This window comes from Diplotaxodon limnothrissa, linkage group LG14 (assembly GCF_057381915.1).
Source record: "Diplotaxodon limnothrissa isolate DT_005_m linkage group LG14, D_limnothrissa_male_GT1.1, whole genome shotgun sequence".
Classification (NCBI taxonomy): domain Eukaryota; kingdom Metazoa; phylum Chordata; class Actinopteri; order Cichliformes; family Cichlidae; genus Diplotaxodon; species Diplotaxodon limnothrissa.
This window is the reverse complement of record NC_140609.1, coordinates 37,302,475-37,374,563: the sequence shown is the minus strand read 5'-3', so window position 1 is coordinate 37,374,563 and position 72,089 is coordinate 37,302,475. Positions and strand designations below refer to the sequence as shown.

Below are 72,089 nucleotides of genomic sequence, written 5' to 3'. Positions count from 1 at the left end.
TGAGCAGGCAGGGATGCGCTGCCCCCAGCTGCCGTACACCGCCTCCTCATAGGAGGGAAGGGAAACTGGAAGCCCGTCCACCATCAGGTCCAGCTGGTCTGAGGAGCGACGGCTGCAGGGAGGAAGGAAAAGTAAGAGGTTAATGCTCAGATGACAAATGAAGTGCTCCTGACCTCTGACCTGAAACTACAGCACTGAATATAAAGTAACTAAAGTTCAGCCTGTGTTTCCAGCTCCCCACACTCAGACAAGGCAGCACGTGATGCTAACACACATTTCAGTATCAGTATTTATCAGTAACCAGAATGGATACTACTAACCCTCTTGCCTTACTACAAGGTGGAGTTGACCTAATTAAGAAGTTATTTATTATAATAATAAGAACATGTGGCAACAGCTTTGATAGGCTGATAACACTCAGAGTGTTTGAAGTGGTGTCTGTCCTGTACAGCTATTAGTTTATTTATATCATGTGCATATAAATACACATAAGATGTCACACCTGTAAAAATAGGTGCTCAGAAACAAATACATGGATAAAAAGTCAATAGACGTTTCTTCTTACCTTTGTGATTGACAGGGGTAGAGCCGGGACTTGAGGACCAGGCAGGCGGTGGTGGTGAGCAGGAAGATGGACACACCCACTGCAGTCGTGGCCATGCTGGGCATTGAGTCGTCGGGTTTTGGGATAGGATTGCCTGAGGAAGAAAAAGACAGACATTACAGATGCTGAAAATACCAAAACCTTCACATTTTGTTGCCTTTTCCTGACTTTGTGTGTGTGTGCACACTGAACATCTTGGGCCATTTTGGGTGTGGTCGCATTTATGCATGAGACCATGCATATGCAGCAGAGCCACCAGAACATTCTGCAGCAGGTTTGAACTTAACAGGATTGTTTTCAGCAGAACAGGCTTCCAAAACTAAAATCCAGGTTCTTTGAGGAGATCTGATTATTTCCAAAATTGTGCCTGAATGCCAGATGTGCATTTGGTGTTTTTGTCACCACAATAAGACAGGTAAACTGAACCTAAATGCATAACCCTGGGAAAGGTTGTGTGTTCTGAGTAGAAGCTCTGAGCAGAAATTAATTATCTATCTCAAGATCTTTGCGAGAGGAGAGATTTTCAAGCCGTGTGGTTTGTTTGTGCCCGTGACAACACGGCAGCAGCTTTCCATGAGACTGACAGCATCAGAGAGGAAATGTTTAATGGTTATTATGGTGGCTTTGCCCGCTTCCTCTTTCTGCACTTTGACTTCCTGTTGCAGCACATTCGACTGAATGGCGACAGAGGAAGTTGGAACTGGTCTGAGGAAAGTAAAGCTGCTACTTCCTCTGTAGAGTGTGTCTGTGTTCACCTCTTAAGTAGGTCATAAGATAAAGACGATAAAGCTGCTGCGTCTGCTGTTTCTGCATAATTGATGCATTTAACTTACATCGGTACTGAATTATCTACATTTTGTGTCAGTGTAGAAAACATTGGGGATGATTTTCAGGTTCATGCGCAGCCCTGTGCACAAAAACAAAACTAAAAGTCCTTTTGTTTTGCATAGTTATTCAGCAAAGCAGTGAAATGTGTATTCAGACTCTTTACTGCGGTAAAGTTAAGATTCTGAGCATCAAAATATAGTTAAAAAGTACTTAAAATAAAAGTCATTGTGCAGAATCACACATCATTGAAATGTGAAATAATATAAATTTAAAAAAAAGGAAAAGGAAGTAGAGATTTGAAGTTTCAATACAAGCCCAATAAAAGTGTACTTCAGCAGAATCTAAGAGTAAATATATCGGGTCACACTGCAGCACTGGCGGCATTGTGAGACTAAGAGTACAACAGTTCAGTGGCACTGCTGGTGGGTGTTGATTCTTGTGAATGAATAATGTGGTTTCCAGCAATAATGTAGCCACAAACATGAAAGTTTACACATTAACAGAAAACTACGACAGAGCCTCGTTCCCCCCCCCCTTGTTGTTGTTTCAGAAGTTAATGAAATGGGTGTTTTGGTAAGTGTGTGGTGTATGGGGCACCAACATGTGGCCAAAACTAAGATGTCTCTTAACACATAATGTAAATACTGTACATTTTCTAAAAGAAATCTATGCTCGTTGGTTCCATTTTATGAGCTTTCCATTATAATATTATCTTTAAAAAGATGTTGAATTTAATACATTTATATTAGTCTAGTTATAACTACCTATTCGTGAATATTGAGAAGCACAGTCATCCACAAGTGTGTTATTTAATTATTTTTAAGGGATACATCTGCAGTGGCACATGCACAGTCTCACTAGATTGTTAATGCTTAACTTAGTGTGTTATGATCATAGTTTTCTTTTATTCTGCTGAGACTTTGAGTCTTGCGGCCGTGTGATGCTGCTGTCAGTGTTTCATTGACCAAGAGCGCTGGTTTAGCTTTAACTCCTGGAGTGGTTACTGAGTCCTAGTCCGTGCTTGTGTCCAGGGTTGTTATCAGGCTGTCATCCAGTTCCTCATGAAACCAGTGTTTCTGAAACTGTGCGGTGTATGGGGCACGTGATCTCGGCTATCTGTTTTAAATATTGTAAAATCTGGGAAATTTGAGTTCATAATTTGCTGAACGCGTGGTATGCTGTATTGATTTCATGTGACTCAAGCTCTTTGAGTACTGCACACTTTAAAAAGCCACGCAAGTACAATTTGTTTTCTTAATCATTTTCAATAGTGCCATAAAGTCAGCGGCTGTAAATTAAAAGAAAAAATGTAACAGTGGCTGATACTCATTGGTATTAATGATGAGATGGAAATTAGATGAAGATGATGAGATGAAGCTTCATATTACTTTCTTCATATCGGAAATTAGCATTAACACATATTTGTATGCTGTCGACAAGTACTTGGTACACACGCTATCTACTTCCTGAATGCTTAAAACAAGAAATGAGCGGTGACTAAAATGACTAACCAGCCTTTAGACTGGCTGGGCTGACGGGGAGATGAGTCACAGGTAGATTATAAACTTAAGTAATAATCTCTAAGCAACGCTGTGATGCTCGCTACTGCTGGGAAATGTTAAGAGTTGTCTAAGAAAATCTTATTATTAAAGAAGGAAAGTTTCATATCATACGACTTCTAAACGGAGTAACTCCAGAAGCCTCAGAGGCGATTGGATGGCTCGAATCGAAACTAACAACCTGCTGACAATATGCATGAGCAAAACTCGTAAGCATGGAAACTGAAACTGGCTTATCAGCTCCATTAAACACATCTAAGAGTGTGAGTTTAATGTACCACTGCTCTTTGCACTTAACAAAACACACAAACATCAACACCACGCCCTGATCACTTTGCTGGAGCGCAAACAAAAACACAACACGCTATAACTCTGACTGGAGGCCGTCAAACACTCACCTTTCATGGGGATGCAGGCAGATATGGGAGGACCCCACTTCCCGTTGCGGCACCTGGACAGTGTGGTCCTCATCTGGTATCCTGATTCACAGAAGAGGCGGATGGTGGTCTTGTGAGGGAAGCCTTGGCACGGGGAGGGATCGCAGCGAAAACCTCCATATTCTGGCACCAGAGGGTGAGTGCAGTTCATTTTGCCTGCAGAAAAACAAAACAGTGATGAGAAGGGGCCATGTTTCTCCAAGCACCAGACCTCCTCGACACCTCCTAAGTTAGACATTCGGCCATATCCAGCTGAGAGTAGATGGCCACTTGGGAGCATCTCAGTGCAGCTCCAGAAGAGCTGAAGGAGGTGGGTCCTGAGAGGAAGCTCTGGACATCCATTGTTAGACTACGGTCCTGTGGCCCTAGACCTGGACATTTGTTCAGGATCCATCACTGTTGCTGGATATTGTTTATGTTCTCCCTCGGCCCTCCTCCATTTTTGCAGCACTCCTCCATGTGCGTTTGTTTGCTTTTGGCTTTAAAGAACAGGATAAACATTGTGGAGGTGTTTTTCTCACTCCTTCCTTCCACCAGCTGCCATCAGCTGAAACTAAGAGAGATTTAGCTCTGTTTGGATTGAGGAGGGTTTTTTTCCCCCCCATTACATAAATATTCAGGGGGGGTTTTATATCTCCTGTAGGCTTGCATTGCTTTAGAGTTATTTCCACAGTGTCCTTTGGTTTCACAGTGCTAGCCAATGATTTTGCAGCTTTCTGCCCCCTTTGTATTTGCACTGTTCTTAAATGTGTCATTGTGCAAACACTTGTGTGGTTCACTGAATTTATGGATAATGAAAGAGGACCTGCATGCATCCTTTGTCTGGATTTTAAATAACTAAACAAAAAAAGAAACCAAAGGGCAATAAGTCGGCCTGGAGTGCAAGTTGCTATTCCAACACACTCGAAGAAGATAAGCATGCAGGCGAGGTTTCATGGTGAGGGGTGATGGATGAAGAGTGCAACACAAGCTGTGTCCACATGAAAGCACAGCGAGGGGATATTATTACAGCAAACAAGAGCTGATATGTGGCTAAAAGGCTCCACAGAGATGTGGTTCCGTTTTTTTTTAATGATCTTTATTTACTCGCCCACAGCAGGCAGCTTTACCAGAAACCCAGCTGTGTTCCCAACTTCCTCTATTTCTTCATCTTTCACCTTAAAAACGTATGTCTGCAGAATTATGGTTTCCTCCACCTCTTCAGCGTTAACGTGCTGAGAGTAGGGCAAGTGTGAAGCTGAGAGCGCAAAATGACACCTGAATGAATAAAGTAAGACACTTTCAAGGGATTTCACTCGCCTTCTAAAATCAAAGAAACAGATATTTAGACGCATCTGAGCCACAAAGTTGCACTGCAGCGTTACGAAACGCAGCTGGTTCCTATACGAGCTAAAGAGCGTGACAAGACGGTTCTTATTAGGACAGGAGGAGCCAGACAGCTAGTTTCAAACCTCCAAAACAGACTGAACACAGTGACCTGAAGAGAAACTGCAGACATCCTGCCTAAAGTTCATGTAGTGTTTCAAAATCAGTCATGGTAAAGGTGTCATATAAGTGTGTTTCAGTCCAAACTGCTGCAGAGGCTTTATGTGGCCTTTTCAGTGAATTTTTTTTTTTTTTTTTTTTAAATAAGGGTGACTTTTTAATCTTGTAGTGTTTGTGTGGCTTTAATAAATATCATGTTAAATTTCTCTTCAGGTAAGATCAGGTGGAAATCTGAATTTCCAAATAAAGTTATCTTTTAAAAACTTTCACTAAAAAGTGGTTTCCAGTTTCACTCCTGCTGGTACACATAAGGTGAGCTGAATAAAATAGGATTATATCAGTTTATTTAACCGCTTATGCAACTCAAGCCGGGGTCGCCATGCGTCTGTGTTTGGAGCTCTTTGGTTGCAGAAGGATTGTGGGAATTGAAGCAATACAAAGACACAGGGTTTTACGACATTCGTGAGAATAATCGGCAACTCCCAACTCGTCATTTCTCAAATACCAGGGTTCCTGTTGTGAAGAGACAAGCTTTAAACCAAGCCCAGTCTTTGGGCAAAACAAAAAAAGTCCTGCAAAAACAGGACTGTGACCTGTCAGGTACCGATAGAGCTGCGGCTGGAACAACTGACGCTCAATGATGCCTTTTGCATGAAGGGGAAACACAGGAGGCGCCTGACAAAGCTGCATTATGATGTGTCAGGCTGAGGGCTCCCTGGTTCATAGAGCGCTTTGAAACAGTCCAGAATAAATGGGGCTCGGTGGAGCTCTGGCCCATCTTCTTCCATATTTTTAATCAAATTTATTGAGGCAACAGATTTACATGTCTGTGAATTTCAGGGACATCACAGCACCGTCATCAAACTGACCAATCAGCACGCTTTAGATCAAGGATGTCAAACTCACTTTACATCAAAGGCCACACACACATACCCACTTTGATCTTAAGTGGGCAGTAAAAATTCCCTTTCGGTCACGGTAAAGTGGTTTAACTGCACATTTATCTCAGCATAAGAAATGTGCAAAAGTTCTGGTTTCTCATTGCTTTTAATTATAAAGTTGAAAGTTTTGTTAATTCAAATAAAAATAATGGGAATTTGTTTGTTGTTTTTTGCTTTTGTTTGTTTTTTCTGTTTTTTTGTTTGTTTTTTTGTTTAGTTGGGCAGCAGGCTGCCAATTATTTGTTGTTTTAAGGGTTGGGGTGGGAACAAGATTGAAATTTTGGAATATTCTGAAGCATTTTGTGTTATTGTATACATTGTATTGGAACCTTTGTCTAATAAAAAGACTTTTGAAAGAAAAATAATGGGAATTTTCTGTCATTTAAATGTTGATCCATCACTTCATTACTTTGGTGTAGTATGAATGTTGGGGGGGAGGTGTTTATCAGTAGGACAAGCCAAAAAAAAAAAAAAAAAAAAATCTGAAAAAAAGTTAAGTCATTACATGTTTCAATGTCCAATTCTGGTCCCTGGGCCTTATGTTTGACACCACTGCTTTAGATGAACATTTATGTGCAAAGTGAACTGGCCTGCATGCACACTACTCATAACAGTTGTGAAAACTAAACTCTGATGTGTGAAGCAGGCAGAAATAATCACTTTCTGTTTAGGTTCTTCACCCCTCGTATCTTTTGGATCATCTGAGAGCAATTTCTGTCATAAAGGGGTTAAGAGGAAGTGGCAGAGCTGACACTGGCAATCTTTTTCCCTATTTCTTCTTTCAGTCCAAAATGTAAAACCACCACGATGAGATGAATGAGCACTTTGTTAGTTCTCTAATATTCAAACACTGAATCAAAGTGTGCGTCATTTCTCTGCCATCAGCTCAGAGTTTTTGCTTGAGTTCTTTCAAAAAGGTTGAGTGGAGATTGCTGTGTGTTTTAAAAGCGACCCTGTTGGGGTCAGAGGTCGTACCTGCAATGAGGAGTGGTGAGGAGGCCAGCAGGAAGAGTCCACAGACCAGACTGACGGGTCCACACGGCCATGGAGAGAGGACTGAGGCCGACATCAAACCGGACTTCCTGGTGACACAACAGAGAGTCAGAGGAGGAGAAAGCACACACAAACATGCCAGCGGCCATCTTCACACACACACACACACACACACACACACACACACACACACACGGGGGTAACGGACGGTCACCAGGAAGAAGTCCCCCCACCTGCCAAAACCTTTCTGATTAAAACGACACCCCAGCTGTGAACGCAAACACCTTCACCCTGCTTTTGTCAGCTGTGAACCAGCCTGTCCGCCTTATTTTTCAGAGAACACCTACAGAGCGAGCCAGCTGTTGTCTTCATCCACACCTGTCAGCTGCTGATCACCACCACACCCTCTGCTCACCAAGTAGCTGCAGCTGCAGCGACAAAGAACCTCGCTCTGATTTTTAAGCACAAAACATAAGATTTAAAGCCCCACGTCCTCCCCTCTGTCTGCAGCATAAAACCTGCCATTTTCAGCCACATTTAACTCAGAAAGCTGCTTTTAAAATGCAGAGAAGCAACAATGATGAAGATGTTTAAGATTATAACCCACCAGGATCTTTGTCTAATGTTTGGAAGTACTGGGGAGTTTCTCCAGCCTCTGAAGGAGGTTTGAGAGCCAACGGAGTAACTGAATAATCGTGTAGCATCTGTTTGTCACTTTGTCACAAAGCAGCGTCAGCCACACGTTATATCACAGCTCTGTGTTAAAATGCCAAACAGTCACACACTTTTATTTGCTTCTACTGGAAATGCAGCAAAGTAACAGTAAAACGTGGATTTTGCTGATGATGGCTGAGCAGAAGTTTTCTGCAAAAATAATCAGATAAAAATTCGCCCACCAGCTTTTCAGACCTTCTGTTTGTGAGGTACAGCCAATCAGAAGAAAGTTTGACTGCTTGTTTCAGTCAGAGGAGGAACTGAGGATCTGCACTGATGCTCAGTACAGTTCAAATAAAGATTATTTTGGACTCAGAATCATGCAGAGCTACTCTAAAAGAGACACACACCCTACTTTATTTCACCATCTTCCCATCAAACCTTTAACCAAGACAGCACGGCCTGACTTCAACCTTTCAGGTGATCCATTCTGAAACTACCACCTCCCACTGTTTACGGTTTCAACAGTGGCCATATCGACCACCGCCGCCGTCTGACGGCGCCGATACAAAACTTTCTTCACGCCGAAACCGAAAGCAATCGCCACAGCAACCAAACCTTTATCTCCAAATCACTAACATTGCACGCACACACTTCCTGAGATAAACTGGTTCCAGACCTCTGCCGGAGCCCAAATGGCAGCATGTGTGAAAAGGTGCGTGTAGGTGTACTTTGCCCTCTTTCATTTGTGTTCGGTGCTTTCATGTCGACAGAGATGCCAGTCATCTCTGGAGCAGCCGGGGGAGGACCCACTGCCTCAGCGAGCCAGCCAGGCTTAGATGCGCGCACACACACACACACACACACACTACAGATTAACACACTGAAACACACACACACACATTCACACCATCTCCATCTTCTGTGACCACAACCTGTGTGGGAGGTCTGCATCTTAGTCATCATGGATCTGTGTGATATTAGAACTTGTGCTGTAATGTTTGTGAAGTTAGAAAAAGCCTGGAGGCAACAAGGCTGCCGTGACAACAGAGTGATAAAATAAAACCAGCCTCATCAGGCCTTCCTGTCTCGCTACAAAGCCCTGAAACGACAGCCAGGCTTCGCTCGGTTTGGCAAACTTTGCGTTTGAAGATGTGAAGCATCAACGCAGACTCGATCAGAATCGTTCTGGAGAGGCTTAAATGTCAGATTTCCTGCCGACTTCAGGCTGCGCCGGTGCAGTCTGGGTGCTGAGGACTGGTGATATGACTGGCAGATGCTACAGGTGACTCCACACTGCAGGTGCAACAAAAATGCAGCTGCACAGTGAGAATAAGACAAAAGCAGAATAATTTCACAGAGAAAATAGTTCCTGGAGCTGGACTGTCCTCCCCCATCACCTACACCTCCCCTTCATGACTGAGGTGAAATGATTTCACCGTAACTCAGGGTGGCCACGCCTGTGTGTACACATTTCACCTTCTTTATCTCATATTAGAGTAGCATTTGCTCTTGTTTAGCTCGCTCTTTCTTGGAAATATTTTCTGGCGCACAGGACCTGATGTTTTTTCCCCCCCCATGTTTGCAGCCACAACATCGAGCTGTTTGGCACAAACAGAGGAAGCAGCTGGCGTGAGCACAGGTGAGAAGGGGACTGCAACCTTGAGGGAGCCTCGCGGTCTCGTACAACATGACGCAGACAGTAAAGATAAGGGGGAAAACAAAAGCGTGAGTTATGGAAGTTATCAACAGTAGTTTGTAGAAGGTGGTGCTAAGCCACATCTGAGAGCCTGGTGGATGAGTAGCCGTGAAGAAGAGTCCTCCTGTGAAAGCCTGAACTTTGCTCTTTTTGCTCCAGTGTGAACGTGAGAAACGAGCAGGCAGATGGAGGATATAACACTTAATGTCAGGGTATGATTATTACCGCTTTTAATTAAGAACTGACTCCAGTTTTTAACCACAAGTTAGAGTCAACATGTGAGCTCCATCTCAGATATCATAAGATAGCATGTGATTAAACCTGTGTTTGGGGTCAGGCTCCAAAATCCGTCTTTTCAGCTGACCATGCGGTAGGAAATTATTCCTCACTTATGTTTTGAGACAACAACAAAAAAAAAAAGAAAGAAAAAAAACCCATCAGTGATGAAACAACAAACAAAGAAACAGAAACCTGGCCTCTGTGTACACAATGCACAGCAGCACTCTGTGGAAGTGCTGATGCTGCATTACTGAGCCGATGGCAGGGATGCAGCAAGCATGCCACCCTGCAGCTGCTGCTCCCGTGTGCACCAATATTTATTTGAGACACACGAACGCATCTCAGTGCAGGAGGGAAACAGGAATATCATGTGTGCTTCACTTAACTGAGACATAAATTAATAGAGAAAAACATGGAAAGCAGGATCATTTCGCGCTTAAACGCACCGTCAGAATTGCTGCCTGGTTTCTATATTATGTTTATAAATAGATGTATACATATGCAGGTTTTACAGTGTGTCGTGTTTTGCATGTATGTTGTATCGCTCTATATTTTTTACTGGTCTAATCGTGTGTGCCGCGGCTAAGGGAGCTGCAGATCGAGACTAAAATGTGGTGAAAGTTCAAAGCTAAATTAGCACTGGAGATCCTTCCTGATGATCTCAGATCTCTTTGTGGAAATGATTTTATCCATAAAGTGTTTCCTGTTCAGTGAGTCAGATGTAAGATACTAAAGGTCATAAAATCTGCCAGAAATTAGCCACGCACTAATATTATGGCAGTAAAACCGCTTTGGTCTGATATTACAGGTTCATTTAACCGCTCAATCAGCCAGATCTGACAGGAACTTTCATATTAGCTCATCCACCACAGTCCAGATCCTTCCTTCAGGTTTTTACAATTAACATGTTTTGACTCATACTTTCTCTCATTTTGCTATGATTTTTAGTTGATTAATGTTGAATAATGTGGAAATCGGCCCAGCTACGCCTTCAGATTGCTTCTTTTATCATTCAACAAGCAGCATAAAAACAAAGGAAAGCAGAAAATAACTCAGAACAACTCATACACTGATTTTCCTTTATCCTGCCTCCTCAGTCCCTCAAGAGTCAAGACTCCTCGTTCACGCAAGCATAAAGAAATTAACGCATTACTTGAGGGTGATAACCTCATTACTCAAAGGCGTTTTTTGCTACATCTGAAGCTCGCATCATTTCCAATGTTCACGAAATGTGGCAGAGAAAAGCAGGAAAGTGCTTAAAGTCATATTTCATCTGTAGACCTACACTCTTACAGTGCAGAGCCCTGACAGCTTAAACCCATTCAAATTAACCCTTGAAGAGGCTTCAAGGACTCCTGGAAAGCCTTGAAACTAAAAGCCTGTCCTTAAAAGCTGCACAGCTCCTGTCGGATTACAGATTTCTGCGCACAAACACTGTTTGTTATGTAAAAATCTCCCCCGTTCCACCGCATCATCATCAGCATGACGGACCTGTTATTTTTAGGCCCTTCGGTCGTTTGTGAAGGAGCCGCTCTTCTGTCACCGCAACAATAATTCAATTACAGAAACCGAGCGCCCCTGCGCGATCTGCTGTGACCGCCGATGTTTGCTGTGTGTGGATCCAGCGACATCAGAAAAACACCCACACACCAGATCACAGTGGGAAGTCCTCGCTGTTCGTCTTTACACCTGCGTTATCCCGCCGTCACCGGGCAGGTAAGCGCAAAGCCCGACACCTCCTCGGTGTGAATGGAGCAATGGAAGGGAGTGAAAATGTCAAAAATAATATGAAAAAAGCTCACCTGAGGGCTGAGAGCGAGGCACGGCGGGGTGATCGTGCACCGGAGCGGCTGCAGGGCTGTCGAGGACTCCTGGTGTGCTTCCTCACCGGTTTCAGGGCGCGAACCGAGGGTCGATCAGACCTCCGCGACCAGCTGACGATCGCTGCTCCTGCACAGCAACAAGTGGGACCTTTTGGGCTGTTCTCCCCTCACTCATCGATCAGCTGTGTTTGACAGCGACACATAGGCCTCCCATTGGTTGCTGCTGCCTCCAAACACCGCCCACCTGCGCGCCTGCCGTCATATTCTGGAAACGCTCTCTTTAAGCCACAAACACACACACACACACACCCTTTAACGCTTTAGTTCCTCTTAGCACAATTAGGAAAAGGAAACTGTGGCCGGTTCCAAAATAAAAATAAACATATACAAAGAAACATTAAAATGAGCTGAAAAGCCGATGAAGTGACTTCCTGGAAGCACATTTAATTAAGCAGTGGGCTGAGCTGCTCGCAGTTATAATGAGCTGAGCCTGTTTAACATGTTTGTTAAACACAAAGCAGACTACAGCTCATAGTCAGGTAAGTCAAAAGCCGTGTTACTACACCCTGGGAATCATGTCAGTGATGGCAACAGATCATGGGTGTTATGGTAGTGATGTTACACAAGATACCCATGAATTTAGGCAAAAACTGTAAATCATGCTGTGTTTCACAAGAATTGAATAATCTACATGTAACAAGCAGGAAAATTCCCACTATTCTTCTATAGATGTGTTTTTTCTGTTAGCTACTAGAGGAGTCGCCCCCTGCTGGAGGCTAGACAGCTGCACGCACAGACTGTATTTAAAAGATGGACGTAGCATTCGGGTTTTGTAAGTAAAGACTTAAACCTTTTTTCTTTCAAATGTCCAGCAGAGGGCAACTTTTCTGGTTGAAAATTGACAACTCTACCTGTTCTTTGGTCTATGACTTTGGTGAGTACTTTCATGAATTTGGTGTCTCCTTCATTAGTTTCAGGTGTTATTTTATAAAACATGATATCCACATTTACAAATGTCCCTGTTTGCTTCAGCACGGAGGGATTCTTCAGGGCGGGTGATTCACGAGTGTCTGCCTCATGAACATGGGCCTAGGTGTCGCAGTTAGATCGACCTATTTCTAGTGTTTTAAAACATCAAGATGGAAACGATGACTTTCAAATTGAGTCTTTATGACGGAGCTTCACTAACCACTATGTGACATCAACACTCATACAGTCATCTATTAGTGAAACTGTGAGTAACATTAGTAAGACAAGGGCGCAGGGTCAAAACAAGCAAACCGCAGGTGAAGTGCTGGAACTTATTTGAAACCAGATGTTTTCATGATGATCAGAAACAGACAGTTTAGCCATGATTTCTCCTGCACGGGTAAAGCGGGGCTCTTTAATGACCAAATTAGACCACACTTTACAAATCCACCATCAGGTTGCTCTAAGGAGGGCTTCAAGCTAATGACTGAGGTTGTAAACCCACCAGGAAACTGTTTACTGGGGTCACAGATTACAAAAGCAGAAACTTGTCTCTAATCAGAGGAGTCGCCCCCTGCAGGTTAAAGTAACTTAATTTTTCAGGCCTCATTTTTTATAAAATGGACTTTCTTGCACACAAATGTGTGTGTGTGAACAACCACATTTCAACTGAAGAGAGGAGCAGAATGAATACAGGAAGAAAAACAAGTATAAAAAGTATCCAAATTCAGTTTTTCTTTTTACATATTTCAAAAACAACCTGGTTCCAAGTTTTAGGTAACCCATCCCAACAGGCACAGATGCACACTCATCTTGAATATAGCACAAGATCTAAACATACAAACAAGCAAACCCCTCACTTCTTCTTTCCCATCTGTCTGAGGTTCACACGCCCACAGGGACCACAAACACAGCTGTCATTGTTTGGAGGAACCCACCCTTCAGTCTCACTGTTGACAGTAAAAGCGACGAGCCGCAGCCTGCAGAACACGGTGCCGGCGGGGCGAGTTGACGGAAATACTAAAAATAAAACGGCACTGACTCCCTGCATGCTGCACAAGTGATTTTTTAATTTTATTTATCAAGGTTTCCTCTGGTGGCTGTATCAGCTCATCAGCAAACTCACAAGAAGTTTATCAGGTGTCAGATTTTGGCCTCACTGTGGCAACATCTCTGCACTAATTGCATATCATCCATGTACAACTTCCTGCTTATAAACCGATGACTGTGACTGTGGCACACTCAGCAGCTCTGAAGGCAGAAATCAGGAAAATAAAACTGCTTTTCAAATACTAGGAGAAAATCCCACACTTGACAGCAGGGAGGAAGAACTCCCTTTTCACAGGAAGTTGTTTGGATTGAAGTCTTAGTTGGACTGATTGTGAACCCTGCACCTTATGTTTGACACCACTGCTATGGACAGTGTTGGGGAGTAACGGAATACATGTACCGGTGTTACATATTTAAAATACAAAATATGAGTAACTGTATTCCATTACAGTTACTGCTTAAATTGTGGGCGGAGCAGATGTGTTTGTATCTGAGCTGACCTGGTTTTTCTCGCTTCCTGCCTGATGGACTTCAGACTTTCTGCTCATATACGTCACCACTGATTCACTGATCCTTTCCACCGCGTGTCAATAAAACAGTTAATGCATATCTTCCTTGTGTGGACTTCCCCTTTAGTTGCAAGCTAAAGTCACTTGCAGGCACGTGCAGGGGGCTTTGGCACCAGCCCCTTTCCCTTTTTTACTTTGTTTTTTAAATTTGTGTGTGCATGTGGACTCCTGCCTGTGCCCTTCAACAATAACATTTAACTAGTAATCACATTTTTGCTAAATAAAAGGATCTGGCTTGCATCAGTCACATGATTACGATTAACCAATGCCCCAAATATCTCAAAATGCTGATTTTACAGCAGCAGAATTATTACATCTCTACAGTTTAAACATTTAATAAGCATTCTGCCTGCACAGAGTGGATAGTCAAACAAATCAACATCATAAATACATTATTTTGTCAATAAATACATTTTTATATTTATGATTTTATTTTATTTTTTAATTCTTATTACTTTATTATTATCGCACTACGAATAAATAATAAGGGAAGAATTCTGGATCACGGTTCCAAGCGCTGTCACCAATCTTTGCATTTCATTATTATCCCCTAACACCTGTTTAATCAGCTACCATCTCTCCTGTGGACTTTTTAATGTCTACATCATGTCTAGATCAACACAGGCCTGCCCTCCAGCACGATCAGCAGCAACATTGTACCCATCAGGTAAAACATAGGCTACGTTTGCTTTACATTGTCCCCCACCTGAAGACAGTGATGTAGTATGATGTGATTCTGGGTTGTTGTTCTTCAGCTTGGTTCTATGTGTCCCTGTAACTTTGAGCACCCGCCCCTTCAAACATCTCTGCACAGCCATGGCCACTTGTAACATATGTTTACAAACTATGAACCTATAATTAAGCCTGGAGTCTGAGAGTGAAGAGCTGCGTTAGGATAATGAGATCCTATCAGGCCTTTGAACTACTCCTCTTCGCATCTTAAACTCAAGTGGAGTGAAGGACGACTCAGGAACAGACGCGTACGTTTGTTATTGTTTAACTGCCACCACAGAGGTTAGGCACGAGAATGAGGAGCCAGCTTGACACACTAATTTAAATGTTTCAAATTCAGTTTTCAGGTAACATATGTTTAGAAATGAGAATGTAACAAAAACTTTTTTACTGTCATGTTTGCTTATTTAGGTCATCGAGACCTCAGACGTGGCCAGAAGAGCCGCAAGCTGCTGTCATAGAGGAAGGGTTAAGCTGCACTGAGCCACATACCAAAGCATGAAGACGCCATCTTTAAAATGAATTCTGGTCCGTGTCTCTGTAATAACCTCTGATCTGTAACTGGGCCAAGCTCTTTGAGTCGTGTTTGTTTTCCACCATGTAAACACATTTATGCACGACCAACATTTCAAACACACCAGGCACACGAAGAAAGGAAATAAGAAACACACAGACTCTGTGGATCTTTTACAAAAACTGTATTTGCAAAAAAGTAAAATTTGCAGAGTAAAATCTATGTTTTTACAACACCAGTGACATTTACAAAAACGGTGCAGGTAGTCGCTCGCATGTCTGACAAAACAACACATCAACAAAATCAGATATTCAACAAGTCAGTGGAAATCTGAACAGGCCGTTTGTTGTATTCCAGTCAGTTACTCGTTCGCTGTGGAAACCAGAGGAAGGTCCTGCAGGAGTTTTCCCAAGAAGCAGGAAAACTTTTAAAAACGATGCCTCAAAGAAAGGCACTGAACCCTGAACTCTGTTAACAAAATGATCCACAGGACGCCTCTGACAGATCTGTAGGAAAATTGAAAGTTAGCAGCCCTGCTTCCTGAAAAAAAATCCTTTTGGACCGGACCTCTTCCCTGGCCCCATCAATCAATCAGATGTCTGTGAGGAATGTCAGTGAGAGCTGTCATTTTAAGCATGTTTAAATGATGAAGACCCCTCAGATATGTGAGATGAGAAGAGGATAAAGCATCATGGAAGTGTCTTTCTCCCCCCATCACCAGCGGTCCAAGCGTCAGAGTCAGTTAGTTGTCTGTCAAGTAGTGGCTGTAAATGTTAAGGCATGAAATTGCGACGTGTCTGCACACACAGCAGTACAATCTGGTCCACGGACACGTAGTTACGGCTACTTAAGCAACATCTGGCACACCAGATGAACAAGATTCACATTGATAAAGGACAGCTGATCAAACGGGGGTGATACAAAAAACAGAGCGTCTTTACAACATGACAAAAAACTGTCACCAGACTAAAAGGGACTCGATCTGACCCGGGATCAGGGCCGCTGTTTGGGACAATTAAAAAAACAAAACAAAAACTCCACACACAACAGAAAGAAAAACTTAAAAACAGCTATGAACAGACTCCTGCGCACTAACATCCAAAAACATATTTAATTTACTTGCAATGTTTCATATTAGACCTTCATCGTGGACATGTTTCTGTTCGACTCACGAACCAGACGTTTCTACTGCAAGAAAAACACGTGAAACGTTTGCAGAACAAAGTTAAAAATTACGAGACTGAAGCCGTTGGTCTCGTGCGTGCCAGTTTCTCTGTGCATCGCAGTTTTGAGGGCAGTGAAGTGACCGATTAAACCGGAAAGCACGAACTAAAGCAAATCTAGGTTAAGGTGTCAGTGAGCCACAAAATTCAAACCTCTCACAGGTGACCTGAACACGTTCTGCTCCTGGCAGCGCTCCCCGACAGCTGCCGTCTCTCACAGCTGGACACAGACTTCTTGTTGAGCTGAAGAATTTCTTTTGGTTGTGTTAAACAAACACGTTTCTCAGTGTTGGGAGAATCTTGTTCTTGCATCAATTCATTTAATCAATATTTTTAAATTAATATTTACATTTAATCTTCTTCAATACAGTTTGATGCTGATGTCGCCTCCTGCACTCGCTGGAATGAGTGCACGTGTGGAGCAGCGACTCATCCATGAAACGAGAGCGATTCTGACTGCTGCTATTGTTTTTCAGTTTTTTATCATTGATGAAAGTGTGTGAAAGGCACGATGAAGCGTGGAGGACAGGCAGGTGAGACATTTTACACAGAAAAACAGACTGGAGGAGTTAAGGAGAAGGAGAAATGAGGGCAGAAGCTACGACCGTGTGCAGCTTTTGTGGTTCAGCGGATCCACGCTTGGTCATGGGTTTTGGCTGAACAGGTGAACGAGGCTCTCCTGCTGGGGAAGCCTCCTGGATGTCCTCCCCTGTCTCTATGTGGAAGATGATAGCCTACACTGTTCTTCCAGAGAAACCCTAGGAGGCATTGGAAGAGCAAGCAAACAGCCAGGGTTTAAACCCATGACCTTCTGATGTGTTAAAAGCTGAGCCGGCCCGGTGCCTGATCCACAGAGACCCCAAAGAACTGCTGCCAGACATGCAGTCCTACTCTAAATCGTATAAAAGGTTCTATTTCCACTGGCTATCTGAAAAAAAAGCCTCCTGCCCAGACAGACCAGAGCTGCCCAGGATGAGGGACGAGGTTTAAGTGGTTTTAATGTTGGGGCTGATGTGGCTTCAAAACAAACAATTAAGAGTTGGACTCTTATTCTGCTTTTCCAGTGCCCCCAGTATGATCCAGTCATTTTAACCAGCAACTTATAACAGATTAACAAAGTTCAGCAGGAAACACAGCCAATAAAAACCCAACAAGAATCAGCGGCATTAGCAGGAGGCCAGTCTTCGTGTTAATCAGTGTGAAAACGTGCAGTTTAAAGCTGAATTTAGAGGCTGATCTGGGATCGATACACAAAACAGAGAACAGCAAAGTTCAGAGTGTTTCAATCACTAAATAAAGATTGTCATCCAGTCCGGCATTTCATTCCTCTTTTGCGCTCGGTGACTCATTACCAGCCTGCTCCACTTTTCACCACAGAACATCCAGATGATAATTTACAGCCTGGGAAGCTGCCAAGAAGACAAAGTACAAAACGCCTGCGAGACGTTTCAACTGAGCGGATGCTTCTGAAGAGGAAGGAGAAAAAAAAAAAAAAAAAAAAAAAAAGCGGCAGGGACGAGGTTTACAATTAACCTACGTTCATCCTGTGGTGGCACAAAAACATGCAGATTGAAACCCGGGCATGGAAAATATCGTAACGCACGTTTTCATGGGGTGGAAATTATTCTTTTTCCGCCTCCACTTTTATGAAAAACTGCAGGAAGGCATGGGCACATCAGTGCTGAGCGCCTGAAGCTAAAAATTCAACACATTATTATATGATCAGAGGTTAAAGCGGCTGAAAGAAAGCTTTTCCCCGAGGTTAAGGTGCTGCCTAACGGAGTCTGCATCTTCAATGTAACCACAGAAGAAAAACCGTGAAACTGTGCGGGGTGATGCTGCTCTCACTGAGAAATCCTTCAGCCTGCATCATGAAAGCAGGGTCGGTTCTGCTTTCCTTATATACTACCACATCTGTGCTGTCAGGGCAGTGGATGTTAAACCTGCAGAAATTCCAGGTTTTAGCCTGTGCCAAAGAAAACCAGGGTATCATTAACACAGGCGTACGGTTTTTGTTTATGAAATGGTCTTAAGTAAGCTGAAATCACACATTTCTACCAGTGAAGGTAACGCAGACCCTGCTGACATGTTCTCACGTGCGTAAACGCTCGTTTTAAGACTGGAAAAATCCCTGAAAACAAGGCCAAAGTTTCAAATATCGAGCAGCTGCTTCCAAACACGTTTTGGCCTCCAACCAAAGGAAAATCACCAGGGTTGTATAAGCTGTTGTTTTTGTTTGTTTTTTTTAAAGCTGGGGTTTGTTAAAGATTAGAGGACCTCATTAAGGAGTTGGACACGTCAGCATCAGTGCGGAGGCTCTACTGGTCTGCCGCCTGGACACCAGGAGCAGGTTGTCTTCTTTTATTGTTGTTATTGGCAAACAGAATAAAGGCTCACTGATGTCACATCTGATAAAAACCACAGAAGCAATCCAGTGTCAAAAACAAAGCTTTACACCTGCGTTCTTCTAAATGTCCAAAAGGGGGCAGCTACTCTGTATAGAGGTCTTTTTTGTAAAGATTTCATTTTTAGAGTCAGATGCCGATTATCCAGTTTATGCACAGTCAGACATCTTTTATATACAGTCTATTGCTAAAAAAAAGGGAAGGCGTGAATAATTTAAAACTATTTTTTCACTGAGCAGTCAAATAGTCATCCAAACTGTCACATCTGTTCCCCGTTTCTCACCCTATTAAAGTGGGACAGCCTCGAACACTGAGCTGGATAGTGAATGAAATGATTGGTTAAAAAATTATTCTTAATCAGAAGTTAGTTGGGTTACAGGGGGTGGAGCTAAAACAGCTCTTCTCAGATGGAGGATGAACTGCACCCTGTGTTATTTTGGACTTGCAAAATACTCCAGCAGTCCTGCGCAGCTGGAAAAGAGGGTGTCATTTTAACCATCTTCAAACCGCAGCTAGCTGTGCTTTGCAGAAATGATAAACAATGTTAGGAAACAATGAGCTTGAACTAAAACCTACTTCCTGCTTCGACGTGCTTCTACTCTGTGCTGCTGCTCTTTGTACAAAGCTTCAAATATGTCAGTTAGACAGCTGCTGCGTCAGCATGGTTAACAATACATTTATGTCAAGTACAGTAAATGTGCTAAAGGCCACCCAATCATACACCTCCAGGAGTGTTTCCAAAAAGCAGAAGGCACCTGTAAGTGTGCTACATGTTTCCCTGTGTCCATCGATTGGAAGTATTCTGGGTTGGCAGTTTATAAAAAGCCACCTGACCGAGTTCTGGTCGGATGTGGAGGCTGAACTGGAAGACAAAGAAGGAATGGAAACAGGCCGAGATAGGAATGCGTCTGCAGGTTGTTTATCTCCGTCTCCCTGCAGGGCGCTGGAACACAGCAGAAGCAGCTTTCCTTCCATCGTTCTAAGAACGACTGCTCACAGTCACACACTGCACAGATCTCAGATGGGTAGTTAAGTCTGAAAATGTCAGCCTGACCCCCTCAGAATCAGCTGACTGCTTTTTTTTACACCAACTTCAGTTTATGGAATGAAGCTGTGCAACATTTTACCTTCATACTTTCAGAGTTACAGCCCCTAACAGAGGCTTGCTCTTCATTAAAAGTGCAAAGTTTTGTACTCTTGATGGTCTGCGACGAAAAAGCTTTCACAGCATGAAGGCAAAATTATGCACTGCTTCATGAAATATACTAAAGTTATTGTACATGAAGAAAAATCAGCTGATTCTGAGCAGGTCAGGCGGGAAGAACGGAAGTTTTCATGGAATGACTTCTGTTTACTGATCTTAGGATTGCCAGGGCAGAAGCATACCCCCCCAAAAAATAAATCAAACTGAACTATTATAAGTAGTTTTCATTTATTAGTTTATATCTTTATTTATTTAAAAATTCTTCATTTAAAATCAGTTTCCTGAGTGGTCTTCATGTTTCAGTTTGCTGTAATGTGGTTGTGTAGACAGCCCAATCCTCGGGTTACTTTGATATTTCACTGAAACTAAAGAGATCTCGATTTTTTTTTCATATTTAGGTTTTAGTTTATTTTTACCAAACTGTGATACTGTCAGTCGATTTCAGCCGCCTAAGGAGGAATTTGGGACTTGAGTCGTCATCATTTGGTAACGGTTATGATTTCTATGAGCTGCAAGAAAATTAAAAGAGGAAGGGCAGGCCGAAAAAAAAAAAAAAAAAATCACATTTCCATATTCTTCTTCTACCCATCAGAGCTCTTTACCCATTTAAATTGTTTTGGTGCGAGTTGTGCAGGTTTGGAGAACATGGATTTAGAAAATTGTGGAACTAAATAGTCCTGAAAGCACGATAAGCTCAACAAAAGTGCCCTTATACAAAAACCAAGAATTTTCATGCAGGAACTATTTTCTCTCAACCAAACCACATCTGAAAGCGTATCATTCTCCAGGAGGAAGCGTAAGCGGCCCGTGTCGAGAGGCTAATGGTCGTGCACCAGCAGAGCTTGCAGGTCCACATTTACATATTGAAACTTGTACTGTTACCAGGGAGTGGTGCCAAAAAATATGGTAAACTCTGTGCTGTTGTTGCTCCAGCAGCTGACTGTTTTTAGGTGACAGAAGTCAAAATACACACCCTCTCTCTTTCTTCTCTGTCGCTAAACCGAGTGTTAAAAAGAATGAAAACTTTCCACTTTCGTCAGTTTCTTTTGGTTGCATTTCTTCCTCTTTGCGAGGAACTTTATTGCTGTTCTCTTCTCTTGCTGTGTCAGATTATCAACCAATCAGCATCTGACCCAACCCCGTTGGCTTTTTAGAGGGCCGCAAACACTCCAAAGCATGTGTGCTGGTTGAATTTGCACAGTTCCTCTCTCTGTGCAGCCAAAGAGCTGAATAAACAGACGCTGCACCACAACATTAATGTCCTCCCTCTCGGCTGAGCTGTAACGATAGCAGGCCACATGCTTCTATTCACTGGAAAAAAAACAGTTCCCCCATGAAACAAACTGTTCGTTTGAGTAACCGGGTAAAATGATGGCAAGCTCTGCAGCACTTTAATAACCATTTAGTTGAATTATATTAAAGCAAAGGCTGATATCTCCAAAACAGCACGACTCGCACCAAAATGATCCAGATGCATAAGTAGCAAAACAGTCCAGAGGAAAAATGAACAAGCCTGATTTTGGTAACCTGTCCCTTAAAGGGTAGATCTGTGCCTCAGGTCTCGTGCTTCCTTTAGTTTTTAAACATCTCTACATTATTAGCAGCTGGAAGCAGATTTTCACACGAGTGTTACATCTCCAACAGACACACTCTCCGCTGGAGCGTGAGCAGCACAGCTCATCGACAACGAAGCTGCTTTTCTTAATCATGGCTGACACTTCTGTTTGTGAGGTGGAGTAGTGTTAACATCGTCCTATAAATAAAAGCCTCTGCGTGACAGAGACCTGGTATTATCTTATTTCAGAGTGGACTCAAAGTGGCAATCAAACACGAAACGAGCAGAGGAACAATGTCAGCAGCTGGAAACTTTGGACAAAGACATGAAAGGACCACAGAATAAAAACAGCTCAGTGACGGGCCAACGAGCAGCAAGTCAGGCTCGTTTTCTAGTTTGTCGAGTGAGCGTTGAGTGTTTAAACCCTACTGTTCTAAAAACACGAGTGAAAATCAACCAAACCCAGGGGGTGACTCAGACACTCAGACCCAGGTTTAAGGGGCTGTATGTGGTCTTTCTCTACAAAACAAAATCAAACTGGGAGTGCAGCTTCTATCTCTCATCAACAGTGCTTAAGAAAAAAAATCACCACATCTCACTCTAAAATAAACCAGGAAACACTTTACAACAACAATAAAACAATCACAAAACAGATAGTATAACATCACAAGTGATATAGCTCTCTATGTTCATTGTACTTCAGGAGAAAAAGAAGAAGAAAATTCATCTGAAACCACGACTCCAGTGTTTACTTTTTCACTTAGTGTACGTTTGCTTGTTTACGACAGGAAATTAGTGTTTTTAAGGCTACAGAATAAAGTCGGAGCCACAAGATTTCCTCTCTCAGTAGTAAGTTCTGGCTGTGATGAGGACAGTCTCCGAATGCAGGAAAAAAAAAAAACGAAAGAAAGAAAATCGGCTTACAGATTGTCCAATAGTGATGTTAAAAATCAGCCAATGGGCTCTCGGCTCCTTCAAAGCATCAGACTGGTGTGCAAAACCTCACCTTCACACCTCGAATCCAGGTAAGGGCCACAGATAGGAGGAAAAAAAGATCCACAGTTCTTAATCTTTCCAATTGAGGCTCTTCAGGTAAAAGTGTTTACAGGAGGCTCCTCTGCTGCTCACACACACATGTATGAAACACACAAACACACACACTCCACCTTATTGCCTCTGTTTGTTTTATGGAATTCACTCTCGCAGTTCAGTGACTCACAGAGGATACTCCTGCACACCCTGTTTTCACGTCTCCTGTCTGTGACCTCTGAGGGTCACTCCTGTGTGTGCAGGAGTATCCTGTAACACCATCTCCAGAGTCCAGGCGTCTTAGTGGCGCGTATTATCTCACTTCATCCTGTTCTGCCGCATCAAAGGCACGATGCAGGACGGCGGCCCCCCCTTCGACAGGAACGGGTGCTTGAGAAGCTCGCTGGCGGTGGCCCTCTGAGCCGGGTCTCGCACTAACATCCGGTCCAGGAAGCTTTTGAGCAGAGGGGAGACCTGGGAGAAAAGAGACATCCAGGTGTTACTGATGCTAGAGTTAAGATTTTAATTGCTTGATGCCAAAACATCCAGCTGTTAATCTAACAACCAATCAGATGCTTCATTTAACCACATTGGTTAGTTACTCACAGTTTACTTGTTTTGTTAAAACATGAATAAAAGTTGAAGCTTGTACTTTAATGTTTACCGATTGTGTTTAGATGCTGATGAAGTTACAAGCCCCAAAGGCAGGAAAAACACTGTTACAAGCCAAAGACTCAAATATTTTAGTTCAAAAACAGTCTCAAACTGTTTTTATGTCCCTGAGAGCAGACATGCCTGATACGGTCATCTCAGGCACATGGAAGCTGCACAGAAGCAGCTTTTTTCAGACCGTGTGCACCGAGGGATCCAGAATAAATAAAAGTAGTATTATTTTGAATTGTGAATCATGTAGAGTTACTCTGGGAGTGCCCAGAATTAAAAATATCGAGAAGGAAATGAGAGTCTTAGCTCCCTTTGAACACTGCTTTTAATCTGAAAGCGTACTGCCCTGATGGATGTGATACTCTTTAGCTCGTTTTGATGCATTCTCAATCATCCAGGTAGGTAAATCTCCAGAAGTTGCTTCTGTTCATCTGGTGAGTTGTGTTTTCAGTGGGAGAAACGTTTCATCACTCATCCAAGTAACTTGGACTGACTGAAGAAGTCACTTGGATGAGTGATGAAACGTTTCTCCCACTGAAAACGCTACATCCAGACGAACAGAAGCAACTTTTGGGGACTCTTTAGTTCAGGTGGCATCAGCACCAGGACCTGAGCCAGGCCACAGATAACTTCTGTCATTGTTGCTTGATGACACAAAGTAGAAATCAAAGTTGCAGATTACTGAACACTCCTTTCACCTTGCATGTCATTTCGCTCATGCAACATTAAAATAAGGACAAATTATAATCACACCTGTGTTAGCAGTGGCCATAAACACCACCACTCCATTCTTCCTCTTGTGGAAGCAGAAGTTCTGCTTTCATATAAAACTAAAATTTCTGTGCTTTTGATTGTGTTTCTGTCACTAAGGTGAAACTGCAACACTAAATTCTGCCAACTCAACTGTGTTTCATACAAAGGCTGGTTTTATTAAAAGCTGATCTGTCTGGTTTATTTCTGGTGTTTTCAGCTTATTGCCCTTTCTTCTGTTGCTCTACCTTGTGCAGATTCTTCAGTTTGGGTGGCAGGTTGTCTCGAATCATTTTCATGGCTTTGAGTGGCGGCTCATTGAAGTACGGTGGCTCCCCATCCACCATCTCTATGACCATGATACCCAGAGACCAGATATCCACCTGGACACAGAGAGGAGAGACCACCAGTGAGGGGTGGAGACAAAAATACAGGTTTATCCTGACAGACAACACAGCCAGAGTGTTACCTCTGGTCCGTAAGGTAATCTGGATATGAGCTCTGGTGCCATCCAGTATGGAGTTCCAACCAGAGACTTCCTTCTCTGAACTTCCTTAGACACCTGTGCACAGAAACCAAAGTCGGACAGCTTCACCTGCAGATGGAAAGGAAGGAGGAGAAGAAGACAAGAAGAAACAGGAACATTATTGTTAACATCAAACAGCTTTTCTCAAACAGACTTTACTTGAGCGAGCAGCTCGTGCTCATTTTGAGTCTCATTTGTGGGCAGTCCCCATAGCTCTTATCTTGAACGCTCTGTTGTTGCTAAACAGCTGGTTCCAGCACTTCCTGTGTCATGTTTCCCCACCTAGTGACTTGATATCATTCACTCACCCTACAGTCAGAGTGTAAGCTGTATATAAAAGATGAATGAAGTCTGATGTTCTCCACACAATCTGACCAAAGAAGGGATGATACTGAGCCAATGATGATGCCCTGGTTCATCCCTCATGTTCACTCAGTTCAATAAAAACTAACAAATAAGAGTTTACAGAGACAGAGAGCTGAGGCATGTTTTCCCCAAAACCTCTATAGAGTCAAGGTGATCCCAGCTGGGCACCTTTCATACCTGGAAGTTACAAACATCTTTTACGGTTCAGTTATGGGTCAGATAGACGCCAAAGGCTAAGACTGCAGCTACCTTCAGATTAAGATGGTGGAGTTAGTGGACTGAATTTGAAAGTGACTTTAAGCTCAGCTGATCTGAAGTTCTCCAAGTGTGTGTGTGCAATTATTCATTCATTTGTTTAGATAAGTGTGGGTGTACTTTCCTGCCTGCATGATGCACACATATACAATCTGATTCTGTGTAAAACACCACTTGGATACTAGATAATAGACTCCTGGTAACAGAGCCAGAATGGTTATCGGTTTACTGTTTCAGCCGCATAAAAATAAATATTCACACAGTTTATCTGATGAACCACACATGACCTCATGTCAGTCAGGCATCGCTGCCATCCACACCTCTTTCTGAGAACGTTTTTGCATGGCTGCACACTCAGACACTGAGCCTTGTGCTGAGTGTCTGCCACAGTGCTGGCTGCTGGGTTCAGATTACTCACAAAGAGAAATGAAACGGCCTGTTAGGAGAAGTGGTTCACACTGCACATGTGTGAACACCACCATACACAAACATGAACACGATGGTCACTGAGCTCCAGCAGACGATACAGCACAACCCAGAACAAAAACCCACTGCCTGACCTTACCGTAGGAGGATGAAACCATCACACAAATGCAGCGCTCAGAACGCAGGTGCATTCAGACGCAACGAACACTCTCGCCCCTCTGCCGAGAAACGCTTCTTGCTTGGCTGATTCTGCTTCCCCTGCCAGGCCAAACCACAAGCAGCAAGTAAAACCCAGCCCAGCACCAAAACACCACAGCTGCCAACAGGAAGCGCTCCGTGAGAGAACGAGACCACCCAGAGAACTTCAAACTACGGTTTTCAAATAAGCAGACCGCTACTTCCCCCAGAGCCTGCATGCACGTCAGTGCTTCATGTTTTATTGTAACCCGTTTAGGTTCATTCAGGGTGCTAACAGATGACACTCTGACTTGATTTTTTTAATTTACTGAAACTTTAACTACTAATACAGATACTGGAAATAAAATGACTGCATAGCTAATCGCTAGGATGGAGCAAGACATCCTCTGCTTACAACGGGGAAACAATTTATTCTGGGAAGTGTACTCCTTAGACATGCCACTTTAGACTCATGTTAACCTGAGCCATGTTTTTAACTATGAGGCTGGTTTACAGGCAATAAAACGGTGAGAATTTATTTATTTTTGGTTATACGCTTAAACTTGTTTCTTCTAAGAAGGTTGTGGGGGGTTTATACTGTTTATTATTACACTGGTAAAGAAAAATATTCGTAGAAAATCATTTAGAGGACCTGCCACCCTTCATACATTTGCAGTCTTTAGACATGTACGGAAGTTGTGCTTTCAGTTTTAGTGCTGTATGGGTGAGTATTTTATATAGTTGAGTTTCAACAGCATTCCGTATTTAGACTAATAAGATTTGTCAGATGGTGATGATGATTTGTGTGGGTGTTAAAAGTTTTGCATTCAAGTGAGGTAAATTTCCTCATCAGACATTGAGCACAAGGCTGCAAGCAAACATCTGCGTGCCCACCAGTATTTTGGGACCATGAGGACTTCTCCAACAGAACTACAGCGAACCAACACAAACCCTACAGATGGACTCCAAGTCTACTTGGAAAAAAGGAGAACAGGAATGACTCATCTGTGGTGTCCATCTGTGTCAGTAAGCAAATATAATCCCTCCCTTAGAGCCCTTTTCCCTCCAAAGATGAAATTTAAATAATAATAATAATAATAATAATAATAATAATAAGCTAACACTTTGTGTTTGTAGAATCTGCAGTGTTTGAAAAAGTAGCCAACACAACATACAATAAATAAATGAAACAATCTGAAGGTCATTAGAGCTACCAAAACACTACTGGAGACATTACAATAGAAACATTTCTGCCATGTTAACGCTCGTTTACTCATTATATTCTACTGCAGCAAACTGTGGACACAGAGTCTCACAGGAAGATTAAACAGAGCTGGCAGGTGCTTTATCTGTCTCACGACAGAGTAGACAAAGCGCTTTGGTGTCACTGCAGACAAACGCTTGGTCATGCATAGATCTGGAGGCCGAGGGGATGGCGAAACCACAGCTCATAAAGACATCAACCCACAAGCATTCATCAGATGTGATCAAGCGCAAAGTGGTTTATGCAGAAGCATCAAATGTGTGACTTGCACAGCAAGTGCGCTCTCAGAAGAGGCTCAGCAAAGACCTCCGTCTGTGTATAATGTATACGCACTACACTGTATAAGCAGGCTTCCTCTCATTGGAATTTATTCTAATTATTAAACGTGAATTAAGAAGTGGTGGGCCAACTCGGCCCTGCAGGGCTGAAGAGTTACAGTGAAACGTGTGGTCTTGATTGCAGCTTTAACAGCTGTTACAGACAGCCTAGCATCCGTGATCTGAATCTGCACTTTCTGACTAAAGGGGTGTGAATCCAGATCAAAGATGATTATGAGGTTATGAAAAAAAGGAAAGGTGGCAAACTGCTGAGCTCCAGTTTAATAATTTACTGTATAATAAGGCAAATGGTTGTTCTGTGCTGATGAGCTATTAACTGAGATGTGAACAGAATTACAAACAAAACCACCAAACGACGATGATCACAATGCCAGGAGAAACTGCAGGTGTAACGACGCCAGAAATACACGGCAGCCGCTTCTCTACAGGAACAGCACAAAAAACTTTTCTAATGAGGAACTGATTTTTGGGCATTTCATCGTACACAATATAGAGCCTCGTCTTCTATGAAGAAATGTGTGTGGATTTCTGCAGAATTTTGATTTCATGATGTGATGAGAGAGCTACAACACACACAGTGAACGCATTCAGCGTCACGGTTACATCAACTTATCCTATGTGAGAAAATTCTGGCAGCAGTGATATTAAAACATTAAGTCAGCAAGACCTGCAGAGTTCTTCAGTTTTAGAGGCACAGTTCGCTTGTGTGTGTGTGTGTGTGTGTGTGTGTGTGTGTGTGTGTGTGTGTGTGTGTGTGTGTGTGTGTGCGTGTGTGTGTGTACTATGACACACCAGAGGATGAGTTCCTTTTTTTATTGGTTTAACTGTGGTTTCATTTTCTGTAGAAAGTAGAAACTTGCTTGTCACCAGGCAGGAAGCGATTGGGCATCTGTCTCAGATGCAGTAGTGGTTAAGAGGCATCTGGTTCCTTTTTCTAGCTGCCATTTTATTTTAACTCATGCAAGAAGTGGGCTTGGTTTTGTCAGTGGCTGCAGTGCATCCTGCAGAGTTTGTGCACCTCAAGAGACTAAATTTAACTAGAAGGGATAAAGCTGCACCACTACGGGCGCATGCCATAGTCCTTTCTCACAGCAGACAGCGTGATGCGCTACAGCAGAAAACAACTCTGATAATGCTATTAATATTAGTGGTTAGTGCATTCTGCTTAAGTAATGGTTTACTGGGAAACCCCCACCCTCACATTTAAATAGAAAAGAGTCATACTTCAACTGTGCTCACTGTATAACTAGCTAATAATTAATAATTTCTAAATTAAAACTAAGAATAAAAAGAAAGGAGAGACAGCCTTTTTGTTAAAGGGAATGAAATTATTACATAAAAGTGTTTTACATGGATATGAACACAGGCCTGGGTTGAAATTTCTTCTCTTCCCTTGTTTGAAGTGTTTGAAAACTCCTCGTATTTGACATTTCAGGCTCATCTCTACTCTGAATGTCTCTACATCTGACTGTTCTGCCCTTTCTCTATATCTAGTACACTTTCAACGTGGCAGGTATACTGGTGCAGGCTGGATTAAAGGCAGTGACAAGTTTGACAGTATTTGGATGAATGTTTTCTTATATTTTACCAAAACACTTTTTCTCCGTTTGAGTGACTGCTGCCTGCTCCACTCCGTGTGCAGTACATACGCGGGCATGTTTATTTGGCTAGCTTTGACATCAAGGCTTTTTCACATCTCTTAATCATGAAGTTTAACCATCATGAGTAAGTACCAAACGCCTTCACCTCAACGTCAAGCATAAGCCCAAAGTCCTAAAAGTCTTAATCCTTAAAGAGACCTATGGAGAGGTGAGCCAGCCACAAAGCTCTACCTCATCAATTGACAGTCTCACGCTTAACGTGTTTTATTTAGTTTAAAATGGTTTCCTGTGACAGATTAATCCGACACTCAACATGCAAATGAGTAAACAAAAAAACTCCCCCCAAAAAACTGCAGCCCACAAGTTGCCCATTATGTACAGCCCCATACTGACCAGACACATTTACACAAGCACATTCAGCAGCTGTGAGCTCTTTTCTGAATAGTAAAAAAAAAACCTGGGTTACACTTGCTAAACTGAAAGTGCACCACATTATAAAAAATAAAAAATAAAAACACTGTGCAAACTCCAGTAAGGGAACTGAGGGTGGGGGTGGAGAGCTCAGTGATCATAGGACCAGAGAAACAACACCCCTGTCATAGAAGGATCTGTCACTGTGACCCACATAATCGAGTGGAGGACAAGTTTTAATTCAAGCCGTCCCAGCCCCAGTAACGCTCAGGAGATCAGCGAGTTCTGTCTATCGATGGGCTCTCCTGCCCTCTGCAAGCACCGCCGAGGCATACGAGGGTCTGAGGGGAAACGAATCTCCTTTGGTGATACTTCAACGGTCATGTGCAAGTCTATATTTAGACATGCACAACATTGCGATTTATGATATTTGTGCTCTTCTTCGTATGACTAATAGAAGACGCTCGGTGATAAAAGGTCTGTTACAGTCTTTTGCTAAAAAAGTGCTTTCTCAGCAACTACGTTGTGGTCTGACATAAAACCACAAGTGTGAGGCCGTTGTTTTAAAAACAGAACTATATGATTCACCTTCCTGTGAAACTTTGACCGATCAGCTGGCTGGGGTTTCTCTTGTGTTGCTCCAACATTTAAAAAAAACTGTTCGGTTCTATGGAAAAAACATGTCAGACATTCGTACATAATTTAAAGCAGTTCTTCGTTGTTTAGGTTTTAATTTCCTCAAAATTATTTTGAAAGGTGAGTCCCTGCAAACCAGCTAACAATTGCCAATCGCGACCCCACCGGCAGGATGACCAAGTGGCATTTAGCTGCTCTCTTATTCAGTGACTCAAATCCCACATTCCTTCAGAAGACAGTTTTTGTTCTGCTCTGGAAATCCGCTGTGAGCTGAGGGTCGCTAACCAGAAACCAGAGCATTTGGAGAACCAGTTCACACGCTGATGTGCGGAGCTCACTGAGGCTGCAGAGCTGGGCGAGGTTATCATCGTAAAGTTCTTTTCATGAGAGGAACTGACATGAAAGTCAGCTGATTATCGCTGATATTTATTGTCACAAAGCGTATGCAGTACTATGACTTTGTCTTTTTGCATTTACAGATGCACATGCCAGAGCAATGGCAGAGAAATACAAATTAATTCTGTGGAAAATGTTGACAACATCTGAACGCTTGTTCCTTCCGGAGAAGTTTTATTGAGTGTTACGCTGCAAAACAGGAACTTAAACTGATTCTTACAGAAGTGTAGTACATACCCGTCCGTCATGAGTGAGGAGGATGGAGTCGCTCTTTATGTCTCTATGGATCACACCCTGTGTGTGAAGGACAGACAACGCCTTCAGGACGGACAGACACACTGTGGCGATCTGCTCCTCATTCATCCTGCAGACGAATAGAGACACCAGTTTTTGTGATTCAGTTCACAGTCAGGAGTGAAAAGTTCTTGAGCTACAATAATACGCATCACACAGGGTGTCTACATGTAAACACAAATGCAATTTAAGACTTCAAGACCTCTTTTAGTACAAACTTAAGATATTAAAGCTAAAACACAGTCAGTTCCAAATAACATGAAATTAAATTATCTGATTAAATTTAAGAAAATTGACAAAATTAGCAAACAAATCATTGTTTACTTAAACAACATCACATTTTCTGACCTACAACAATCAGCACAGTTTGTTAGCATTTTCACAAGCGGGGCTTAAACCCTATTCACTATTCTCTGGTCATATGTTAATAAATTTGAATGTTCCTACTTCTGTAAACTAACGAGCAAATTGGCTTCCTCTTCATCGTCATCATTTCTATCAGTGTACTGCAAGTCTCCAGGCCTAAAATAACCACCTGCCTGGGCAAGATTTCAGTGACTTTGGTAAATAAGACCTAGAACTGTTTCATTAGCTCATGCAGGTTATCGGTCTTTTACCGTTAAGCATTTCTGTATATAAAAACAGCAAGATGAGGGTGGTGAAACTAGCACATCCATCATGATGTATTACCTAAATGTTTTCAGAGGGACAGAAATTATTTACGTGACATGACAAAATATTCCCATCACACCAATCCAAATTTACTTCATGACATTTATAGAAAAAAAAGCCCCTATGCGTTTTAGACTTAGATGATTCAGTCTGCCAAACACTCTCACTCCTGTTGCGTGGAAAACAATGTAAAATGACATAGATGCAATGCAGTACGTTTCTGTGCTGAATAGATAGGAGACAGCGCCCCCTTATGGCGGAAATCATATCTGGTGAACAAACAGCTTAATAAGGGGCAGACGTAAATGGCTTAAAGCATATGAAAAAGGAATATAATGGGTACAGTGCCTAAAGTATTTTGGTTTCTTTCAACTAGCAAACATTGCAAAAAAACAAATCTATACAGTAAAAAAAATTGGAACTAATTTTCTCCTCCTTAAATTCCAGCATTCAGTCCTCATTAGCTTGAACACTGGAGCTAAGCTAACAGAAACTAGCTGACATCACCTTTTTTCTTGCTTTACTTCACCGCCTTACAGCTAAAGTTTGTATTCATTTTGAGACTTTATTAAATCACTCATAAAGCCTTGAACGGCCTCGCTACTGGTCATACAGCAAACATGGAGATCAACATGTGCACACATGCTTGCATCAGTGCCAGACACTTACATAGGCTCTACGTTTATTCACTGCATACGCATAAATTAAGGTTTAGCGTGTGTATATATTGGTAATTAATATCACTATTGCAGCTGGGAGAACTCAGTAAACCCTGAAATGGCTCAGTGATTAGAAAAATGAATAGACAGGTGGATTTTTACTCTTATTATTGTTATTATTATAGCCATTTAATACTGCGAGGTGCTGCATAAATGACTGATGTATAAAGTTTCTCTCTCACCTTGTGTGTGTCACGATGTCAGTGAGCGCTCCTCCCTCCATGAACTCCATGACGACCCAGAGCTCATCCCCCACCAGGTAGCTGTTATACATCTCCACCACGTTCTCATGGTGATAGTCCCGCATGATCACCACCTGCAGTTACCACACAGAGAGGAAGGATCATCACATTACTTTGATCGCACTGAAGCCCTGCCTCGTCACTCATGAAGGGAGTCCAGTGTTTAAAATCCAAGGCGGAAATCTGCAACTGAGGTGAAGACGAGATGGAGCGTGAACCCCACAACGCTTCAGGCGGCAGCGCAGGCTGCTGAGATGTGTCTAAAGGCGACTTCTTACTTACTGTATTGGTTTTATCTTGACTCGAGTGTGGGGAGAGATTTCACGCATTTCCTACCACTCTGATGTATTAACATAAAAATCTGTGTTTGGAAAAATGCGCTGGTGTCAGGAAAGCATCAAATATTATTTTTAGATTTGAGACTATTAAAAAAAACAGATCTGTATGAACAGAGAAAGATCTCGTCTCCTCTCTGGTTCAGCCAGCTTTCTGAATGCCTCTGAAATACAAACGCAACATTTGTATTGACAATGTTTTACCGTGCTGATTAAACTGGGTTAAATTTTGATTGTTTATTGTGTTAAAAACATATCAAACTTCATAAATTTTAAATATACAAAAACATAATTGAATCTGACTGAGGATGCATTTTGGTTTTATTTAGATTTAACACAGTGTCCTAACTTTTCTGGGTTTGTACGTTTACCATGGACCCTTTTCAAAATAAAAGCCACCTAAAACCTCATACACTGCCTTGTGTAAATTTTCAAAAGTATATCAATTACAGATCTCCAGAGATCAGTGACCTCACAGCTGGTTAAGGCAATGGCCATCAGTGCAGTAAAAAGTGCAGAGCAAACGAGCCAACTGGAATAACCAAACGCTCTACATTCCCTACTTCTGTGTACTTTTTGCCATAATCTGGCATGTTAACTCTGACCTTTTTGAGTTACCAAACAGATCTTTTACCTCGTTGAAGAGGAGTTCTCTGCGCTGTTGTTTCCTCAGGTCCATCTTCTTCACGGCGACCAGTTTTCCTGTGGTTTTCATCGTAGCGATACACACAATCCCTGTGGAGCCCTCACCAATCTTAATGTAGTGATCCAAGTAGGTCCGTGGATCGCCCGGATCGACCACCATCTGCAGTGCTGCCCTGAACTGCTCATGGGAAACTCTCTGGGGTTCCCTCTGTGGTGAGCGGCCCTGAGGAGGAGCACCCGATGCAGCGGGCCCAGAGGGTACAGGGGGTCGTGGGGCTGGAACGTTGGGGTGAGGGGTGTGCGGGAGCTGGGAGGACTCGGGGGCCAGGATGGGGTGCGAAGAGTGATGAGGGTGTGGGTGGCTTATAGGGGGTTTGGAGCCAGAGGAACCTCGGACGGAGCCGCTAGAGGGGCCGTTCTGAGGTGAGGACTCATGGTGTCGACCCACCTGGAAAAGAGAGCCAAACTTAAGCACAAACTTAAATCTAAATGAAGCTTTTCTGTCACAACATCTTCCAACATCTCGTGAGGTGCACGAGTGTCAGGATTATTATGGAGCTATGGTAACCGTCACAAAGAAAGCAGCTAAATCTGATCTGGAGATCTGCCAGCAGGCTCAGTTTAGACACGTCTGTGATTTTATCACTGGTTCCCTGAGGGTTCCCACCCCTACCTGTCCAGTGGGGCTGCGCCCGCCATCGCTCTCTGTCCGCGGGTATGTGTTAAACGGCCGAGTGGCTTGTTGAGCAGTTTTCATCACTCCCTCAGACATTGGCAGATTTGGGGTGCGTATGTTGGGTCCTGAGAGAGGCCTCTTGTCTCTGGGAGACTGAGGACTGCTGTCCCGTGCCACATAGCTGGACTTTGGCCTGTGGTCACCAGGCTGATCCCGCTGAGCCCCATGATCCTGAGGAGAGGGAAAAATCCAGAGAAAGTAAATTAATGGGAAGTACTCACGGAGAGACCGACAGAGAGGAGGTGCTTGTACTGCCTGTTACGCTTTTATTTTCTGTAATATTTAATATAAATGGTGAATGGAATTGCACTTACATAGTGCTTCTCTACTCTGAGCACTTAAAGCACTTTGTACTACAAGCCTCATTCACCCACTCACACACATTCATACAGCGTTTAATTCTGTGGCTAAGCAACTTCTATAAGAATCACTATTTTGCGAGAGTATGTGGGCTAAAGGAGCAAGGGGTCAAACTGAACCACAATCAACCTTTTGTTATAATGTTCATGTCAAACATGCCCAAATTTCCAATCATGATATCAGTGTGAAGCAAAAGGCTTCAGATTACTCAGTTTCAACATTTTTCCACCTAATTTTGGATAAATGTGATGACGCCTTCTGTTTGTGAGGGGGGAGTCAATCAGAAGAAAACTGGGCAAGAACTGAGCATCAAACAGCCTTAAAAATAATAATACAGCTGTGAATGTGAATCCAGGTTCTTCGGTATCTACCTGGTCTCTGTCCCGAGGCCGTCTGTCTCTGTGAGGGGGAGGAGGGGGGCCTTGTCTGTCCCTCTGGGCTCTGTTGGGCTCTTGACCCCGGGGCTGCTGTTGGGGGCGGCCCTGGATCACCTCATCTGTCTGAGGAGGACGGACTCCGCGCTGACCTTGGTGGCCGGGGTCACCTCCGCTCTGCTGGTCTTGTCTGAGTCGGTCTCTGAAAATCACATCGACACAAATGTAAATACAGAACAGATTTATAATAACTTTATATTATTTCATTAATTTGCATTTCTCTTTTATTTTGCATTTTATTTATTTTCAAGTTGTTTCCAGTTGAGTTTTTACTGTTTGAAAATGTTGAGTTTTAGTATTTTTACTTATTACAGTTTATTAAAGAGGGTGTTTGTCAGTTCAAAATAGATTTTATGATATAAACATAGCTTGCAGTGAAGACAGATGACTCACGGTCATGTTGACATGCCAAATCTGAATGAACAAAAGGACTGAAGCCTCATTAGGCAGGTTGTGTCAAGAAGAACGAAAGCAAAGACATTTCCCGTACAGTTTTCTTTCTGTTTAATTATTTTTTGTAAACGGAGGTCATTTCAGTTAAGTGAAAAAAACTATAAAGGGGTGTGGTATACATTTTAGTTATCCCACCAACAAAGATGGAAAAGCAATTATCCGAAAGAAGATCTTGCACTTAAATAAAATACAAAAATAAAATAACACAAAATAAAAAAACACAGACAATATCTTTATTTTTTTCCTTTGCTGCAGATGTTTATTGAGACTGGGATGTCCACATGACTGTGCTGACAACCTGAAAAAATGCCACGTAATAAAACAAAACAAAAGATAAACAAACAGAGTAATCAAAAACTGAAACTTAACACAAAAACTACTTAAAATATAAAAGAACATTTATGGTAAGTACACAATATCATTTCAGTATAGTTTAGATTTCATGACAATTTACTAAGTTTCTTCACTCCTACTTAAGTAATCCAATACTCATGAGTAAGCTTTTTTTAGCTGGTCCTGAAAACATTTGGTCTGTAGGGAGTAATGGTGCCTTCCAGAGGAAGTCAGAATTGAAACACGCCCTTATCTCAGCCTCATCAACCCGAGTTAACAATCCAAAATGGTGGCAGTGAACGTAAACAGTATTAAAATATGTAAAACTTGTAATCTGTACTGCCACTGTTGTGCATTTGTGACTCACTAAATAAGCTATGGATAGTCCAGAGATTAGGATGCATCCATGAACGTGCTGCAGTGGTGTTTTGTTTTATGCTGTATTGGTAGCAATGGACGAATTGCTCTACCTTGCTAAGAGGCAAAACAAACCCTGCTTTTCCATTTTTTCGCACTCAACAGTTCCGGCATCCAACGTCCGAGGAATCTGGAACGAGGCAAATGTGCACGATTATCACTCCACGGGGAGCTGTAGTTCATCGTCTCACCTGTCTTGTCTGTCTGAGTAGTGTCTGTGTTGAGGATCTCCGTTCTCCTGCCCTCCACCTCCTCCTGAAGAGCTCGAGTCCCTGCGAGGGTGTGTTGGAGGACTCCCTCGCCGCAGGGAGTTGGAGCGAGTGACGGACATGGTGTCGAACTCATCCAGCAGCCATGTTAGAGACTCTGTTCCCATCCTGCTGCCGCGTACGATGGTCTGGAGATTAAAAAAAAAAAAGGAGGATGCATTACAATCTGTAAAGTTAGCAGGTTACAGGGCTGGCAGCGTGTGTTGTTTTTGTATAAAAATGACTGAAAACTACAATCACGAGAATATTTTAGATCGTCTATCACTAAAGAATCAGTATGATAAACTCAATCTCTGATTTTCGCTCACCTTTCGCGGTTCTACAGTAGTGATGATGGTCGCGTCGATAAAGGGTTTGGGCCTCTGCGCCGTGTCTTCGATGAGTGACTGCCATTGCCGCGGCAGCCCGACAAACTTCTGCTCCTGCTCGTCAAAGTCCGTGTGCACACGGTGCTCAAAGTTGGACGGAGCTGAGATCTGGATACGAGACTTCTTCTTTTTGGCAAACATGATGGCAGCTGTGGCCGAGCATCAGACCTGTGTGGAGGAAGGTGGAAAGGGATGAAGGCTAACAGAAAGTAACAGTAAGGAGAAAATGCAAATGTAAAACTCCCAAGTAAAATATGTAAAACACACATGCATGCTCACATGCAGCGACGCTCGAAAACAACTGCTGTCAAGCTTTGAAAGTCACATCTCATTTAAGGGTTTTAGAGGCTGTGGATGAAGTCTTCTCAATGAATCACTTTCTAAAAGTCTCAATTTTCTTGTCATGGTTTTAAAATGCCTCGGGTTTAATTTGCATCGTATGTTTGATTAAGCTCCTTTTATCATGTGTTCTGTTTTACCTGTTCTTTAAACACTCAGTTATACCATTTCTTTATTTTAAGTTTTCTTTTTTCATTTATCATATTTAAAGCGCTTCTCTCTCTCCCCCATGTGGCTCTCTGTTTTATGATGAACCTGATGAAGTCCACAAACTGAAACCGGTCAGTCAAATAAAGGTGTTCTACACAGTAAGAATTGCTGGAGCTTCAAGCTCGGCAGAAGTAAACTCAAATATCAAACAGTTTCAAGAAATCTGCAGGTGATAACCGGGTGTTTCCTACCAATGTTACTATTAAGACAAAGCAAAAGTACTTTCAGTCAACTCTGAGAGCCCTCGTGCTTTTTTCTTAGCAGATATTTTTATTCGTAAAAAAGTATTTAAATCTTTGCTTTGCTTGTCAGTGTAAATTTGTGTGTTTTTGGAGAGACAGACTCAATTCGTTTTTAAAAACACGATTAGGCTGAAACAAACATACTAATCGAGTCATCTTTTGTTGTACTGCTTTGGCCTCTCGCAGACGTTAATCGAGAGTCAAATGATTCAAAATCCTGTTTCTTTTTAACCATTAATCAAATGTGATTTTTGGCCAGTTTTGGCAGCACTCGCGGCGTGTCACGTACATACTCTGTAGTGAGTCATTAACAGCTCACATTTTGCCAGATAAAACAGACAAATACACGATTCTGCACTTATCACTTAAAAATAATTGTGATTTCAACTTATCACCGTGTGCAAGTGGGAGGATGTCTCAGAACGCCCTTTATCTCATCCTGCAACATTTTCCTTTGAGGACTCATATTAGATGGCCATAAGACGACGAAATAAAGAAGTGGTTTTAATATTTTCGATATTTAACTTGTTGGAAGGACTGTGAGGCCCGACTCAGGATTGACACTCGCTTTTTACTTCAGCTGAGGGTTCTGCCATCCTGCTCCCAGAAAAAGCCTCCACGTGTCCCTGATACTTGACAACATGAGCACAGGCCCACGTGAGGCTCAACAGATCGTGCAAGTGGAAAAAAAGCCATGTAATAAACTGGCAGTCTGTCCCGCCAATGATGTTTTCTCATGTTTGACAGATGTCCACACTTAGCTAGTGACCTTAATAAAATCACCTGCTGTTGTGGTTGACTGAAACAAAAACCAGCATATGTTAGAAAACAGCAGTCTGGATCCAGTATGAAAAGAGCCACTCCCTGTAGTCAAGCAGGGGAATCAGGTAAAGCAGGTGACTGACAGGTGAGGTGGAGCGGCGTGCTCATTACATATTTAAAAAAGTCAAATCTGAAAAGTTCCCACCTCAGCGAAATCACCTGATGATTTTTTTTGATGTACTTAATGAAGCGGTGCAAAAAATGTTAAAATCACAGTAAATGTTTTCTGAACTACACAGATGTGCTGAACCAAATCAATTTTATACCCACTCCAAATATCACAATCTAAAAGGCTAAATCTTATTTTCTTCTGTGTGATTTTTGTTTCTGCGAACAACATTCAGCATCAGTCGTTGTGATTTGCTGCAAACGATCCTCTGCTTGCATATAAAGACAGAAGGTAGAGCCTGATGGGTCCCTCTCAGCACTGGCATTACTCCTCACTGTCTTTTGCAGTTCTGGTTATTCATTATTAGTCGTGTTCATTATTAGTTTAGTTGAACAGTTTAAGTGATAGGGAAAAGTCTGAATCCAACAACAATCCAACAACCATCATTGTGTGGCTGGTTTGTGTACCATCACCACTCCGAGAGTCTATGACTAAGAAAAAATTCAGTTGTAGTATATTTATAGTAGGACAGTAAAATCTTACACGGCTTCATTGCACAAGAAGGATTCTGAGGATGTAATGACTCAGCTGGCTTGTTAAAAACAGCTGCTTTCTACAAAATACTGTGCTCATTCGCTCCATTTGCTCATGAAAAGAACAAAAAACAGGAGAAAGTCGAAAACAAAGTGATGAAAAAGATGCTGGGATGTAAGGATGGGGGGGATAGAGGGCGTGATGAGGCAATTCAGAGGGCGATCTGGGCGGGTCACAAGTTAACAGAGCATGAGTCATGTTGCTGAGCTCACAGGCTGCTGTGGTAATAAAGTCTTTCACAGCAGGAGCGTTTGAAGTGAAGTGAGACCCGCCTAGAAACACACTGAGAAATGAGAGGTTCAGAGCCAACGACGCAGCACAGACAGAGGACATCAGTACAGAAAAATAAATCAGGATCAACGTCGGCAAAGAAAAAACTAACTGTACCTACAAATAGGGCTGCTCAATTAATCGAATTTTAATCACGATTACGATCTGGGCTTTCAACGATCATTAAAAATGACTGAGCCGATTATTAGCCCCTCCCTCATTTATCTGCGACACCTTAAAGGCCGGTCCGTGAAAATATTGTCGGGCATAAACCGGTCCGTGGCGCAAAAAAGGTTGGAGACCGCTGATTAAGAGGACCCGAGGGAAGCTCGGAAAGCTAAGCAGAAGTTATTTGGAGAGTGACTGCCGTTGGTTAAAAAGAGAGTTTAAAAGAAAAAAACTTCAGTGGTGTTGCACACTATTTTATATTCTTTTTTTAAAGTCATTGTTAACCCTTTAAAGCCGGTCAGAGCAGCACGCTCCGTTTTGCGTAACTATTGTTAAATCCCTGTAGAACCTGAACCGTGTAAGCTAGCACAATAATTTGTTTTGCATATGAAACCGGAGGAGTTGTACTTACATCTTATGCCATCAGCTTGTCCTCGGTCACGGTTTCGTTCCACATATAGCTTTGCAAAAATTGCATAAAAAGCGCTTGCAGGAACAAAAACATAATATTCCAGAAACACGCTTTGCCGTTCCTATCAGCTGTTCGTAACACTTCCCAAAGTGAAATGATGCACATGCTGTTTTCTTTGCAAATTTGCATCATAGGATTGTTTTTTGTTTTTCCTGCAGTATATAAAAATTGCTGTATCTCCAAAATAAAACTATGAAGACACTCAAAATAAATTTCCTGTTGTTGTAAACTATTTTTTGCAACTTTATTGTATTTAAAGTTTTGAGGGATAAACCTCTTAAATTTCTCCAAGTAGAAATATATGTAAACAAAACAAAAGCGATTTTCAAATTTTTTTTGTAGTTTATTGCACTTTTTTGCAATTTATGTAATTACTATGGACTTAAAGCATACATATTATTAAAATATGGGCTATAACAGTTGTATTGATGTATAGCAACTTGAAATGCTCCCACAAATGGCACTACAGCATGTAAAAAAATAATATAAGCTCTGGTGGACTTGGTTCTATAGTAGGTCTTAAAGGGTTAAATAAATATCGTCAAATAATCGTGATCTCAATTTCAGTGAAAATAATCGTGATTATCATTTTTGCCATAATCGAGCAGCCCTACCTACAAAGTACTCTAAGCATTTTAATGAGCACACAAAATGAAAATAGAAATAATCAAGAACTAAAGGAAAACCCAAGGACTAAAAAAAAAAAAAAAAGTATTCCAGTCAAATCTTAAAACCTCACTCGATTTGCCAGATGTGCGAAAGCAGCCGATGAATGGCGCAGGCAAATGTTAAATGATGGATCAAAGTAGAAATGCTCATGATCTTCAAATGTTCAATCATTAAGTTGATTGAACATTTATTTCTTGTTGACTGTTCCCTGTGTGCCGGGGATGAGCGGGTGCTGTAAACACAGGAGGTTCAGGTATCTCAGCATCATATTCACAACTGATGGGAAGATGGAGTGTGAGAAACCGGTGCAGCTTCCTCTTGGTCCTGTTGTTACTACAATATTTTATTAATAAATACCTTTTATTTTACCTACTTACGAAAATAAATTTTAACCTTAGCTTGATGCTTCCTTACACCCTAGGGAAAGACTCACAGTCTCTTCCTCCTAGTGAGGAAGAAAGTTTATTAATTCAACATTAACACTGGATCAGAAGTCAGTACCAGCAGATAATCAAAACCAAGGTATTGGTATCACATTTCAACTGGAAAAAGTCATGAGCTCCATTTAGTTACCCAAAAACGAGTCTGCTGGGTTAATCCTCAGAGATCGGGTGAGGAGCTCGCAGTAGAGACACTGCTCCTTTGTGTCAGAAGAAACAAGCTAACGAGGTCCCGGGGAGGTCTAACTAGGAGAGACCCTGAGGTAAATCCCAAACTTGCTGAAGAGATTATATATCATCTGGACTGGAAGCACAGCTATAAAGGAACTGGAAACTATTGTCCGTTTCCCCCTCCCTTCGACACCTGCAGAATAACCTCTAGGATATCTGTCAAGAACAGCATGATACTAGCTACCAGAGGTCAGACAAGTGAAGCAGGAAACAAGAGAAACATGAAAGACAAGAGATGATTACAACCATCAAAAAGCCATGTATGCAACTCATGACAAATATAAACTTCAATGAATTTGAGTGGGAACTCCGAGCAAGCTTGCCTCCACCAGTGTGTGAATGTGAGAGTGAATGAATAGTGGAATTGTAAAGCGCTTTGAGGGCCCCGAAAAGTGCTATATAAATGCAATCCATTACTATCATTATTATTAAGTCACAAGTCTATGACAAGTATGCAGTTATTTAAGAGAGGTTGAGGTAGGTGAATTCCCAACACAGTCAGATGGGATGCAGCAGATCTTAAAGCCGACGGCTCCTCACATGTGGTGCATATGAGAACGGTTAGTAAACGAGCGTCATGTGTTTTGCCTCCCTTGCACTCTATCCAGGAAGCTTCCCCTTAAAACAAACCAAGTATTTCCAGTAATATGAACGTGTCTGAAAAAGGCTATTTCCTCTTGATAGGATAAAAAATCTAATGAAATGAATGGTAGACAGATCAGCTGTGATTTATATATGCAAAGCTGTTCTCTCAGTTTTCTAAACAGGATTATCAAAGACAGATTCCATTGGAAAAGAGATGAACTAAGATGAAAACAGAAAGAGATACAGACTCATTACCAGTTCATACTGTAAATAAGAACCAAGCTTTAGAGAAAAGTAAAAAAAAAAAATTATTTAAATTAAACTCTGTTCTGTATTTCTATGAAATAATTTTCAGTGCTCAGTGAAATCTCACAAATAATCAAATAATTTAAGTTTTTCTATATTTAGTCAATATTTCCTTGCTTTAAATTCAAGTATTTTTCCTTCATCATCTCTTATATCAACAGCCATTGAAGTTACAGGACAACTATAAAAATGTAAACTGTAAAGAGAGATCCATTTTCAAAGGTCATTAACCTATTTTTTTTATTCTCTTCTACGAATTTTAGTGACATCTGTACAAGAAGCGCTTGTTATGTTTATGTCTCTGTATGAATGACTGGAGAAGGTCAGGAGGAATTAGATTAGAAGTCTGTCGCTATCACCATTTCCAAACGCTGATTCAGTTCCTAAAAGTAAACAAATACAAAATGGTCCAAATTTCTTCAGCTCCAATAAAATGATCACTTCAGGAGTTAGTGATGTTGGACTAGCTAACTACAGAGCTGTGGTTAGGCTAATATCAACACATCAGAACAGGAAAGTGGGATGAGGGTTAAACTGTCCTCAATAAAAGTTCCTGTTGAGGGTCCCTGATGGACAAATGCTGTTATTAATATGTTGCTGTGTGGTTTGTTTTACTCGGAAGCTTATTGTCCACACTGAAAACTGTGAGACCTACTACGCATGCATACTGATCACAAAACTTTTGAGGGGCCGAGTAACAGTTTTTGGGAGCTCGCCTCTGTTCAAATAACACGACATGAAGAACTGCAGAACCTTAAAATACGAGAAACAGAGTCAACAAGTCAGCATTTCACAAGCAGACAGGGAAAGCTAACACTGGTGCTAATGCTAATAATGCTAAAAAACAAACAACAGCATCTGGAAGTCATGTGTGACAACAGCCACTCTTATTGCTTTAGGTTTAGTGAGCAAAGCTGAAGCATGCAGACTTTTTTTGACCAGATCAAAAATTTAGCTTCACACTTGAACACATATTCAGTTTTTTCCCTGGAATCCCCACCCAGCTCCCAACTCTGGATTTAATTCCCATTAGCAGAACTGACTCGCAGCTGACTTGCAACAGCACAGTTACAACATGGATGATAAATGCCTCTTTCCAGTTATAATGAGTCTGGTGACAACAGGGAGAGGAGAATAAATCACCACAGAGGCCTATCATTAGTGTTTGGGCTGAGACACCAAAACAGTCAGTCAATGCATCTGAACTGAAAGGAACTGAAAGAAAGCACTGCCTAAAGGAAGGATAAAAAGTTATGACAAAAGACTGAGGAGGATTACTACACTACAGTAACACAAACCTTATACTCCTACATTTAAATACAAACAGTTATCTGACTGATTAAGTTGTAATATACAACAAAGCACAGGGGCCTGTTACATACAGGAAATCAGTACAAAAAACACATGTGAGGGCTGATAATGACATTGAGCATCTCATATTTGTGGCGGTCTGGCCTTGAATCAAAGAGCCCTGCGGCTTTCAAATCCTCTGCTTTTTCTTTCTCTTGCATTTGGAAATATGCGGAGCTCTGAGCCAAATGGCTGTGGGTAAAAAACAAGATTTTACTGCGGCCTTCAAGAGCCAAGAAATGATAAGATTCATAAGTAACAAAGGCCGAGTGGCAAACAGTAAACAGATTATGGAGCTCTGACCTCAGAGATCCCGTTTGATTTGAGAGCAAACCTTCTTCTCTCACAGGTTGCTTCACTGTTGCATGAACAAACCTAAGTGTGTGGGCGCAAAGACAAAGTTTACATGAAAGGACAAGTGAGTCCAGGCATGCAGTTCAATCAGGAGATGATAACTGCACAAGCCTGTCAGGACAAAATAACAACAGAGATGAGTCAGTAACTCATTCATCCCAGCACACAACACAGAATGAGCGTGTTAAAAACGGTCCATTCAAGTGCACTAACCTGAAGAATAACCAGGTACATTTTTGTTTATCAAACAGCCAAACTTGATGGAAAAATACTACTACTGTTATGTAAGGGGATACAGGCTCACTGCCTTAACCCACACTTTCTGTTATATATGATCAGTGAACAGCTGATTTGACTGGATCTGAACTTAAACTAAATTACAAGACAGACAGCTGACAGCCTGCCAACACCTTAGCTACGCGCTGCCAAAATCAGACCAAAGGAGAAAACTCCAAAGACAAAGGTGAAACCATGAAAGATTGTTCCTCATCTTCACCTTTTGAAATCTTTAACTTCCTCTTGACAGATTTTGTTGATGGAAGGATCTCCTCCTGTCACAGAGACACGATCTGAATTAAACTGCAAGTTTCAGCTTTAAGAAAGGGGTCAAAATAACAACAACAACAACAACAAGAACATAAATATAATTAATGAAAAAAAAGACTGTTTATCCTTTTTTCATGAATGCTGGAAGACAAAGTCATAAGTGACAATTAAAAAATTTTGTTATACTATTCATAAAAGGTCTCAAACTATTGGCACAAAAATAAGTATGCTTGTTAGTAAAAAAAACATTTTGCTGAAGTTGCATTTTTCTTTGCATATTTCTTTAACATCTTGGCCTATAAAAGCCCACTGATCTCAAAACAAACACATAAATTAATGTGTTTGGAGACCAAACCAGACACCACTCTTCTAGCTTTTACTGTTTAAAAAAAAGTTGAAATAGAGAATACAGAAAATATATAACAGATATGAACTTCAACCAGAGGTTAAATGCTCTGCATAATTTAGCAGCCAAGCGGGGTTTTTTTTGCAGAAGTGAGTAAAAGTTTTAACTGAGCTTAGTTTGAAAAGCAATTTCATTGTATGCAAGTAAAATCTGCCTAACAAGCTTTTCGATATAACGATATATATCGGATGACGATATAAAAACATCTATCGTTTCATTTTACGCTATCGCTTGTTTCGTGGCGTCGCAAAATAAACGTTTACGGCAATATTTTTTCATCGTTTTGATGGTCACTGTAGTGGCTATTTTAATTTCTTAAAGTTCTCTCTTTCTTTTATATTTAATATAACCACACTACTGACGGACAAGCGCCTGTTTTTATGCGTTGTCGTTAGCAACAACGACGGTAAAACCATCGCGTGTCCGCTGGTTTAGTTTACACATAAACCTTTCACAATAAAGTTCAAGATCCTTTTGAGACTTTTCAAAATAAATTGAATCACATGAAAGAGTATGAAGGGTGTTTACAGATGAGAAGCCAAAAAGAGCCGCCAGGTGCTAAAAAAATAAACCATACACTCAAACGTTGGAACAGGCTTTTCCCCGCAGCACACCGTGTAATAAATGCTTACAAAGAAAACGGCATGTATAGTTTCATGCATCGGTTAAAACATTCGACTCCAGCTACATGACGCCCAGCTGGAAACACTTCACGCAAGTGGAGCTGCCCGAGATTCACAGAATTTACAGAAAATTTTAAATTTTTGTGATTTATATCGTTATCAATGTCTTATATCGGGATATGAGATTTTGGTCAAATCGCACAGCCCTATTTGATCAGAGATCTGAATCACTCCAAAACAATCTCACATGTGCAAATGGATTAAATAAACTGGACAACTAACATCTAGGCAGCACATGGTGCGGTCATAAATATTTGTCCACCACCACAGTTGACTTTAAAACAAAGTCCAGACTTTCTGCATCAACTGTTTAGGAATTACACAGGCCCAGTATTTCTGGACCTGACTGTGGCTGGCACAGCTGGGCTGGACAGGAAGTGTCCCGCTTGGTTGAGCTCTTGATTGTTTGGTTGTCACAAATAGGCAAAATGGGACAGGACTGCACTGCATCACCCCCTCAAACATCTATAATTTGTCCTCTCTGAGCAAAACAAGCACATCCCTCCCTAAACACAACAATCAGTGTAGTTACAGCTCCCCTGTATTTTCCCCTCCCTCCTACTGCAAAAAAAAAAAAAAAAAATCCATCTCTCACCATCCTCTCACCCCACCACCCGCCATTTAGCTCTCAATCTGCTCCCAAAATTCCCTTCAATATCTCCATCTCCCTGTTCTCCTTTTCCCTTTAAGCGTTTTCCATCTCCTCCCCCTCCTTAATTTAACCTCCTCTGCTGTATGCCTGGCTGAACCGTGAGAAAGCCTGTCTGGTCAGTGGGGCAGAGCCGGGCTGATGAGCTCTGGACGAAGCTGCTGTCCTCCGGCCTGTTTCACGTATTGTACATTATGGGTGGTCTGCACTCTGAGAGACATCGAGAGGCGGTGTAATGACGGGGACCGCACTATGAAAGGCTGCTTCTGAACTGGCACCAGATCCAAATATACAGTACACAGAGGGATTTGTTAGGAATGATCCCTCTGATTGTACTGCAGACATACGTTTGATGTGGCTCTATTTAACTTACAAATGTCTCTCTTCTTCTCTCTTTCTATAAACAGCATCAGTTGGCTAAATGGCAGTCACAGTCCATTTATGATGGAGCAGTATGAAAAGCCTGATTTTTCAGTGGTTATTTAAGATAAAGCAAAATCTTAAATAGCACCTGAAACAGATTTTAGGTTCAAGTCTTCCTGATCAAAGGAAAATCACAAGGACTTTGATTTTTAAGAAGTTACTGAGTATAAAATGCATTTCTTTTCATCATAAATAACACAGAAATGTCTATTTTCCTTTTAAATCAGGTAGCAGCGACTCTTTGCCTATATGTGAAACATTCGTACCATTTTCAGTTGGAAAGATACTATAAAGTTAATTTTTATTAGTATTATTCTTTTCCCCTCTAAATTTAACTAAAGCTATCAACAGGGTGTGAAAAAACAGCCACTATGACTTGAGGAGATATCAAGAACAGATATCAAGTACAACCACGCACTAGCACTTTGCTGCACTTTGATGCAATACCAATTTGCACCACAAGATAGTGAAACAAGGTAATGCCATCATTATTTAAGCAGTCAAATCATTAACACATCATTCTATTTAAGAAAATGCAAAGCCTCCCTGAGATGAAAACAGAAGTATAAAAAAACAACAACAACAACAACCCAGCAACACATATCTGGAAACATCACCAGAACTACAGGTAAAACACTGCCACCCGCCAGTGGATGTTATATTTTATTGGCATAATTAGTTAAGGACACCTGCTCTGCATGCATTACAGTTTTTTCCCCTCCAAGCTAATTGTTTTTCTCCATTCAGGCATACCTCACATAGCTAACTTTCTAAGGATGCACTTACGGCACTCAGGTGTTGATAAACTTCAGAAAGTCAAACTATATCTTTAAGGCAGCGTTATAAATTAGACTATTATGCCAAGTAGCACAGATGTTCATCACCCCATGTAGTAACTTGTTAGTCAGTGACCTTCCTGCAAAGAAACCAGTATTGTCATTTTCACCAACTAAAGACTAATATCTATTTTCATTAATAAAACACTTAAAAATAAGCAGAAATTCAGATATAATGATGTATAACAATGTCACAATCTCGCTGGCTTTACCAAAGAAGGAAAAAGTGCCGCAGTTAATAAATTCTGAAAATATGAAAGTTACATTTGCAAGTAAGACCATTCAGTTTTGCTAATGTGGAGTAAAAAAGTCCCTCAATCTATAACAAAAAACCCCTCAAACAAAAAAAACCTTACAAATAATTAGATATCAGATCAGTTCTGTACATTTTTATTTGGTTTTCACAAGTTTGAAGGCCCCTTCAAATATTGCTGACCTATCTTAAAGCTGTTGGACCGTGGGAATATGTTTAATTAAAGCACAGGAACTCTCATGTTTACATGAAGCCACAATGACTGATAAACGCTTTAAATTTAACAGCCAGGCACATTTTCTAGGGCTGAGGTATTAAATTATCTCTAAATGATACCTGGTAACCTGCAAATGCAAATGGTGGAGTACAGAGTTGCCAGGCAAGAACAAAAAACTCACCCGAATGTTTGTCAGGCGGAAATTTCTCACGCCTTGTATCACCAAAGCTGAATACACAGGTAACAACTCTGGAGTGAGATGGAAAACAGAGGGGGGTTTAAAGAGTGAAGCACCAGAAAGCGAACTGCAGGGTTCTGATTACCTCTGCTGTTTGCTGGTAGTTGTCACTGTTGTTGTGGTGTGCTTTCATTAGCTTTCTTCTGCAGAATCAGGGCTGATAACTAATAGCCTGTACTCTCACTACTGCACACACACACGCACACAGATAGAGAGAGGACAGTACTTCTCTGCCAAAGTTTCTCAGATTTACAAATGCAGTGCAGAGACACAGCACACTCTGTGACCTTGGAGCTCCTGACTGCTCTCACAGCGTCAGTCTGTTCATAACACGGAGTTTATATACGACAGTCTAAACTTCAGCATCACCGCAGGGGCCAACAGAGGTGTTGAACATGCACCTATTATTGTAGCACTTTTTGCCCTCCAGAAAGCAGAATAAGTGGCTGAAATACACAAAACTCCATACAACCCTGAGACCATGACTGAAACAGGTTAATACAACTATTATTAAGGCTTTTCATGCTTCTCTTTCAGAGAAGTAAGATCAGGCTCCGAGTCCTGGACAAATTTTAAAAAGAAAGAAAGAAAATAAATAAATTATAATTCCAGTTGAAAAATGCACAGGCAGCTGGGTTACCTTTCTCACCAGAAATCCCGCACTTCCCTGATATTTTTGGCTATGTGATAGAGAAAGAAGCATTTTAAACTTAAATATAAACCCCACTTGAAAAAAAGCCTTAAAAATCACAGTCCCACTGAGCTTCCTGCAGTGGAAGGCCTAAATGGTTTACATGTGGGAAAAACTGCTTATCCTGAACCTTCAACCTAAATTTTATTACAGTTACAGTTTTATTACTCATTATTTTACCCCTTGTGAAGGAGCCTAATATTTTTTTTTTAAATAAAAATAAAACAGTGCTAAAATTATACTTGCACCTCACGTTTTGTGTTCAGGTCCCGCTAAACCAAGCTTCCTCACAACTCTTACCACAAACACAGGTTCACAATGACTCGCCATCCTCCCCCTCTTATCTCCATGTGTCACCAACACTTGTGCAGAGAAAGACACATGAGTGGGACAGCGGGGTCCAGCAGCTGTCCTGACAGCCGCAAACATGAGCGGTGAGCAACAGGTTTGAATGGGAGCAGCGGGTGGTGTGTGTGTGTGTGGGGGAATCATCCCTTGCTGCTTGCTTTCTCACTGCCCCCCTCCCCTCCTCACTAGGCAAACAATAAAGTTATTATGCTTTTTTCCTGACTCACAGTTAATCCACGCGGGGAGATTTCAACAACAGAGTTTCGTTGTTCGGATTAACTTTCCAGCGCAAACAACCCAGCGAGGAGCTGCGCGCTTATTCAGTGGCTTTACACGCGATAAACGTAAAATTTCACACGCCGTTCATAGCGGAGGATACTCACTTTAAAGCACAGGTACTCCGTTTATCCAGCAGGAAACACTATCCACCTGATCTCATGTCGGAAACGCAGCGGAGGACGAAGGGAAAGCACACGGAGAGGATCCCTGCAGCAGCCGCAAAGTTACTTCCGCGGAGAAATCCAGCTCAGCTCCGCGGAGCGCCTCTGTGTCTTTACTTAAAGACACAGCGAAGTGGACACGAGTGAAGACACTCAGCGCCAGCGTGAAAACACAGACAAACACAGGAACGCTGTAGCTCCCGGCCGTAAAAACTCAAAATGCGTCGCAAACCCGGCCCAGTATCATGACGTCACGGGGAGAGAGACGGAGAGAGGGAGGGCGAGATTAGCACGGGTAAGCTCGAATCTATTCACAACTTTATGTCCTGCCTGCTTTTAAATAAAAGCCGTTAATGTCCCTTTTTTCTTCCACTCCCACGCTTTCCTTCCTGTCACACACACGGAATCTGCTGTCACAGGTGTTGTTACCTGAGTTGTCACGTGATGCAGAAGACCTGTCATTCAAGGAACCCTGAACTGAAACATCGAGGATTTTTTTTCCAACTTTAAGTATTTTGTTTTTTACCCATAAACACTTCAAAGTTTAATCTGTAACAAATATCTTCTTTTGTCCACCTTTATTGTTCATCATTTAAAATACCAACAGTTTCAAATAGTAAACTATGTGGTATTTATTAGTGAAACCATAGATTAAATGTTGGTAATTGGTTTGCCTTTATTACTGGATTCCTTTAACCGCAGTCATACCGGTTAGAGCTGAAACTGGGCAAGTGCTGTCATAATCAGAGTGACATCATGTGACAGCACAGGTAACGATATGCCTGTGGCGGGAGATTCCTGAAGTGTGACAGAAAGGATGACAGGATTTCTATTGAGGATACTTTGTGTGCCATATCTTTATGCTAAGGACCTGTAAAATCACAAATCATTGGTCAGTGAGTATTACCTGCTTTTGCCAGCCTTTCTGAGTATAATGGATTAAAATGAACTACTGTTTGGCTCCATAAAATCAAATCATAAAACCCCCTAACAGCTAATGGGACGAAGAAGAGCTGGAATCAAGTTACAGTAACATAATTTGAAGACCTTATCATGAAGTTCTACAATTTCACTTACTTTTCTCCAGGCCCTCTCCTTTCTCATCCTCTCTATTTAAAAGTGAGGTTGAACTACACAGCTCCATCTTCCCACAGAAGTGGTTCAAAAAGAATCAAAATGAAGTAAAATATTCAAAGCTGAACTATACTTGTGAAAAAAAAGGAAACGTTTAAATCTCAGATTGGATTTGATGAATGAACTATTCAATTAAAAAAAAAAAACAGCCACCAAGAAACCAAAATCATCAATCCTTTTGGTGGGATTTTGAGTCCAGCCCTCAGGGTTAAAATTGTTCAAGTGTTCCTTTAACCGTTTTTTAGCATTATATTTTTAACTCAGGCATCACATCACATGAAGCTGAAGTCCACCTCAGTCTGCCTCATTGCAAAGCTACTGTGTGCAGATGTGCTGTGTGAAAACTTGGCCTTGTGTTTGGTGTCAACACAACATACAGTCACATACAGTCACAACTAATCTGTTTATTTACTCAACTAATCAATAAGGTATTAGTTGTGTTTATTGTAAATCTATAGTTTGAATGATGTTTGAGCCCTAAAATGGATTCATTTACTCTGAAATACCAAGTAAAGTTAAAACAAAGGATGAATGATGAGCTATTTCCTGGCTGAAACATTTTTAGGTCTTTCTGTTGTTGTTTGTTGTCACATGACAATATGAGTCACTCTGGCATGGCAGGACCTGCCAGTACGGCTCAAATTAGTGCTGTCCAGCCTGCTATGAAATACCACGTCTGTCTGCTAATGTCAACAGAACCATCAACACATGGAGGACTCGCGGAGGCCGAGTATGTCAAGACTACACGATGAAACACATTATCTTAGACTCAAAAATCTTGCCAATGTATTGTGTTAACATCGCTGCTTAAAAACACGTTTAAAAGCTGCTCATAGAAAAATTGTGATATGGTTGCTTAGTTTCAAAAGAGGGAAATAAACAGATTTCAGGGCGAGAACACAAATGGGCAAATCTTTGACATTGAAAGAGTAAAAAGATAAAGACAAGTTTGTCATGAACACTGAGAGGCACACCTCATTGTTTATCATGTTATTTCTTTTATGTATATGTTTTTGGAGTTTCTAGTCACAACTACTCTACAGGTTTATGCCCTTGACAGGTACACAGTTTACTTTTTTAAACAGTTTTTTCCTCCATGACTTCACAATGTAACTCTAATTTAGATAGTTTGGAAGTAGATTATTTTGTGCATTCTGTAGTATCAGTGCAGAGCTAAGAACAATTAAATCATAAAATTATAAGGTGTGTAGTTTAATAAATACTCGATTGCCAAAAGGTTGATTCCGTTGATCTGGACGCAGCATGTTCAGTGGGAGAAACGCTTCGTCACTCATCCAAGTGACTTCTTCAGTCTCAGCTGACTGCAGGTTTCCCCAGTCTTATAAACAGTACATTTGCACAGTAACTGAAACTAGCCCACTGAAGGAACAACGGGCTGTGAGGTCAGTTCCTTGATCATTAACATACAAATTGTCATGACCATTGATCAACAACCACTGATCACAGGGAAACCTGCAGTCAGCTGAGACTGAAGAAGTCACTTGGATGAGTGACGAAGCGTTTCTCCCACTGAACACACTATGTCCAGATCAACACAATCAACCTTTTGGGATTTACTTACCTGGATGATTTAGCATGCATCAAGACAATAGTCCGTTGGCTGGTTCATAATAATATGACCCATTTATCCATCAGAATACAAGATCAGTTTATATCAGGAGTTTCTCAGAGTGCTGTGAAGCCAACGCTTTATCAGCTTTCCAACAGACTACAAAGTGTCAGCCTCCATAAGGATAAGGCACATTCCTCAGAGAGTAAAAATACAGCAGGAACTAGTCCACTCAACGTATCAGATCCAGGAACATACAAACCTGCCAATCCCGACGGCAACTTCAAACAAAGCATGCAGTGTGGCAGCCAATGAGGGCTGACTTCCAGAGGCAGGTTGTGGAATGTGGAAAGGTCAATGATAAAGAGAGAGAGCGCTACATGGAGCACACCAGCTAGCTCCCAGCACACACACACTGTGAACACGAGCTAGTTTGGCTGTGAACTCACCTGAAGGACCTTTGCTCATTAAGCACATACTGACAAATGCAGAAGTACTGAGGTTTATGGAAGCTTAGTTTAGGAAAATTTAACCTCGTTCCAACGTCATGAAAATTTTTCATTAAGACCACCAGATAAAAAAAAGAAAAGAAAAAATGAATCCAGGATCCTTCTGGATTCAGAAGGATAGCTGGATCGGGATTAGTCTGTGGTATTTTCTTTTTAACATTAAGATGATCTCTATTCACATCTCATCTGCATTTGTGAAGATATGACACAAAATGTCCAATTTAGCCTCATCTCATCGTGGTGAAGAAGACTAAAAAATTCCGGAATCCCGATCAACTATGAAACTTAATCCAGTTCAGCCAAGACCCTCCAAGCAAAAAACACTAATCCAAACCTTTTGAGTAATCCTAATAAACAACCAACCACACTTATCATCACCAATCAATATTAGATTATTTTTTCACTAGTTATGTTGACATTTTATTTACTTATGCATTATTACTATTATTTTATTAGTATTATTTTTTGTTTATCGAATTATCAGAAATAACAGAAAAATTAAATGAATGATGTAAATTAAGTTAACGACTTATTGCCTTTACTGCACCAATCATGCTCATGTTTGTAGTCGTCCCCCAACAGGTCAATCCTGATTATGTACCAGCTGCCTAAAACTTTGTTGCAGAGGGCCTTACACTAACTCTTCTCCCCAATTGCAGCAGGACGTGACAAAGAGCCTGCAGGGTTGAACCACGCTGCAAACTCCTGAGAGCCCAAACTATCGAGCACCTGCAGTACAGACAGCACTGATGTTTGTTGACTTAAGCTGCAGGACTAGCTGAGAGATAAGAGATCGCCACACACAAAAACACTGCTTACTAACAACTAGTCTGACAACCTGGAGTGGCTTCTTAAGTTTTTTAAGAACGTTGTGTTTTTCTTTGAGACTCAGCAAGCACGATAGTTCTGCTTCAACTACTCTCATCATAATTTGCTACAGTCCTATCAACAAAAGCGTTGTTTCAGTGTTAGAGCTGTGTTAAACATTGAGGTATAGTGTAAAGCATGTGACTCAGAACAGCACCATCATTACATAATGACGACATGTTGTGGAAAACAGAGGCAATGAGATGATGGTGTGCTGAAGAAGCCAAACTTCATGCCAGTCTGCTCTTTCTTTAGCGAGGCCGGCTTTCATCTGATCCAAGAATTACGGTCTACCGGAGAGAGCCGCCCGCCAAACTCAGCAGAGGTAAGAAACTGCAATCAGAAGCTGGCAAATATCCTTCTAACGCTAGCTGTGAAAATACAGGCAGTTACCACTGTGTAGTCCGTAATCAAGCAAAGGCTCACATTAATACGTTTGGACAGCTTGGACATTTCCATGCCAAAAAAGCATTCCAGTTACATTCAGTGGTTTCCTCAGAAATCCCACTGAAGGGATTATGAAAAACTCAAAACTTTGTATTAAAAAATATCAAATTTTAAATTTCTAATGTAGTTTTCTCATCTTGATGGGATTTAACAGGCTTATCCTTATTTTTCATCACATATATGGCAAAGGTAACATGTTACACACCCAAGTATCTAAAGTTATGCAAGTGAAAAAACAAAAAAATCTGCTTTTCCCTTGTGTCTGCCCTCGCACTTCTGCCATACACCAGCACAACTCAGGTAAAAAAAACAGCCAAAATCCACAAATATCGATATCGTTTGTAAAATCTCTATATGAGCAAGCTTGCCTTATCAGCTTAAAGTAGGACAACTGTGCGAGCAAACATAAGTGCATGCTGGGATTCAATTCAATTTAATCAACAAAATGTCAGAAAATGATGCCCCATGGTGCTGAAACTGACTTGCTTTGCTTGACCATCGTTAAAAGACTCGATATAAGAAGCTCTAAAGTCCTATTTTGTCTTCAACTGTGGCTAAGAATGCAGATTTCAAGCTTCACTCAGTGTAAAAGATAAAATGATGATATCAATTGCAAAACAAACTCACTGTAAAGTATTTCAATTTTTCCAGACACAGACCACCAAAAACTGTCAAAAATGAGCTCCTTTTTTTTAATACTGATTTTTTTTTTGCGTTATTATGATGATGACAATTATTATTATTCATGTTATTCGTGTGTTCTTGCCTCTGTTCCTGAGCACTTACAGGGCTCTGTTGATCTTGGCTCCTTCAGTCATTCCACAGAGGATTTTCCCCCCTCTAATGCAATAAGCCTGGACCTCTTTCCCTGTTACAGTGAGAATCACAATATCTGATGTAAGTGTATCATTTCTGTTTTTCCCCTATCCCTCATCTTCCCTTCCTTTTTTTCCACCCCCTGAACATGATTTTTCACCTAAATCTTGTCATATGTACTGATAATGTCCACATCTTCCACTTTTAAAGATGATAATTTGCATTTGGTGGTTGAAGTTGGATGTGGAGCACACCACAAACAGCTAATCGAGTCCTACACAGATAGGGCTGCCACAAACGATTATTTTGATAGTCGACTAGTCACCGATTAATTTTGCGATTAGTCGACTAATCAGATCATCATCCATTGGATGTAAAACGTACACCTTATTGCACCAGCAGCATCTGCTCTTATATAACTATCATTAGCTTACAGCTTTAAGTGTTTAAGGTGCTAACTAAAAATAAAGACAAGATGATAGTTTATTACATTTTAATGAAATTTGCAGATTGTTTCGGTGAAGTTTAATAAACTCCTTGCTATCTAAAATATAACAGGACACCGGAGTATATTCTCGAGTAGGGCTGGGCCATATTATACCGTTCACGGTAATACCGGTATAATGTTAGGCAACGATAGGAAAATGAAATATCGTGATAGAATGGGAGTAAAACGCGCATGCGCAGTGCCTTTGTTTTCATACGCACATGGCCGATTGTTGAGTGAAACAGATGAACCAGAATTGGTTTGTAAAAATGGTGCAACTTCCGTGATGTGGAACTGGTTTGGTGTTTGTCCGTCAGATACACAACAAAGCACATTTTTTTGCAGAACATGCAAGCGGCCGTTGTTATTGTCATATTTGTCGGACTAAGATGCTCTTAAATCTGGGAGTAATCTGGGTCCTAAACTCCGTAATCTTCAGGTCAAACAACACTGCAGCATCACTTAAGAGTTAAAAACTGTCTAAATTCTTTCATCTTTAATAAAACGATCAGCATTGCTGCTTTACCAGGTGTAACTATAAAGTTTAACTTCCAGGCATCCATGAAAACAAAAGTTATTACATTTAACGGAGTTAGAAGTTAGCAGGAAGCTAGCGGAAGTTAGCTCGCTAGTTTCGCTAGTTACCTAAGCATGATATTGCATGTTCTGACTGAGAGATTTCTGAAAAAAATCAAACGTACAGCTCTGCTATCACTTCCAACATAAATGAAGACAGGAAACTAAACAGCAGTGACGTTTGTAGGGTTACTGAAGTTGGGCTAGCTGGTATATAATGATGTGCTAGTCGATCGCTAGAGACAAAGCTATGTTAGCATAACATAAACAGTGAAGCTGGAGGACGAACACTAACACTTTTCCACTTATAAAAGTTAACGTGAAGGTTCTTCATGGTTAGAGACAAATGCAATCGCATGGCAGGATGCTGTAAACGGACCAAACTTCAGTCAGGAGAACAACTGAGATAATCCATCCACAATACGAGGTTAGTCATTAATATACTGCAACAACATGGGAATAGAGCAGCTGCCAGAGAATTCAACATTAATGAATGAATGGTACAGAAGTGGAGGAAGCAAGAAGAATGAGTTTAATAAAGTTTGATTTATCTGACTGCTTTGTTTCGCTTAATGTGCCTTATAATCCCGTGCACCTTATGGTCCGAAAAATGCGTACTGCACACTGCAGTTTAATGTTGCAAAGCACCTCTTTTTAACTTCAGTGGATATTATACATGGTTATGCTCAGGATATGTCAGCCCATTTCTACTGGAAATGCCTTTTGGTTAAACTTTCAGCAAGGAATTTGCATTTGCACTGTTACATTTTTATAAAGCTTTAATGTACATAAAAACCAGCTTCTTGTTTAAGTGAAAATAAATGGAAGGTTGTCTTTTTGCGCTAGTAATGTTGTGGAGTTGTATTTTGTCTCGCATCAATTATATCGTCGGTTATATCGTTATCGCAAATTTTCAAATATATATCATGATAAATATTTTTGGCCATTTCGCCCTGCTCTATTCTCGAGCATCTCACACTTCTGATAATCAGCTGTCTGCTTGACGTTTATTCAGCTGTGTAAAAACTATAACTTTAATCTCAGCCAAACCGATTTACTCAGGAACAAATAAAATACTAAAAAAAAGCCAAACAATAACATTTTTAAGTTATCTAAGTGACTCATATATATTTAACCTGAGTAGCGAAAGACGGCGGTGGGTTTGAAAACGATTAGCCGGGAGTCCGGTGTTCTCACGGGCTCTAATGAGCCTTGCCCCCGGCTAGCTATCGAGCTAGTGGGTAACAGACGTCTCTGAAAACGTCGGAGCGCTTTTAAAAATATGTGCTGCCATCTTCTGTTTCAGTCCGTTATTACACTCTTAAATCCTGCTACTTATTCCTGCGTCTTTTGTGATCTTACAAAGCTTCAAACGACGCGTCGACTATTAAATTAGTCGTCGACGATTTTGATAGTTGACGTAATCGTGACTAGTCGACTAATCGTGGCAGCCCTATACACAGAGCAGATTTTTAATAAAAAATTAACTTATGTTTAGGGAGAAAAAGTAAGACAAGTAGGTTTTTGTTCCAAAGCTTTTTTTGGCAGCTTGATGTCACGATTTCAAGCTTGGTTTCAGAAATTTTACATGTGGTTGTTAAACACTGATCTATAAAATATACTTGCAAAAAAACAGAGCTTATAAAGGAGAAATTAATGAATTAAAACGATCTTGTTTTAAAGTCTTGGGTTTTTTTTCTCAGTATGGGCAGATCTTTGGCTGTTAGCCTGCAGCTAAATCTGTTTTACCGTTACCTCTGCAGCTCACCTCTCCACAAACACCCCCCCCCCCCTTTTCTCCCTCTTTTTACTCACTAAACTCTGATTCCTCTCTCACACACAGTTTTATCTGTGCGATCAGGCCCCATGAGAAAAGTCAGATTTTAATGTTTCCACTACAGCATCAACTCAACAAGCAACGACACAAACAGGACAGAAAGAAAATGGAGGTAATTGCAACTTCACATGTGGATACAAACAAAGAACTTCTAAATAGTCAAGACCTCCCACTCTCATAGGCTTCTGGTTTCACAGGGGGAACTTACTCCACTTACTATATTCCGCAATGGCCTTATAAAGCTCAGCCTATAATGGTACATTTCATCGGGTAAAGATTTTAACCCAATTAAACATTTAGGCAACCATTTCTTCTGCTAATTTGAGCTTGAGCCATAGTATTAGTTATAAGATAAGAGGAGTGTATCCTATTTTTTATCTCTGTTGACTAAAGGTCAAAACTGTTGTTTTTTATTAACACATTATTCTATATATTACAAACTAAAATGTGGGGTTGTAGAGGCTTTAATTGCTGTTGGTGGTGGTGACTAATGAACTTCACGGTTATTTATAAATGAAGGAAATTAATTTCCTACATTTTAAAAATTTGAATTGATTACAATTCAACTATTCAAAGGCTCAGAAGTTCATTTTTCCACCTCAAGTCATCACACAAGATCAGAACTAAGTGAAAAAGGAAAACCGTGCATCGCAGACTAGTCAAATGTAATCAAATGTGCCAGACAGCCGTCATGTCTTCAAAGTTTCATACCTGGAAACATAGTGGCTGCAACTTTCTGATCTCTTTTTTGAAATAGACACCCTGTTGCCCTTTACTCAGACCACACCAGAAAATTGTTTCTTTATTTTTTTTTGCCCCCCAATACCATCATTTTCTTACTCAATAACAAATCCCCCACACACCTCATGCTCCTGCCTGTTATTGCCCTTTTGCCTCCAGCCATCACCTTGTACATCGCTGTGAAAGCTGTTTGGACTTCACAGAAGAAGCCTGAACAGCAGCTGCATTCGGGCCCTTCTGGTCAGTTCGCATCAAAGCAATGACAACATCCCTCCTGCCAGCAGCTCTGTCTCCTGCTGGACACATCTGTCAACAGTCATCTGTGATTTCTGATCATTTCCACCTTTATGGCTCGACTCCTCTGCTGTGATTCACCTAAAAACTGGCCAGGAATCAAGAAAAACTCTTAAATCTGCTTGGAGTGAATCCTTCAGACTCAGTAGATTTTAGGTACTGCAGCTTGCATTATAAATATGAGCAAAGGAAATACAGAAACTGCAGAGGAATTTGAAAAAAGTAGCATATAGTGAGTGATCAGACATATTTTTGAATGCCTCTTCTTTACTGCTAAATACAGTTACAAGCAAAAACTCTTTAGCCCCATTGTGTATTAGGTTTGTTGGCATAAATTCAATGTCCAGCAGGTTTATCACCAAAGCCTACATTGCACACTGAAATAGCTGCCAAATGGGCCTTTATTATGGAAGAAGTTTGTCTAGCTTTGTCCAGTAAACTTTGCATAAAACAGCACCTCAAAGTGTGTAACTATAAGTACACTTCTTTCTAACTACCTTAGTCAAGTCCCACCACAGCTTCTCCATATTAATGGTTCAGACAGACACTATCTATCTCAGGGGTCACCAACACGGTGCCCGCGGGCACCAGGTCGCCCGCAAGGACCACATGAGTCGCCCGCGGGCCTGTTCTAAAAATAGCTCACCATAACAACTTACCAGTAAGCTGCATCTATTTTTATTTTTTCTTGCTATTTTTTTAATCACAATTGCATTGGCGTTAATTTGTTAGAGATAATATATTAAAAAAATGTTTATTATTAAATATTAGATCATGATCTAATATTTAGTGCTAGCTGGTCTCCACGGAAACAGTTGCCGTGAAGACCAGCAAAGGCAAAGGTGAGGAGATGAGGAAAACATGGCGGAAAAAAGGAAGAAAACATATAATTTTCACAGTGAATGGGAGGAAGAGTTTTTTTTTACCACTGTGAAAGATTCATGCGTGTGTCTCATTTGCGGGGCAACTGTGGCAACGGCAAAGCGGCACAACGTGGAGAGACATTTCCGAACGTGTCACACAAGCTACCATGCTAACTACCCAAAGGGCAGCACACTGCGAGCGGAAAAGGCCCGCGAATTAAAGGCAGGTTTGAGCAAACAGCAGTCTTTTTTCACGAGACCGGTGAAAAACTCTCAAAAAGCAACCGAAGCCTCATTTAGAGCTACACATTTCATGATTAAGAAAAAGAAGGCATTTTTAGACGGGGAGTATTTCAAAGAAGCAATGATGATAATTGCAAAAACTGTGCTTAAAGACGAGAAATATGGAAACGATGTAATCTCCACTCTCTCTGATGTCCAGCTGGGGGCAACTACAATTGTTAGAAGAGTGTCGGCTATGTCCGGGAACTTGGCCGATCAGTTGGATCAGGCAAAGTGCAGTTGGTTTAGCATCCAGTGTGACGAGTCCGTCGACAGCAGCAGTACAGCACAGCTGATGGTCTTTATCCGGATGGTATTTGATGGTTTCTCCACAAAAGAAGAACTTCTGACACTACTGCCGCTAAAGACAACAACGAAGGGAGTTGACATCTATAACGCGGTGAAGGAGTTTTTCGCGAAGAAAAAGGTACCGTTGGAAAAGCTGGTATCAGTGACTACCGACGGGGCTCCTGCTATGATCGGGCGACATACGGGATTCATCGCTCACTGTAAAGGTGACACAGAGTTCCCAAACTTCATGCATTACCACTGCATCATTCACCAGCAGGCGTTATGCCCAAACGTGATCGGCTTCGAGCACGTCATGACTCCCGTCGTGAAGATCATAAACAGCATCCGCTCCAGAGCTAAACAGCACAGAACATTCAAGGTGCTATTGGAGGAGCTGTCAGCTGAATATGGTGACCTGCTACTACATACGGAAATCCGATGGCTCAGCAGGGGACGGATTTTGCTTCGTTTTTTGTCACTTTTGGGTGAAATCAAGGAGTTCATGCAATCCAAAGGGGAAGACACATCTCTGCTGGAGGACACTGAGTGGACACTTGACCTTGCGTTTTTAACAGACATTACTGGGAAACTGAACCATTTGAACTGTGAGCTGCAAGGCAAAGGTAAGACTGTTGCTGACATGATAAGTGCTTTAAATGGATTTAAAGCCCAGATGAACATTTTCTCTGTGCATTTACAGAGAAAAAAGGTGCTGCACTTTCCCTCTGTGCAGATGGTGCTGAAAGACAATGCTTCTGCATCTGAGACTTTTGACAAAGTTGCAGAAAAGTACACTCAAGTCATAAACCGACTTGGTCAAGAGTTTGAGAACAGGTTTTGTGACCTTGATCAGCTTGAGCCATGTGTCTCATTTGTTTCCAATCCTTTCATGAATGTGGACACAACATGCATTGCTGAGCAACTAAGTTCAATGTTCAGCTTGGATGCTGGACAGGTGGAAATCGAAATTGTAACATTGCAAAATGACGTCCACCTCAAAGCCTATCTGGGTGCACCAAACTTTTGGTGCCTTGTTGACACAGAAAAGTACAGTGGTGTGTGCACAGCAGCTATGAAGGTTGCCAGCCTGTTTGGTTCAACCTATCTTTGTGAATCAGCCTTTTCTGACATGAACTTCATCAAGAACAAACACAGAACACGCCTCTCCGATGCACATCTGCAAGACTCACTCAGAGTTGCAGTGTCAAGTTATACCCCAGATTACAACACACTGGTGAACAGCATGCAATGCCAGGTTTCCCACTAACAGACAAAGAAAGCCATATTAGATGTTCTCAGTGGCAACATTACAGTGTCATGTCAAAGTTGAATTTAATTATTGAAAAACAAATGTGTTTGTTAAGTGTAACATGTGACAATTTGCTTTAAAATGCTGCCAATTTGGTGAAAAGTTCTGTAAAATTTGAAAGTTGATTTTTTGTATGTTACATACATACAAAAATAATGTATGTAACAGTGCATGATTTGTTAAAATTTGTTAGTGGTAAGTGAAAATGTTGTAGAAGTGATCACTTCAAAATGTAAATACTTGCAGAGATATATAGAAATAAAGCGTTGCATATTGATATTTATGTTTCCTACCTTGTTTCCTAATTGCATTCTTTATAATTATGGTGAAAAATAATTAACATAATTAGTGTCCGTACATAGATGAATATCATTAATTATTAATGATAACACATAATTAAGTTAAACTGAGGAAATTTGTTATTTGAGAAGTGTGTGTCAAACTGGTAGCCCTTCACATTAATCGGTACCCAAGAAGTAGCTCTCACTTTCAAAAAGGTTGGTGACCCCTGATCTATCTTCTTCTGAAACCCAAAGCCAATATTCTGAGGTATGCTTGGGTCACTGTACTACTACTGAAAGGTCCATCAATGATTCCTCACTGACAGCATTACATTTTCTTCCAGGATTTCTGATATTTTACTTACTACATGTTGCCTGTTATACTTTGTAGGCTTTTGCATTACCTGAGGAATCAAAGAAGTCTCTGACATCATTGAGCCATGATCATGCTTTACTATACGTCGGTTTATTCTTCCTTCTCCAGACACATTTCTAACCCATAGGCCAAAAGTTCTAGTTTTGTTTTGTCCCCCCAAAGATCTGTGTCATCATTTCAATCATCATCAGTAATGAGTCACAGCACTTCGATAAATCATATGGTCTTGGGAATAAATTCAGGAACAGGTTTCATTTCAGCCAGTGAAACTGCTAGTCAGTGACTGAAACTGGCAGGGCTCTCTTAGGTTTGGCCCTGTTACATAGTGCCAGCAGGCACTGAAGGCAGGAAATGAAGGAGAGATGGATGCAGCAATGGTTCCCAACAGACTTCTACCCGCAGACATTGTAGTTTATTGTTGTGTTAGCCAAAGGAAATTATTATGAAGTAGTAAAATTTAAGTAAAAAAGTGTTGTTAAATGTATTTATCCTGCCAGGTAGTATTATAAGTTTCCTGCCAGCAAGCAGAATAAACACTAAGCGGTATCTTTTGGGACCAGTTTTGATTATTTATACTGGGATGAAGGCTTTTTGAGAAACCTCCAGGGTACCACAAAACCCCCTCTTTTACCCTGCAGGGAGAGCCAACTGGAGCCTCCTTTCAGGATGATAATAAAGTATAATACTGATATCCTACTTTAAGGAAAAACAAACAAAAACCAAACAGCAGCATACACTTTATGCTCCTTTCCCAACAGACTCTCTATATGCCCCTTGTCTGCCACACAAAGTCGTTTATTTTTCCACTTGTTGATTGTCTGCTGCTTCTATGACCTGCGTGGATTTGGTTTATCTGGTCCACATATCATGTCAGTGAGGATGACTGTTTAACCTGCCAGCCTGTTTTTCCTGTTTGATTACCTCAGTTGGCTCCTCGTTTTTCACCACAGAGCAGACAATTCCAATGTTTCTACAACTAGCAGCAGACAGAAGAAGATGCTTTTTATTAAAGCTGTTCTGGAAACCCGAAAAAGTAAACACAACTTAAACATTTTCTGCTAGAAAAGCTAATTACTTCCTTTCACCTGTCCCTTTGGGCTTTGGTTTGTATAATTTTAAAATTATCAGGGACCTAACAAGGTATTTTAAAACCATGTTATCTCAACACTGTTAGATTCATATTCAGCACATATGCTGTGTTTTTGTTCACAATGAACAATCACTCAAAGAAAACACACACATGTCCAATTTTTTCCAGTAAACTTGCCATTTGTTTCTTTCAGATTCAGTTGAGGCTGTAATTTAGATATTAGTTGTAATTACAATAGTTGTAGTAGTTGTCGTAATTACAGATATTAGTCAGTTAGCTACTATCTAACAAAAATATAACTTTTCAATATGGCTGTACTGATTGTGAAATTCTGAGCTGATACTGTTAAAAGACTTTGGCCTAAATCCTATCCTCATGTACCCACAGTTTATTTAAATGTACTTTTCTTGTTATCTGTTCCCACTTCTGTGCTATAAACACTAACATCTTTTTAAAAGACTTTCACCTTTTCATTACACTGCCTTTGAACTCTCCAGCAGATAAACTTAACTGTTTATCTCACTTACTAGTAGATGGATATCAGCTGTCTTGCAGCTGCATCCCATCTCGCAACTTAACACGTGAATATTCCTGATGAATATTTTGCCATATATGATGTAGATGCTCCCGCTGCTGTTTGGGAATGGTGCATATGTGAGAGAGAGGAATGACCCTTTCATACAGCTTCTCTGGCATCCCAGGAATGTATGGTGTGCCCAGCACCAACCGCACGACCTTACAAACACAAACCCCCCTTTCCTCTTACTGCACACTCATGAAGCACAACACAAATGCAATCCATAACATGACATCCGCCAGCCAAGAGGAAAAGAAGCGGGAGGGGAAAAAGAGACTAAAAAGGAGAATTCATTCATGCACGAGAGAGAGAGAGGGAGCAGCTTAATATCCTATTTTCCTGCTTTAGCCTGCCCACACAAACAACTCAGTCCTCCTTCACAGGTGAAAACGGAAGTTCACCGTGATCCTGATTATCAGGAACCAGCTGAACTTATCGGAAAGCAGACTAGCAGACTCAGAGTTACCAGAACCCGTTTGTCTCCTGGGTGTGCAAATGAGCCATCCTGTGAGCTTATGAGATCTTAGCAAAGAAAGACAGTTTGAACCTAAATTTAGCTTCACATTTTAATTGTTTAACAACTTTCACAAGTGGCCCTCAGATTTTTTTTCCACAGCTCAGACACGATTCGCTTTAGTCTACGCTTTGAGTGATTCATCAGCTAACACACAAACACAAGGAGAGCAGACTCAAGGAGGCTGCTCCGGTATCCTCACACCCGGACTGGCCGGACCGACCAGAGCGCAGCTAACGCTAGCCTCCGTTAGCGGCTCAGCGGGGAGCGGAGACGCGCCACAAGCTAACCCACAGCACGGTCCGGTAACCGAAGTCAGAGCCACGCGGGGATACTCACCAGGGATGTCCCAGGAAAACTTTTGCTGCCGACCCCGCGACGTACTTGGAAACTCTCCAAAAATCAGAAGGGCGGGAGCGGACTAACTTCAGGGCAAACAGCCGAAGTCTTACTTTCCCGACGCCATGTTGAACAGAGGAAACTGGAACATCCGGGAAACTGAAACCAATCTCCATGGAAACCGAGTTAGCGACGGGCTACCGGGAGACGACTCTTCTTCGGCTTTTTTCTTCTTCTTTGTGGTTGGTAAACATTACCGCCCACCGGTAGACTGCACTATTTTTATTCTTTATCCCGCTGCTGTAACACAATGATATGTTCACATATGGCTTCTTCTTGGCATGACAAAGATTTGCTCTGCACTCTCCATATACCTTACATCCAGCTGCTTTAAAATCACCAGCTAACCTAACATGCATGTCTTTGGACTGTTTGAGGAAGCTGGAGTAACAGAAGAGATCCCACGAGGGCACAGGGAGAACATCTAAACTCCAAACCTCCAGAAAGGTCTCAGCCAACCTGGGAATTTGAACCTTTCAGTAAACCCCTTTGCTAACCACTTCAAGATGCTTTCCATAAGAGAATTGTCTAAGTTTATATCTTGAGAGTTAATGTAAGGTTACAACAAGAGAAACAAACAAAAAAATACAATTTTTAGAAGAAATGTATTGATCTCATGGCAGTAGAGTGTGTTTTAATGTTACAGTGACTAAACACAGTGGTACAAAACAGTCTGTTTTACAAATGTAGCCAATCGTCATATTTGCGGGACTGATGGAGTCTCATGCAGAGGCACCTCCAGAATTTTTTCATAGAGGGCCACTAAAAATACTGGGGTCCCACACCAAAAACAGAAATTCCAGTTTTACCATGCTGTTGTCAAATATATTTTTGGGGGGTGGCTAGTTTTGTTTTGTTTTGTTTTTTTAATCTACCATGTCCAAGCAATGCAGGCACACATACGTACATGCATTAATATGTAGAATATGCAGTAAATTCTGATAAAACAGAGACAATTCAATCAATAACAGGGACAAACAACCTCACTATGAGCTCATATGGTAGGTTTTATCTTAACTTTAGTAAATAAAACTGTGGCAAATGGGGTTGGTTGATGATTCACCAGGAGAGACGGGAACAAAACTTGCTGATACAGCGCCAGGCTCCTATTGGGCCCTGTGTGATGCAGAGGTGGTGATGGATAGGTGGGACTACAGCCTTGAGAACAGATACTTGGATGCAATTTGACTTTCTGTGCCAGGCAAAGTTGGAGCGACATCATTCCTCAGTATAAGTTCAGGGACAAGTCATCGCGTTGCAGCTGTTGCTGCTGTTGCTGCTGTAGGAGATGAGGAAAGCGAGGAAGGTGGGCGGAGAGATAGGAGAGAGCTAGCTGCACAGTGAGGAGTGCAGATATGTGACAGTCTGCAGGTGGAGGTGATCATCCATAAGAAGCTTCAGGGCAACAGAGGGATAGTTCAGGGTAATTTAGAGCAGCTAAAGCAAATGTTTGCTAAACATTCACAAAGAAGAACTGTTTTTCTCTGCTGAGCTTCAGCACCGCATTGCAGTGAGAACAGCCCAGACAAGCTGTGTCTGAAACAGAACATCCTCACCTTATCCCAGAATAACACATCTGCATACTCTGGGGATCTGTGAATTCACCATTTCCATCACAGCTGGTTCAGAGCTGCTCACGAGTTTGTTAAAGGGGACTGCAACAGTATGCTTACCGTCCAGAAAAAAACACCCCAGTGATGCCAAGCAGCACTGCAGTGCAGCGAGAACGACCCAGAGAAAGTGTCTCTGTTTGGCATTAAGATGAATTAGAACTGTATAAACAACCATATTCATTAATCTGCCACTGAAAGCCCTGATTTTGCTATGTTGCCATCTGAAGACAGAGACTTTTAAAAAACAAATTAAGCTTCTATATCACATCTGTGATTACAAAAAAAGCTCTTTGTATTAATCAAAGAATAATTAATCCCCCGAAATGTACAATAATAATCAATTTTTTGTTGTATTTAAAAAAAATAAAATCATGTAAATTAAAATACAGATATTTTTAAGTTACATGAAAAATGTCTGTTTTTACAGATTTCTTTTTATATTTAATAAAGATGTTTAAATCTGTATAAACAACAATGTTATCCAATAATAAGTTCAAATACTGTCCAACTAATTAATCCAATTAAAATAAGAGAAAAGTACTGTTGAATTTTACTTTGTAATTTATGCAATATTTTGTATTTTCAGTCCATTCATAATGTGAAAAAATGATTTACTACGCAAATAAACCAGTTTGTTAAACTAGTAACTGGGTTTATATATAAAAAAAATCTAACATTTTTGACTATACAAACATAAAGTTAATGGTTTTACTTCAGAAAATGTAAATGCAACATACTGTCAATTACAGATCTTTTCTAGTATATACTGATTGATCATATTTGATTCCACGTAAAATCATGTCTATTTAGTTGATATGATAAGAGTGAAATATTCCATGAACCATGTAAACTCATGGTTCAGCAGCAAGTTATTAGTTTCCATGTATATGATGATCTCATCAGAATTTCCTGTGCTGCTACAGATTAAACTACACAACAGGGTAAATTACATTATGATAGCTTGACCTCAACCAGCAACATCAGTGAAGCAGAATTCAATAAAAATGATTAAATAATGTATAATAGTCCTGTGATAGACTGGCCAGCTGTCCAGGGTGTACTCCGCCTCTCACCCTGTGACAGGCTCCAGCATCAGGCTGATCTGGATTAGAATGAATGAATGAATGAATGAATGAATGAATGGATGAACATATTTTTCTGCAGTATCACTTTTCAACTTTAGCTACTAAAGAAAAATGTAAATCTATAATTATGTACATTTTTACTTAACATTGAGAATTAATTGCAACTTTTAAAAACATTTGTAATCTTGTTTAAAAACAAGTAAACGACACCATTACGTCATTAACCACATTCCCCTCATCACTGTAAAAGCCAGGATATTACCTCAGTCTCTTTGCAGTTTCATCTGCACAACACTGACCCCTAGTGATCAAATGCACACACTGCTCTGTCAAGCTTTGCTCTGTGGCGTCCTCATCATGGGGAGGGGCTTTCAAAAAGGCCTGATGAGAGAGGGAACAGTTTTCTTTTTGTTCCCCACACACTAATAGAGTCATGTCATTATTAGTTTCAGAAATGATAAAAATAATAATGAAATTTGTGAACTAAACTGTGAAGTTTTATTTTACTCTCAAAGACGTACGTTTCTGTGAATGTTTTATTATTGAACAGCAAATTTTCATATGATGCATTTACCAGATTTCTTCTGCCAATAATAAGTGCATACACCTCTTCTGTTCCCGGTTTCATTGTCTGGAGATGAAACTATCACGTCACCCTTATTTTCTGTCATATATTTACTGTTACAGTAGTTGGTGATCATATTAAATGTCCCTGAAACCTAAACACACACAGCAAATCCAGCATGTCCAAATTAACACTGTCGGATTTGATTTCAACACTATTAAAGTGTCTATATGGGTCCACACCAGAGAGTGTTAATTTAACTCTTTTTGGAGAGTTGGTACGTTAACTCTGATTTAGTGTTAAACACCAAATCTGTCTGGAGTTGATAATTTAACACTTGGTGTTAAGAGTTTATATATTAACTCTCAAAGAGTATTTTAGTTTAACTACGTAAGAGTTATCTTCTAATTCATTCTAAAAAGCGGGAATTTTACTGTTCTGAAATTCTAGAAATTTCTTTTGGAAATAAACATTTACTAAAAAGATGCAATGGTTTTTGAAAAACATTTATTCTGAACTGTGCACCACAATTTCAAAACATTTTCTGAAAGACGTAACAGTATACATGTTCTCACTTTCATTAGAATTTTGTTTATCAAAAGGTCTGACATGGTAAATGCAAATAACAGCATTCTCATCACTTATTTCTTCAATACAATATGCATGTCCTTCATTCATCACTTTGTGGAACTTCAACGCACTTCTGCTCTCCCCCATATTCCATCTTCACAAGCATATCCTGTGTGGAGATCGAATAAAAATTAGTTGACACTAATTAATGGCACAAATAATCCAGTAAACAATTGCAGCACAGTAAAAAAAAAAAAAAGGAATCCTCTTTGAGCCATTACTTGTGTAAAGTATTTTCCCAAAAGACAAGGACACAGGCAACAGGTAATACTGAACTAAATGTAAAACCTCAACCTTTTTAATTTTTACCTAAACCGTGTGCACAAAACTCTGGAGGGATCTATGCTAACGTAGAATCCAGTCAGGACGTCTGCTACTGCTGTTTGCTCGTTTTTCTTTTTGTTTTTTTTTTTTATGGGCGATCGTTTTCAGGCTTCAAGTAGCACCATTATACCAACATTTCACACTCTAGACATTGTTTTAGGTGTATTTGACCAAAGATTTGACTGAAAATTCACATGCAAGCTTTTTTTCAAGGCTGTGGTATTTGCCCGCAAACAATACCTTTCAGCTAGCTAAAACAGAATATTATGCTATCAGCGAGCAACATGGCTAATGCCTTTCACACAGCTTTGTCTCAACTCCAAAGAGCCACAGAAGTAAAAGCTAATAACAATTGAAACAATCTTTGAAAAAATGACTTACCAAGCATGGCAAACAACTCAAATATGTAGAGCAAAATGTTCTGAAACGGCTTCACTTCAGCTTCGATTGGAGCCGTGCTGGGGGCGGAGTCTGTGAATTTACTCTGTTGGTGTCATAGCCCCTGTAGGAGTTCAGAGTTAGGAGGTCAAGAGTTAATGTTTCCATTGTAACACCTCCAGATTTGACAGAGAAACACTCATTTTTAACACTCGATTTTAACTACTATCATTTTACACCTCAGAGTTACATTAAAAGAATGTGACTCTGCTTAGAGTAAAATTAACTCTACTTTTGCAAGGAGACTATTAACACCAAAACATTTAACACTTTTGAATTTGCTGTGCACGGAGCTGGAAATGAGCAGGAAAGGTCACCTTTGAGAGTTTCTCTCGGTGGAAACATCTTCCCATTTAGATAGTCTTGCTTACTGTATTAATATGTTGAGGAAAAACCTACATTAATCTCTTAACCTGCTAACCTCTAATGACAATCAGCTGATTATAACTTCACTTGCAGCCTTAGCAGAAATTTATATAACTAGAGGTTTCTTTCAGCGAGAGTTTGATCATTTATTTCTGCAGTGGAAGCAAATTTGTTACATTTTAAGTAGCAGCTTTTTTTGTGTCCCATTGCAGATTTGGATCAATACTTTGCTCATTTTCTGGTGTCTCTCCAGCTTATTTACAGGCTTTGTTTGTCCTGGGAAACGTGTGTGTTTGCTGAGCATGCTCCTCTTTTCCAGCTTTGCTTCTGCATGTATAGATAAATCTATATTTACTAATTTCCTTTATACAGCGAAATCACATTTGTCCTTTAAAATTCCTGCTTTTCCTCTCATTGTGGTTTCTAACTCTTAGGGAAAAGATATAGTTAACCAGATCTCAGCTGTGTTTTATAAACTGAGAACAGATGGTTTTCTCATGTTTCACTGCATTAAAGAAGTGTGGAGGAAAGTAAAGGCACCAACATCTGAGGGACTACAGGTTGGACTCTGTGATTAAAATGTGAAGCTGCTCAAACAGCTTTCTTAAATGAATCCACAGGTCAGCAGTTTGTCGAGCCGCCTCGCTGGTTTACATCCTCTTATGAGGTAATGAAAGCCCTGAATGGATGGTACAAAGCAGGACTTCATCATCAATCCTTCCAGTGTTCACTGGGCATCTAATTACTTTAACAGGGGGTCAAATATATATTGGACAAAGGTGAAATGTAAAATGTAGTCTGGCCTGTTTCATAAGACGTCACAAATTCCAGGTTTTGCTGCCTGTAGACTGTAAATGCAAAACCATAAAGTCAGACATTTATTGTTGTCATTTGTACTGTGAAAAATGCCTGTGCAGTAAAACAGAAATAGTCATGGTGTAAAAGCTCAAAAGATTTTTCAAGGTAAGAAAAGAAACAATCAAAAGAAAAATGTAGCATGAAACACGCACTAAAAGCAAACAAGGAACAAAAACTCGGCAAAAAAATGCTAATCCACATACATCCAAAATAAATACTGCAAAAGATAAAACATTCAGAATGCTCCTGAAATATTTCTTTAAACTCCAAACCTTGTATTGAGTTCAAAAAGCATCTTCAGACCTTTTCAAATGTTGTTGTTGTTGTTGGTGTTGTTGTTGTTGTTTTTTTGTTGTTGTTGTTGTTGGCCTGGAGATCTGTTCCTCAAGAAAGTCTGGCTACTTGGAGGCAAAATATAAAGAAATGATGAATGAACACAATACTGTACCCACAGCATATATATCAAAACAAAGAGCAGAAATTTTTATTTCTGACACTAATGAAATATTTTGAGGTGATATTGCTAAATATTTAAATAAATAGAAAGTATGCCCCAGTGAAGCACAATTAAAAAACACAACTGAAACTGTGAAGGATGCATTTGTTAAATGTTTTGCCTACACACGCGTATGAGCTTCAGTGACATCCCATTATTAATCCACAGGGTTTCATATGATATCAGCATACCATTTACAGCTATAACAACTTTAACACTTCTGGGAAGTCTTTCCACAAGGTTGAGAAGTGTTTATGGGAATTCTGACCATTCTTCCAGAAGCGTATTTATGACACTGATGCTGGAGGAGAAGGCCTGGCTGTCAGTATTCACCCTAATTCATCCAAAAGCCTTCTATCAGGTTGAGATCCGGACTTTGCAGGCAAGTTCTTCCACACCAAACTCGCTTGTCTATGTCTTTATGGACCTTGCTTGGTGCACTGGTGCACAGTCTGTTGCCACAAAGCTGGGAGCATGAAGTTGTATGGAACCAACTCCTGAGAAACGACTCCACACCATAATCCGTCTCTACTGCTCTAGAGTCCAGTGGCAGTCAGCATATGATGTAAGGCTTGGATGCAGCTGCTCATCACATGACTATGTACTGTTCTTGAGCTGATCTGAAGCCACATGAAGTTTGGAGTTCGTTAGCAACTGACTCTGTAGAAAGTCGGCGACCTCTGCGGACCATGCGCTCCCAGCATCCACTGACCCCACTCTGTAATTTTCTGTGGCCTCCCACTTCATGGCTGAGCTGCTGTCATTCCCAGTTGCTTCCAATGTATTATAATAACTCAAATTGTATTTGTCACACACACAACCATACACAGTATGACATGAGGTGAAACGCTTGTAGCTGTGACCATTAAATGACAGTAGGTTTACAGTAAGATTTACAGAAAAAATTTACAGGTTACTACAAAAA

General features: G+C 41.0%; 3 protein-coding genes across 3 annotated transcripts in view; 1 reads left to right on the top strand and 2 right to left on the bottom strand.

The window, feature by feature from the left end:
- The window catches only part of LOC146619364 (sushi domain-containing protein 6), an 11,817-nt gene extending 405 nt beyond the window's left edge, over window positions 1-11,412 (bottom strand). Inside the window, exons 1-5 of the mRNA XM_085371295.1 lie at window positions 11,282-11,412; window positions 6,830-6,936; window positions 3,390-3,584; window positions 566-698; window positions 1-112 (exon numbers count right to left, since the gene is read on the bottom strand). The exon at window positions 1-112 is cut by the window's left edge and continues 405 nt beyond it. Coding sequence (XP_085227421.1) covers window positions 1-112; window positions 566-698; window positions 3,390-3,584; window positions 6,830-6,923 — 534 coding nt within the window. The 5' untranslated portion in view covers window positions 6,924-6,936; window positions 11,282-11,412. The remainder of the gene's footprint in view (window positions 113-565; window positions 699-3,389; window positions 3,585-6,829; window positions 6,937-11,281) is intronic.
- A 10,835-nt stretch (window positions 11,413-22,247) lies between these two features.
- Window positions 22,248-49,705, bottom strand: pak4 (p21 protein (Cdc42/Rac)-activated kinase 4). The gene is made up of 11 exons (XM_085370313.1): window positions 49,473-49,705; window positions 36,579-36,806; window positions 36,193-36,398; window positions 34,736-34,940; window positions 33,942-34,175; window positions 33,258-33,716; window positions 32,229-32,362; window positions 30,599-30,725; window positions 24,435-24,560; window positions 24,214-24,348; window positions 22,248-23,026 (listed from the first exon to the last, which is right to left on the bottom strand). Exons 2-11 carry the CDS (start codon window positions 36,777-36,779, stop codon window positions 22,871-22,873), a joined length of 1,983 nt encoding a protein of 660 aa, XP_085226439.1. The 5' UTR covers window positions 36,780-36,806; window positions 49,473-49,705; the 3' UTR covers window positions 22,248-22,870.
- Window positions 49,706-60,037: 10,332 nt separating this feature from the next.
- LOC146619362 (general transcription factor II-I repeat domain-containing protein 2-like) lies at window positions 60,038-61,008 on the top strand. Its single transcript, XM_085370220.1, has 2 exons — window positions 60,038-60,866; window positions 60,977-61,008. The coding sequence occupies exons 1-2, from the start codon at window positions 60,038-60,040 to the stop codon at window positions 61,006-61,008; spliced, it is 861 nt and encodes a 286-aa protein (XP_085226346.1).
- The last annotated feature ends 11,081 nt before the right edge of the window (window positions 61,009-72,089 follow it).

What these genes read in the sequence shown, in the direction of transcription:
- LOC146619362 (XM_085370220.1), top strand. Translation starts at nt 60,038, where the DNA reads ATGATAATTGCAAAAACTGTGCTTAAAGACGAGAAATATGGAAACGAT. An exon ending in CTGTGAGCTGCAAGGCAAAG is followed by an intron (nt 60,867 to 60,976) that starts GTAAGACTGTTG and finishes CCCTCTGTGCAG; the next exon opens with ATGGTGCTGAAAGACAATGC.
- pak4 (XM_085370313.1), bottom strand. Translation starts at nt 36,779, where the DNA reads ATGTTTGCCAAAAAGAAGAAGTCTCGTATCCAGATCTCAGCTCCGTCC. An exon ending in GGCGCAGCCCCACTGGACAG is followed by an intron (nt 33,717 to 33,941) that starts GTAGGGGTGGGA and finishes TCTCTTTTCCAG; the next exon opens with GTGGGTCGACACCATGAGTC. An exon ending in GACATCGTGACACACACAAG is followed by an intron (nt 30,726 to 32,228) that starts GTGAGAGAGAAA and finishes ATTCGTCTGCAG; the next exon opens with GATGAATGAGGAGCAGATCG.